Source organism: Stegodyphus dumicola, chromosome 11 (genome assembly GCF_044657685.1).
Source record: "Stegodyphus dumicola isolate Sdum_Otavi_A_Nest chromosome 11, ASM4465768v1".
In the NCBI taxonomy this organism is placed as follows: domain Eukaryota; kingdom Metazoa; phylum Arthropoda; class Arachnida; order Araneae; family Eresidae; genus Stegodyphus; species Stegodyphus dumicola.
Window position 1 is genome coordinate 113,890,085 of NC_140778.1, and position 72,089 is coordinate 113,962,173.

The following is a 72,089-nucleotide window of genomic DNA, read 5'->3' on the forward strand; positions in this document are numbered from 1 at the left end:
TTCATTGTCAGCTGGCGCTTGACTGTTACTCTCCTGTTTAATACACGTAAACAATGCATTTTACCACAGGATGCTCCAACTTTTTTAATTTGTTACCACATAAATAAGAATCAAATATATATGTACCAGCATGCTCCAATTTATCTACTAAAAGAAGGGCCATTTTAATTCATTTAAATCTTTTGGGTAAACATTATACCACCAGAAAATATGAATTGTACTGCTAGTGGTACACATACGAGACTTTTAGAAACCCCAAAAGCACAATAAAAAGGTGATGGGACATTTGCAATTTTCCGTTACGCATCAGACCAAAATAATGAGATAGAGGAAAGACCGAAAGATCAGTGAGTGCTAGAAGGATTCGCAAATGTTTCTTATTTTCATTACACTTTTTCTTATATTACTTTATCTCTCAAATGAATCCCTTAAATTCATTACCTGCTTAGTTGATAAAGACCTCCGCTGATATAGACTCAGTCAACCCTTACTGTACATGATCGTTACCCACTCAGCCTGTACTGTACATGATAACAAAGAAAGTGAGAAAACTTAACAAAAGTCTTCTTCATTTTATATCGCATAATGGAATTTTCCTAAGAAGTAAACATCTGATCGGTTTTCAGAGCTGCTCACTTGAATTATTGTTTCGTTTAGTTTATTTAATTACGGCAAAGCTCACAAGGACTATCTGCTTATGCGGACGGATGCCTTCGTGGATTACTTTCTAAGAGAAACCGTCTCGTATTCACATTATACACAGGGAAACCGCGAAAATGCTCATGAGGCAGCCCATTTGCAGGGGTTTGAACCCCAGACCGAACTACCAGTCTTCAACTACTTTACCCCAAGGCCACTGGTGGGCCCACTTCAAGTATAGAAATATTCCTAAAGTTCTTGATCAAGAATGTAATTAATTTACTTCAGTGCAACGTAAATGAAGAGACAGATTATTTTTATAGTAAAGCATGTGCTTGCTCATAGTTGGAAAAGATATGTGGCCATCTTATACAAATTTTTCTTTAAACCAGTTTTTTTATTTCTGAGTACTTCGGTGAATATTTTACATTTTTAGCGTTCTAAATTTAATTTTAGAACTAGAAATGCCTACACACGAACAACATGTTGTACACTGTTGTGACATTTAATAGAATTTCAGAATTACGACCAAGAATAGTATACAAGAGTCTTTGTTTCAAGTCTTCGTCGTCAAAAAGATTTACAGATATTAAAAGATTCACACGTAGTAACCATCCAAGAACTTAGAAATAGGATATGAATAAATAATAATAAGAAGAGAAGATAATGTTTGTTACGAAGTATACTATCGCTATATATATTGGGGAAAAAAAATGCGGTTCGATAAAGGCACTTTGAACCTATTATGTCTTTGGTAATTAGCTGAAACCATATACAACCAAAGGTTTATTAAATTCTTTGGCTGAGTTCGGTTGAAAAAGTTCTTTATTTCCAGGCAAAATAAAGAACATGTATTATTAAAACTTTGAAAACAAGAACACTTCTTTCGACTCATTCATTCAGTAAATTATGTTGACCTAGAACCCAAGGTCTATTAAATTCTTTGGTTGAGTTCGGTTGAAAAAGTTCTTTATTTCCAGGCAAAATAAAGAACACGTGTTAAATTAGTTATTTTCTAAGATCGGAAGACCAAAATGAGGTTGGCGTACCAGACACGCGATACGTAACTGGAACCCGTCGTAACACGTGAATACAGGTGAACATGTTTTCACAGAATTCCACAATGGTCCTTTTCCACAATGGTCAATCAAACGGAATTCTGATGTTTTCGACTGTCTCATTTGAAAAAGAGCTACATCCCATTCTTCTGTCAATTCAAATTATAATAACCACTTGCTGTTCATGTTTCCTGAAATACATTTACGCTTTTTAAGATTACACGGAATGCACATATGCCTATTTTCCTTGCCACCGAAAAGCTCCTACAATAAAATTATCTCACGTAACTCATTTCTTTTGTGTCGCTGAGTCCACTGATTAAATTTGAAACAAAAATATTTTACTCTTTGTAGATGACTCATACAAAACTTTGCCAGATTTCTTGTTGTTTAATTTAATTCAAATATTAGTTTAGTAGAAGTAAGTAAATATCTACAAGTTTTCTTAAATACACAAAATATTACGCAATTTAATGGAACTTTTCAGTATAGAGATTGCCCGTTTCAAGTAACTACGAACCGATAGGTATTAAAATAATTTAGGAGCCATTTTGAAATTTAATATTTTTTTATTATTTTCCTTTACTTTGTAGAGCCATTTGATATTTGGAAGCAGGAAATGTGAAAAATCTTCAATGCCCTCACCGAGACTTTAATCCTTAATTATTTTAAGGAATAATTAATTAATTAATTTAACAATAATTAATTATTAAATAACAATAAAACTACCGACTATTAAAATTAATTTAATAGTAATTAATTAATCTACTAATAATTAACTATTGAATTTTTATATTATGAGTGATTATAATGCCCATTTCATTTTTCTTATTTACACTTGTTCCTGTTTCCTCATGGTCTCACCTGGGGCGCCTGCACTCCTAATTTTAGAAATTAAGTCTTATACTAACAGAGTTTAGCTGGTAGCCATAGCCTAGAAACATTTTTGGCCAACTCATTACGTTTTTTATCGGTAGCTCCAATAACGCCACGTTTAGATATGTCATTTTTAAATTTTTCAATAAATAATACAATCGTATCTTTTCTTCGAAATTTAAACAGCTTTTCTTTTGCGTACAAATGTGATAAAAATTTAAATAAAATGATATTCAGTAAGAAATTTTATTTGATGGAAGTTAAAAGAAATGTATTCAAAACTACTTTTCTCCCCTGCACCTCTTTCATTCAAAACAAATTTGTAACTGTAGAAACATTTTGTTACAAAGTGATATTATTTATTTTATTTCATTTTATTAAATTAGTATGATAATAGTTGTACAGTTGCGGTGTTGAAATGCTGAATGAAAATTGTTTACTTATATTGCGGGTTTTCATATCACTATAATATAATAAGACATTGAAGTTGCATATTATCTATTTGAACTATTGTTTAGAATTGTTTGGATGAGAAATATTGTTGTGCAGTTAGACCGTTTGTTGGCATAAATCTTTGAGGGTCGCAATTGTTTACACCACCATAGTACGTAAAGTATTGAATAAATACTTTCGCTAATTTTATATACGAATAAATCTAGTCTGTTGGCAATTCTAAGTTATCTGTAACAACACTTCGAGGAAATTCTTCACTTTTATTGCGAAATTCTATTCCACTGTATTTTTGCGCATTTAATACGTAAAATTTTACATTCATTTCCTCAATTCGGATTATCTTTATCATGCTTTGTGAAGAATAACTTTTGTATACATAAATGTTTATTTCTTATTAAAATATTAAAAGTTAATAAATTATTCTTGTGTTGAATAAATTTGAGGATTTGTCTGTTCGTTTTCCTTTAGGGAGTTCATAAATAGTCCACTCATGGCAATTTTATGACGTTGACATCTCATACTAATTCAACAAGATCGTAAATAAAAAATAAGAATTTCATCTAGTCCTTGCTTAGCTAGAAAAATCTACTTGTTTTCTTGAATCAGTTAGTATTTTAATCTTAATAATATTTTGATTATTAGGCAAAAAAAAGGATTAAAAGTTTTTCAAATTATTATATTTTTTTCCGTACAAATGCCTGATTCTTTGACTTCTACTCCTGAATCACTTTTCAAATGTTTTTGTGATGATACGTAATTTTGCAAAATTCTGTGATATGTAAGAAGATATCGATGTGTAGTGGTAGGCTAACGTGTTGTATCACTGAAAAAATAAGGACTTAAAATCGAAATTTAGGATAAATGTAAAGTGCTACTCTTCAAACTGAATTCGTGCTGTGAATTTATCTTTTGCACAGAGTAGAATGTTCCACTTCGCAAATTTATGCTGCTAATTTAATGGCAGTCCAAGGTCACGTGTTGTCATACTGAATAAATTTTGATATTACTTAATGCGAAATTAGGAAAGCAGCAAAATTTATTTCAAATTTTGCGAATGCTAGGTAAATAAAGATGAAATTCCAAGCGTGTAAAGAACATAAGATGAATAGTATATTGTATAAATATAGAAATTGTAACAGGATTTTAATCTCCTGCGCTGAGTCTCCAGTCACCAATATTGCAACAAACGTAATTCTGACCTTCAATTAAATAGTTAAATTGATAACCGCCTATGTATTATTTATTGGCCATTTCTTATAAACATTAAAGTATTTCAATAATTAATCATAAAATAAAAACTAAAATTTTACGCTCAAATTGAGTTCTCTAGGGAATGATAATAATTTTGTAATTATTAGAAAAATACTTTCAAAATAACGTTTTGAATGAAATTTTATTTCTTATAAACTTCTGTGTTATCTGTTTTCTCCTTACATTGATGAACAGCCTTCTTTAATTTAGTACATTTTTCCCCCACACTCATGTTCACCAAATCTTTAATACTCGAAACTAAATTAATTATAAAATTATTTATTTTACATAAAAAAATCTATAAAAATCAGAGTTTAGATTATCGAGGAACGTTTTGTCAAAGATGAAATAATATACGTTCTCTGGGTTTGTTCCCCCGCTTTCCGTACACGCTGTGATTTCCCGAAGAGAACTTATCTCTACATGATATAGGGGCGCTGTAATCGATCGTTTTTACATTTCGTCTATAGGAGGTGTCCTTCTTTACATGCACGTGTTTTTGTCAAACGTTGCTAAGTGATTCCTTGGTGTTGGCGGAACTATTAAGGACTTGTTGTTTCGGACAATCGTCTCGGTGTTGGAGAAATTTAGATCAGCGAATTATAAATTTGAAGCTAGGAACTATTTCTGCAAAGGATTCGTTCAGTATTCGAGAATCTAGAAATTACTTAGAATTGAAAAGGTATGTTTTTTTTTTTTTTTTTTTTTTTTTTTTTTTTTTTTCTTATTTAGGATTCATTTTTTCTGTATAATAGTCATTCAGTATTATAATGTCCCTCCGAATTAAATAATTCTTGTGTACTTGCATAATTTATTTGTATCGAAATCATTAATCGATTATAAATGACAATGTTTTTTCCTGATCTGTCGAAATCTTTAAATTTATTTATTATATATGGTATGTTATTTAATTTTTAATTGCTTCTCGGGAAGTAATCATGGGTTCTCTGTCCCAATTAATGCATTAAGAGCATGTTTGAAATCGAAGCGTTGTCGATATTACGTGCGGCAGTTCATAATTATTTCCGATACAATTTTGCACACTGCATTCTGTGACCTGCCGTTATGTAAAAGATGCTTCGTTTAAATTTTCAACACGTAATGCTTTGGAACATGTATGTGAATAACTTTATCTGTGTAGGTATGTGCGGTTTCACGTTGTAATGCTTCTTTAATATTAAGAATCCTAAATACCAGGTTTAAATGTCAGGTGTACTGAAAAGCTGAAGACACAAATGGATGTTCCATTCGTCTTCACCTCTATTTTAGCAATGCTTAGTTGGTAATCGTAGCCAGGAACAAAGGTTGGCAAACTCATCATTTTTTCACCGGTAGCAGTAATAATGCCATGTTTAGATCCTTCCTTTTTAAAATTTCTCAAAAGCTCCCTCAGTAATGTATTTATTTTTTTCGAAATTTAAATGGCGTTCCTTTCGCATAGTTCTGTATATAGAATGAAAATAAATAGATATGCAGTAAGAAAATTTATTTGACAGGTTCAAAACCACTATTCTCGCTTGCACGTGCTTCGTTCATCACAATTTGTAACTGGAGAATTACTTCGTTGCGAAGGGATATTAATTATTATATTCAATTAGCATTTATAGTAATTATACACTTGCTGTTTTTAAATGCTGGATGAAAGTTATTTACATATCCGGATAATAATACGACGTTGTAAGAATATATTATCTCTTTGAACCATAATTTGGATGAGGAAGATATTCCCGCAGTTAGATTATTTGTTGACATGATTAATTGTAGTTCCAATTTGCTATCACTACCATATTACATAAAGTATTGAATAAATATTTCTTCTAATTTTATATTGGAATAAATCCATTTCCTTGGTATTTTTACATTATCTCTTTAGCAAGATTCGAACAGATTCTTCAGGGTTATTGCGAAAATCTATTCCAGAGTCTTTTTTCATTTAATATGTAAAAGTTTGTCTTCATTTCCTCAGTTCGGATTATCTTCATCATGCTTTGGGAAAAATAATTTTTGTATACAATTAAAATATTCAAAGATTTTAGTTAATAAATTTTTTTAATGTCGAATAATTTTGCGGTTTGGGCTGAAAACACTCTGTTGGTTTTCCTTCAGGTTGTTCTTGGTTACTCGGCTCATGGCGATTTTAGAATGTGGATATCTCATACTACCGTAATTAGAAAGTTAGAATTTTATCTAGTCCTTGCTTAGTTAAAAAAATCTACTTGTTTTTTGAAATGAGTTAGGAATCTTAATATTATTTTGATAATTAAACAAAGAAACTTGTTCAAAGTTTTGTCATTTCAAATTACTATATTTTTTTACGTTTAAATGCCTGATTCTGTGTCTTGTATTCCTGAATCGGTTTTTAATAGTTTTTGAGTAAATACGTAATTTTCCAAAATACTGTAATATGTAATAAGGCATCGACGCGTAGTGGTAGCCTAATAACGTGTTGTATTACTGGAAAAAATATTAAACACTTGTAGGGTTTTTATTTATTTTAACTAACATTTATTTTAAGCTATCTTTCCTGTCAGGCCTTTACTTTCTCCTAGAATTGCCATGCTAGAGTATGTAAATTGTAGTATATTCAAATTTAGCAGAAGTAAGTTGAGTTTAAATAGAAGGAAAATGAAATTGTAGGTGTGCTTCTTGAATCGCGAACGTGAAGGTTGTTACGTAGAAATTTAAGAACGGTGTGTTTCGGCCTGTTTGCTTATCTCGGCAGTTTTTGCTGAATTTTCAACTGCTTAATTGGTATGCTCGCTGAATCTCAGCGTTATTTTAGAACGCTGTTTGGTTAGTTTAAGATCTCAGAGCCTCGTGGATAGTGATCTCGCTTTTTGATTCATCCAGTCATTATTGTTCAGTTTTACGTTCTGTTCAGTTAAACCGCTGGGTTGGCGTAGTTTGTGAACGTCACGTGGACGCAGCTGTTATTTTTAAAGTTGAATAGAAAGGGCTTTAAACCCTTCTTACATGTCTCTGTAAGTTTAAACTTAGTAGCAGTCACTACCACAGTTGCTGACAAGTTGGGGCCACAACGATACTACACACTTAAAATCCGGAATTTAGGATAAATGTAAAATACTGCTCTTAAAACCGATTTCGTGCTGTGAATTTATCTTTTTCACAGAGTAGACTGTTCCATTTCGCAAATTTATGCAGCTAACTTAAAGCAACTAAAGAGCACGTGTTGTCATACTGAATGAAATTTGATATTACTTGATTCGAAATTAGGAAAGCAAAACTTATTTCAAATTTTGCGAATACTAGGTAAATCAGGATGAAATCCTAAACGGGCAAAGAGCATAAAATCAATAGTATATTGTATAATTTTAGAAACTGTCATAGGATATAAGATTAATAGTAAATTGTATAATTTTAGGAACAGTAACCGGATTGTAATATACTACGCCTATTAGACTTTAATCACCAATTGTGCACCATAAGGTAATTTGGACGGTGAATTGATGTACGCTTTGAGTTAAACTGATGTACGTTTATGCATTATTTATTGACCATTTTTTATAAATATAAAGTTATTTATTAATTAATTCTAAATTAACAATTAAAATGAAATTTTCTAGGGAATGATAATAATTTTGTAATTATTTTAAAAATACTTTCAAAATTACGTTTATATAATTGTGTAATTATTATAAAAGTACTTTCAGAATTATGTTTGTGATGAAATTTTATTTCTTTCAAGCTACTCTGTTATCTGTTTTCTCCTCACATTGACCAGCAGCGTTCTTTAATTTAGTACATTTTGTTCATCATATTGACGTTCTTGAAATAAGTAATACTCGCAAGTAAATTAATTATAAAATTAAGTATTTTAAATAAAGAAAATCATAATTTGCATTATTAAGGAAAGTTTCGTCAAAGATGAAATCATATAAGTTCTCTGTGTTTGTTCCCCAGCCTGATACTTTCAATTGCATCTGATCTCTAACACAGGGTACACTGTTCCATTTGGCAAATGAGTTCTGCTAATTTAATGAAAGTTCAAGAGCCCATATTTTTATACTGAATGAATTTTTATTATACTTAATATGAAATTTAGGAGACAGAAATTATTTCTTATTTTTTAAATGCTTTATAAATCATCTTTAAATTGTAATTGTATCAGAAATGCATATGAAGGACATAATGCCTAGTATTCTGTTGTATAATTTTTAATATTGTACTGTTAGCATTTAAATGCCAATATTGCAACAAAGAATAATTGATAAACACCTTTGAGTTCAAGAGTTTGTTTAGACATTGCTGTATTATGACAAATGTTGCCTTATAATTTTTTACCGTATCATCTATTTGTTTCCGCAGTTCTTTTAAACCTTTCTGGTCAGTATTTACACCTGTTCTCCTCATATTTTTTGAAATAACAAGTACTATATAAATAACATCCCTCGTTATATAACTTCGGCCATTGATGTCTCAAATACTAACTAATGTTTCTGATCCCTCCCCTGAGGCTTCCTCTGCATTATTGCCAAATTTTCGGAAACAATTTGTAACAGGTACCCCATATCCTGTAAAATGCGTGGCTTCTAGTAGAGCTATGGACTCACTCATCTCCTTCGAATTGTTTGTATTTCGCAAAATTTAATTATATTCATCGTATTCTCAAGCTGATTTTTGTAATGACACTTGAAACCTTGTATAATACCTTAGTCTAAATACTGAATGCTAGAAATTTAGCGACAATAATGCTGTTGAGGCAGATATCAGAAGCGTTTGTGCTACATATTTTTTTGTTAAGTAAAGTATTGCTTAAATATGAAAGAAAACCGGAAGTTTATCTGAAAAGAAACTCTGGTAATTCTGTTTTCTTAGTTCATGAGAGAAAGTAAAAGAAATGTAAAAGACTAATTTACAAAATTTTAATTAATTTACAAAGAATTAATTTAATTATTTTGCCAATATTTGATGAAATGAAACATATTTTAGAATAAATAAATGTCTTAGAATAATCAACATTATTACCCTCTCTCGCCCATATGCAACGTAATTCTATCCTGAGAAAATTTTGCGAGTAAGTCTAAGAGAAACACAGCAATAGTAAGAAATTAAAAAATGAAAATTTGTCACTGATAAATTACTGACAACTATAGTATGTTTTTAAAGAAACTTAATTTTTTAATAAGAAAAACAGTTATCTTCACATTAGAGTTTCTGACGGATATTCAGCCGATATCTGCGAATATGTGACGGTAACTGAGCCAGATACGTAACGCTTCGACTCAGTTAAATTGTGACGTTTCAGGGCCACCTCACATGAATGAATCTGGACCGCAACTGCCAAAAAAAGAAACCTAACGAACAAATTAGAAAGGGGCTAAAGAAAAAAAAAAGAAGATTTTTCGAATAACACTGCATGACAATAGAAAGGAATTATAATCTTGATCGGAAATAGTAGTAATAATGCAATCACATGTTTACAAAGTTTCTTAACTGAAGGATAGCTTCACAAAGGATGTGCACCAAACGCGTTTCAGAACGTAAATGGAAAGGAAACAAAATATATGAAATACTAATACCAAAACAGAAACTGAATACAGTGCGTAAAAGTTAAAATTTTAACCTACAAGTTACAAAGCGAATACCTCTCGCAATAATTGTGATTGAAATTTTCACAAACCGCCCACACACTAGATACACACTTTTATTAATTGAATTAAGATGTTTATACGTTGAACATATAGCGAAGTTAACAATGAATGTTAGCAAAACACAGGCGTAAGGGAGATTGGATTCATGAAGCAGCGAGTTTTATTAACAGGTTGAACGTTTAAACTATGATTACCTGCCATAAGCATATCAAGTTGAGATATTTGATTACCATCTGAGCTCGTAAAGTTGAGTTGTATTACATCGAGTCTGAGATTGGGAAAAGGAAAACTGATTTTATACAATTCCAGAATAGTCATGAAGAATATTTTTGTTCTAAAATTTGGACTCGCGTCACAAGTAGCCGAGTGCTTAAAAACCGTTAAATGCTAGGTTGCCATGTGAACGAATTGGCTTCAGTCTTCAACTATTCGAGCATAAGTTCAACTATATTCCGTCGGTCAAAATAGCATTGAATATTTTTATTCTCATGTAGTATGACTTGTCAAACGTTTTATATAACACATTTAATGTGTCTTTTGGAAACACAGGTGTTTATATTTGATCCAATTGTATATGATATTAATATCTTCAGTGATACGTCTTGTGTTTGAACATGTTTATTTTTCTAAAATAATGAATTCTAACGATATATCCTTACTTTGCAGGAATGTATGTGTTCACGCTTTTGCAGAATTTGCCACTTTCCGCCGGTCCATCGGACATACGAGCCTACTTTTCCGGGCTATCGATCGTCCATGTTCAGATTTTTGGTGGAGAATGCGGAGAAGCTTTTATTGTGTTCAGCACCGATCAGGATGCCCGTCTTGCCATTGCAAGAAACGGAGGAAAACTAAATGGACATATGATACAACTTCAACTAAGCACACGAGAGGACATGATGAAAGTGTTAGTGAGGAAAATTCAACAAATCAATGCAAGTGGTGTCCAACTTACTCCATATAAACTAAGAAACGCGTTTCGTATTTTTCAGTCTGGGTCTAGCTTCGAATCCTTAGATAGAGAGCATCTATATTCTCATGGATTAAGAAAACCTTCTGTAAGTTCGGGAAAAGGTATTCTGACTTTGGAAAACAGAAATATTTCGTATTTTGAATGCGGAAATAACACTTCATGCGTCAGATTTACCTCTGTCCCCACATTCAGCCAGCAATTCGGGGAGACCCATGGCACTCAGATCAGACCTCAGAATTCTTCGTGTAACATGTCATCCCGTACACCTCACATACCGTTTTCTTCTTCGAATGGTTTCACACCTCAGAAGTCTTCCTCCAACATGTAATCCTATAGACCTCACCTTCCTCTGCCCAATTCTAATAGCTGTATTAGAGGAGCAATAAGAAAAAAATCACCATTTTTTTTATGGCGGAACTGATATCGAAGTGTCAAAAAATGTGAAGGCATATGGAAAAATGCAGAATTCTACTGCAAACACGTCACCCCGGATACCTCTCCTTCCTCTGCCTCCTTCTAATGCCAATTTTACAGAAGAAATGAGAAATAAATCACCTCTTGGCTATGACCAAACTGATGTGGAAGTTTCAAATAATAGACAAGCACCTGTAAATTGGATGTTCCCGCATGTACGTGGACGTTTCTCATTCAGACAATTTGGCCATAAACGGTATCGATCTTCCTCGGATTTCTCAATTCCTCCGAAACGTGGAAGACCATACAGTAATGCTACTTAAAGATATGTAAGAAACTATTTCTTTGTTTTTTAAATAATGTCAGTGTCTGTTTTAGTAAATTTCAATAAAACGTCTTTAAATATAAATGGTATTTTCCAGTTTTTTCGTTATTATGAGCAAACAAATGCTATATTAAATACGTTTCAAGAATGAACTTCCATATAAGACATTAAAAATGTTTTTAATTCACTTTAAAGAAAATAGGTTGTAAATATAGAAACTTTTTTCTTGTATTTGTAAAGAGTACATTTCAAACAGTTTGGTCACATTTTACAGTTATTCAAACATCAATCTACACAAATCTGATGGAAATGGTTTGTGTTTGTAATTTTGCATTCATTATCGACTGATATATCCACTTCCAATGTAATAGAAAAGGGAAAGAACAAAAGGATTAATTATTAGAAATTCACGTGCTTAATTATTTGCTGCTATGATTTATTCCATTTACACCTAATTTTCATTTAATGCTATTGGAGCTGTAACACTTACTTTTTCTTCGTAAAATTTCATTCGCTGGACTAGGATAAATATTGACCATCAATAAATGGCACAAAATTCTCTCTCGGATGTTTTAAGTAACCGTCTGGGTATTTAATGTATAATGCATAGATATTGATGCACTTAATTTTATTTCTTATTCCTTTTTTCATACCCAGAGGTTTTACGAGGCTTATTTAATAACTTTTAAACCTGCATTATATAATTGCGCGTTTCTAAGAATGCTTTTTTGCTCTTTAATTTTTCATCACTAACTGGCAGTTAAAACTTCTCTTTTGATATGTTCACCACGAAAACGTATTCGTATAGCTCTGAAGAATTATCTATATATACTTAATTGTTTTTTTTACAAAATTCGATATGATATGTTAGTAAAGAATTAGCATTTCCTAAGATCTAGTATCTGGAGCAATATTAAATTTTGCCGTAATACTTGAGACTTAACAATAACCGAAATGAAAGCTAAGGGTAATGCTACGATTTCTGTTCCTTATTTTCCGATAGGTTAAATAATGATGAGACGTTTACGAAGAAATTCGTAATAGGACGTCATTTCTTCTGTCGCGAGTTGTGAATCCTCGTAATCTAAGGCTATTAATTCAAAATAATATTTTTGTTGTTTGGTTTCCTATATGATGTAGTAAATATTGGAAAAGAATGTGATAAAACACGAAAGAACACTCATAAAAGACCACTTGTTCAGGGCATATGCTTACGTACCCCGGGGCTCACTGTCAAGAAAGCAAATTTCGGGGCAGTGCAGACATTGGCCCACTAGGGCTGTTACGCCACTGAGTATAGTTATATGTATATTTAAATGCAGTATGGGCTTTTAAATAATATCCTAACTTTATAACTTCATTTGCCCCTCAGGAAGCTCACTTTTGTGAGTAGGGGTGTGGCAATCCCGAGGTACCCTACCCCTTCGGGGGATCATCTTCTTGGTGAGACGGTTGTCACGATCCTGGAGCTCCAGTGATCTATCCTCTTTTCCGTCTTCTCTCCTCTTAGCTGTAACTTTTCCCTTCCCTTCTCCCTTGTGGTTTCTCTCTACGGAGTTTGGGGCTCATCACGAGTCCCGAGAGACTGGAGCAGCCCTGGTCTCTAGTTTTTGAGTGGCGAGAAAACTGCCCACGTGTTTGCCGTGCGTGGAGACCCGTGACGCTGTAAAGGTGGATCCTGGTAGTTGAGGGGCGGGGTACTGTCCCCAACACACTGCTTTGGCCTCTGCTTCAGCTAAACGGGAGGCACCTTTAGTCATCCTTACGGGTGTCAATCGGCTGGTCACTAGTCCTTGTGTCAGTGGCTTGGGGTCAAGCTCTCGGGAGTACCTGCTTTCGGGAAAGCCGACTGTGGGGCTTCAGTTTGGGTATAGGTCTGGCTAGCCCTAACACAGGAATCTGTGTTCCCTTGTTGGGCTCCATGGTGGGCGGGGCCGTCGAACCCGAATCTTATATTTTTCAATCATGGCTTCTCTTTTTATTTAAAAAAAAACCTGAATCAAATGACACAAATCAAGATATTGAAATCATCGACAAATCTGTGAGCAAGAAATTTCATACCGATGCAAATGCCAAAGAAACTACTGAATGTCCTCGCTTTGTTGTTGTTTCCAGTGCCTCTGTAGAATTCAAAAAGATGTCTCTTTTCCTGATAAACAAATACATTCAATCCTGCATAGGTGAGCCAAAGAACATAAAGCGTCTCCGTTCTGGAGACCTGCTTATTGAATACTGTTTCGGCCACCCAGTCTGCTTCACCTTTAACGACAAACCAAACTTGGACAGGTATCTATAACTGTGTCAGCGCACAAAACACTTAATTTCTGTAGAGGCGTAATCTCGGAAAGCGACCTTCTGTGTGTTTTAGAAGAAGAGTTCATCTCCGAGTTAGCTGATCAAAAGGTTTGTGCTGCCAAGTGGATCAAGATGCGTAAGGAAGGTCAGTTGATTGACACAAAACACGTGATCCTGACCTTCAAATCGCCTGATCTGCCGAAGAATATTAAGGCTAGATATCTAAATTGCCTCGTAAGACCTTATATTCCAAACCCCATGCGATACTTCCAGTGCCAGCATTTTGGCCATTCCAAGATGTCCTGTTGTGGGACGCTGACGTGCGCTCGGTGTTCGTCGGTTGGCCACGATAGCAATAATTGCACTGCTGTAGCACTGTGTATTAATTGCAAGGGCAACCATCCAGCATTTTCCCGTTTTTGTCCAAAATGCAAATTAGAAAAGGAAGTTCAGACCATAAAAGTTTCTAGGAACATTTCATATGCCGAAGCCAGGAGGCAAGTTCAAAGCACACAGCCTCAGTCAAACAAATCATATGCCGGCGCCGTTAAATCAACACGTACTATAGCCACTCAAACTTCCATAAGTACACAGACTCCACCAAATAAAACCCAGCAGCCTGCAAGTAAGAAAAAGGAAAATCCAACCCATGTCGTACAAAATAAAGAAATAACAATCTTGAGCAAACCAAAAATTGTGCCTCCAAAAATAGCATCCAAAAATAGAAGCCGAAGCAATAGTTCTATAGATGATATGAATTCTGAATCTCTAGATTCAGACAGTATGGAAGTGGAGGAAGGAATGGAAGTTCCCGAGAATCTACTTCCGCGAAAAACTAAAAAGCAACACAGAGGGAACAAACATCAATCATAATGGCCACCCTCGTCTCATGGAACTGTCGCGGTTTTCACCGAAATTTGCTTGACATCAAAGCTATAGTAAATGCTTATCATCCTGTGTGCTTGGCAATACAAGAGACAAATCTGAAACCAGATCAACATGCCAAACTTTGGAGGTTTCCTCTTGTCAGGAAGGATAACCTTGCAGGTGAGCGTGCCAGTGGAAGGGTATGTCTCTTCACCTCACTGGACTATCCCTCAAGTTCCTTTCCTTTGACGACATCTCTCCAAGTTGTTGCTGTACAAGTCAATTTTCATATTGTAGTTTTAGTTTCAATCGTTTCTCTTTATGTGCCTCCTAATGAACACATTGATCAGCGGGATTTAAATGACCTTGTGGCTCAGCTGCCTGAACTTTTTATCATAATGGGTGATTTTAATGGCCATAGTCCGTTGTGGGGAAGCAAAGACACCAATTCACGAGGAAGACAAATTGAGCAGGTAATTGAAGACCATTGCCTTTGTATTCTGAATAATGGGCAGGACGCTTACTTTCATGAACCGACAAGGACATGCCACGCTCTTGATCTAGCCATCTGTTCACCATCTCTATTGCTATTTTGCAATTTTAGTGTTGGAAGGTGATCTGTACAACAGCGATCATTATCCCATTCTTTTATCTCTTGCACGAAGAGGAGCGAACCCCATGTCGAGACTCCCTCAGTTCATACTGGATAGGGCAGACTGGGAACTCTTCTCTTCCTCTGCAGAGCTCACACAGAACATGGTAGAAGATGTGCTTATCGATGATGCAGTGGAAGCAATTACAACTGCTATTACTCATGCAGCTATGCTCTGCATTCCTAGAACATCAGCAAAAATAATAAAATGTTCGAAACCGTGGTGGAATCGCGACTGTCTTGAAGCACTGAAAAAACAGAAAAAAGCATGGGGAATTTTCGTAGATACCCAACTCTGCGAAACCTGATGGCATTTAAAAGAGCCAAAGCAAATGCACGAAAAGTAAGGAGGCAGAGCCAGAGGGATTCCTGGATTTCGTATGTGTCATCAATAACATCCTCTACGCCTAGTAAGTGGGTTTGGGAAAGAGTCAGAAAAGCATACGGGATATATAAAGACTACTCACTTTCCTTTTTGGAAAAAGATGGCCGAGTGATTAGCTCTATAGAAGAAATTGCTAATACTATTGGTGAGACATTTCTTGCCGTTTCTTCCAGCCGAAATTACTCACCTGCATTTCTTTCTATCAAGCAACGCTCTGAGAAAAATCCCATCGCTTTCAACTCTTCCAACTTTGAGCCTTATAATAGAGATTTTACTGTGCTAGAGTTAAAGAGAGCTTTGTTACAGACACATAGGTCTTCTCCGGGTCTTGATGGCGTGAATTACGAAATGCTAAAACATCTGTCCTTTAAGTCACTGAATGCCCTTCTAACTCTTTACAATAGAGTGTGGAAGGAGCGTACTTTTCCCAGTGCATGGAGAAGAGCTGTTGTAATTCCTATTGCTAAGCCAGGGAAAGATCCAAGGAATCCCTCCAACTATCGGCCAATTGCCCTTACCAGTTGTGTATGCAAACTGGTTGAAAAGATGGTAAACAGCCGCCTAGTCTACTTCTTGGAAAAAAATATTATATCACCTTATCAAAGCGGTTTTCGAAAGGGGAGAACGACCGTAGATAACATGCTCCTTTTAGAGACATCCATTCAAAAGGCTTTTGTCAGAAGAAGTCACCTTGTCTCAATATTCTTCGACATTGAGAAAGCTTATGATAAGGCATGGAGATACGGTATACTTCGGGATCTTCACGAGAGTGGCTTGCGCGGCAACCTACCAATTTTCATACAGAATTTCTCGAATACTAGAACTTTTCAAGTAAGGATTGGCTCTGTTTTGTCAGATATTTTTGAACAGGAAGCGGGTGTGCCTCAAGGCTGTGTGCTTAGTGTAACCCTGTTCATTTTAAAAATAAACTCTGTACTAAAAGAACTTCCTCTCACCATCTTGGGATCTCTATATGTCGATGATTTACAGGTTAGCTGTCGAGGGGCAGACATGAGATATGTAGAGAGGCAATTGCAGATGGCTCTGACTAAGATCTAAGAATGGTCAAACAAACAGGGATTTACTTTTTCCCAACAGAAAACTCTGTGTGTTCACTTTTGTAGGAAGCGATGTCTCCATCCTGAGCCTGAGTTATATCTGAATGGTACAATTATTCCAGTTGCACCTGAAGTAAAATTTTTAGGAGTGACGTTCGACCGAAAATTGACATTCATTTCTCATGTTTTAAACCTGAGAAAGAAGTGTTTAAAAACACTAAATATTTTAAAAGTTTTGGAGAACACCTCCTGGGGTGCAGAGCGTTGCTCTATGCTTCGCATTTACAGAGCGCTTGTTCGCTCTAGACTGGACTATGGCTCAGTTGTTTATGAATTAGTTTTGTTAAAACTAGATCCTGTTCACCATCAAGCTCTGCCGATTTGTTCAGGAGCTTTCAGGACTTCTTCTGTCCAGAGCCTATATGTAGACTCTAATGAACCATCACTTTATCTGAGGTGTGAACAATTGTCCCTTTTGCAATATTTTAATATTCTATCCCAACCTGAACATCCCAATAAGCTGTGCTTACTTGATGATGCGTGTAACACGTTATTTGAAACACGTCTATCCTGTATTCCTACCTTTCTTTTAAGAGTTCGCCCTGTCATTGAGGAACTTTCCCTCTCTGATATGCACCTCCAAGCAGTAAAGAATACCTTGGGAGGGTGCACGGATTCACCTTCTTGATGTTTTCAAGCATCACGTGAAGGCAAACACTAACGAGATCGTTTACAGACGACTCTTTGCTGAGCACAGGCACGGATATAGCTGTTATCTTCCTGTATACACAGATGGATCCAAGTCAAAAGATCATGTCGGGAGGGCACTTGTAATCGGAGATCACATGGAGGGTAGACGCTTGCACCATGCTTTCTCTGTCTTGACATCCGAACTAACTGCAATATATTATAGTCTTTTGTACATCTCAAGGCTCTGCCACAAAAAGTTTATAGTTAATACAGACTCGTATAGTGCGCTTAAATCATTAGAAGCTTTTCTTATACTCAAAATCCAGTAATAGTGGATATTCTGAAGTTACATATAAACTTAACAAGTCGTGGATATGAAATCCTGTACTGCTGGGTTCCCGGGCATGTGGGAATAAAAGGGAATGAGCTGGCAGATATCACAGCCAAATGTGCTGTTGAACTGTCCAGTCGCTTCATCCCTTTTGGAGTTGTGTTGTGAAAGAGAAGATCCGAAAAAAAATGGCAGGAACTTTGGGATGTTCAGCTTCAAAACAAGTTAAGACATGTAAAGCCTAGAATTGAGCATTGGGAATTAACCAAAAATCGTAAGGAGGAAGTTCTTTTGACTTGCCTCAATTGGTCACACTAGAGTGACACATAACTACCTTTTAAAAGCTGAGAATGAGCCTGTTTGTTCAAATTGTAATGTTTGTCTATCTGTCCGTCATGTTTTAATAGTCTTTGTCAGAAATATTTTAATAGCTGTGACTTACATCTAGACCGTTTAATCGGAAGAGAGGCTAATTGTAATTTATTTTATTATTTAAAAGAGACTGGCTTTTACTACTTAATTTAATTTGTTTTGAGGATTGTGTCTTGGATTTTTAACATGTGATTTTACCTTGTTTTTATATAACTTCATCCTCTGGATTTGGTGCATTTGTCCACCTGTTTTTTATTTATTGTATTTTAATTTCATAAATTTTGATCATCTCACCTTGTGTTTGGCACGTCATAATCATCTTTGGTTTTGTACCAAAAACCCCACTCACTCACTCACTTATAACTTCATTTGTTACTCATGTCTCAGTACCTTTAAAACATTGGTATATTTTCAGAAATTTAGAATAAACTCATTTGCTACTGCTATAAGTTCATGAAGTGGAGTACAGTTTAAAGAAGATTATTTTAAGTCAAATTACAAAAGACAAAGAATTTTTAATTTAATTTTTCAAATCTTGCCAAATAAAAAATTTAATATTTAGTTCCTGATGTAAATGTATGTTTATAGTATAAACATTAATCAAATGAATTACAGCTTATATGTCAAATATATGGGGAATTATCAATTCCTGTAGCAGAAGTGCCACTTGTACTGTATTTGAAAATACGCTAAAACCCTTTACAAAATTAGAGAACAATCTGCCTTTTGATTCCTTATAAATTGATTTTTTAAATTAGACAAAAACGCGGCTTGAAATGGTATAGATTTCAATTAAAACTGTCTTGATGTTTAGACGTAGTTTGCATGCTTTAACAGGAAACATGATTTTCATCTAATTTAAAATTTTGCATTAGATATATCTTTCTCATCAAACATTTATTATTAATTCCTTTATCCTTTTGTATAGATACCCTATGTTTATTATTTTCCATGATCAAATATATCAGGCCTGTTTCATAACAAATATTGTGGCTGTATAAATAATTAAAAGTTAGAGCTATATAAAATATGCACAGTCAAAATACTTATAATTATGCAAAATATAAGTACATTAAACCAAACAAAGTACATAAAAACTCTTGAGTTTTTTGTTGTTTAAGAAATCCTTATGCTGAATCAGAATAAATGTAGTTATAAACACTCAATTTGAAATTTGTCAGCAAAACATATTTTTAACTCAGTAATTTTGATAATCATATATGCAATCTATCACTTTTAGTTATTTATTTTTTAGATAATGCCTCTAAAATACTATTTTTAAATCTGAATGCAATGTAAAATGTGGGAAAGGGAAATTATTAAAACAATTCATTTCAGAGCAGCCATATAAAAAATAACTAATAACAGACTGTAGTAGTTTGCATACTACATGATTAATCTAGTTTTTTGTGAATTCCGATAAGCTTCGTAAATCAAAAATGGAATATAACATTATACAGTCAAAAGTCGTTAATTCGGACACCCATAATCCGGAATGATCTATAATCCGGACCTCAAAACTACAAATTTTCTGCGCATAGGCGTTTACGCATGTGCGTAAGACCTTTACGGCTGCGCATATGCGCGTAATACGTTTACGCATGCGCGTTTAATGTATAACGGACGGTATAAGCTAAAATTATCTAATTATGTATTTCAGTTAATGTTGCAGATTGCGTTGTTCTTTAATCTTCGAATTGGATCTGGCTTATTATTTTTTGCAGACTGTTAGAGCAATTTTATAAAAGTAAGCTTGAACTTTCGATTATGTCAAAAAAAGTTTCCAATTCTGGAGCTGACAAAGGATCCACAAAGCGAAAGTATGTTTCAATGTCCATCAAACAAAAAGTGGAATTGCTGCAAAAAATGGATAAAGGCATGAAGAAAGTGACAGAGAGGTTAGTAAAAACGAAAAAAATTCGATTGCCAAGTTAGTCGGTATTCTCGGCACAGCAATTACAGGACTTGAACAGCGGAACTTTGTAACTGAACAAGAAATGATATCTGTTAATATAGAATTAAAGAGAAAGTAAGTATTAGAACATAAAACAAAGCAACTTAAACAACTTACATTGAAAGAAATGTTTAATAAAGTAAACAAATAAATATATTTTTTTTTCGGTAAATTTTGATACCCTTTAGATCATAATTGTTCTTTATTTCATAAATTACGGTTTCATATTTTTAACTTTATAATTTCTGCATGCCATCTTACCAGATTTAAACTGATGATCTATAATCCGGATTCGCCGACAAGTCCCGTCGAGTCCGGATTAACAACTTTTGACTGTACTTGAAAATACTCTTTATAAATCATTGAAAGACTTATTAACTGTATGTCTTATCAAACTCAAAATAGTTTTCCTATGTTAGGATTGTGCATATGAAGCAGGAACTCATGTAACTGGTGGTCAGACTATTCTGAATCCATGGCTGACTATAGGTGGTGTTGCCACTGCAATTTGCCAGTCCAATGAATTTATAATGTATGTATAATTTCATATTTTTTATATATATTTAATAGATAAAAATCAAATGTTTCTTTGCAAGTTTACTTCTAAATCGTATAAGTATGAATTGCTGAAATAGGTAAAATGTAATGAGATAAAAAATACAAAAATTTAGCACAGGTATAAATAATAAAGTGGTTCATTCCATTTTTTAGTTTTTGTCCTGCTTTGTAAAAATTTGTTTTGTGAAAATTACACAGGTAAATAGATTGCAAAATCTTTTTGTGAATGCAGTTTTTTTCCGCCTAACTTGAATACAGAATATTAACATTCTTCATATAAATGTAAGTTTCATGCAATCATCCATGCTGCCAATGAAATTCCAAAATTTGTTAGGTAGCAGAGAACATCCTGATCTTAATTTCTTCTATCATTTCATTCTCTGTTGTTGGAGGTACCAGACAGGACAACTGTTTGTCTTCTTTGACTTGCTTGTAAAACATTGATCCATCGAGGAATACAGTTTGGGGAGGGAAGACGATATGAAACTGCTCATTTAACAATACACAGCGATAAAGAAAAGTAGCTGTTGAAAAGCTATAGCTAAGCAAATAAAAGCGCGGACGTATGACAATATTTGTCGAAGCAACACTATTTTGTGATTTTCCAGTATATAAAAATGCTATTTTTCAAGTACCCCAATGACTGACTCTTCGAACAAAAATGCAAAATAATGCATAAATACGTGTGGAATGTTGATTTGAACTCATCCATTCATAAGCGAGTTTCATTAATTTTTTATTAGTTATGACTAGCTTTTTTCAGTTAGTACTCGTATATTGGTTTATAATTTTGTGGCAGTTCATGCAAGTAGATATATACAGTAAACCCTTCACAAACTGGAGGGGATCTAAGTCATTAATAACTTGCATGTATGGCAAAAGAGCGTTCGCCGCAGTCAGCTTTCTATAGAAAAAATGTGTTTGGTATAATTCAGATGAGGGAAGTATGTATAATTTAAACAAACCTAAGTATCATTTTATTTAAAAGGAAAAAACAACTATTTTAAGGTATTTGTATTATTGTTTAGTAAGTACATTATAAAATAAATTTTTTAAAAGCTGGTGATTTTTGCTTGACACAATTCACAACAATGCAATTTGTTGGAAGTGTGAAAAAGAGTGCAGGTTTTTTTAATGCCTCCTCTCATAAAGTGTCCTCTGCTTTTTTCATTTGGGTCAATCTCAGTTGCAAAATCAAACGGGGCCTTTTTGAACAATTTAATTTGTAATTTAAAAGCACTTATCTTCATAATAACAGCTTTCATGCATTTCTTCATTTTCTGTTATTATAAGATTATACATTTCATCATTCATCATTTCTCAATTATAATTCTTTGTTTTTTCCCTTTCTTCTTGAAAACATTTGCTGCCGATTGCTTTTTCAATTTATGATTTCTCTGGCTTCATTTTCAGTCAATGTTAATCCTTTAAAATTGTTGTTAACTTCTGGCTAGAGCTGATGGCAGTAAGCAATCATAGTTAGTGAACGAACATTGAATCAAGAATAAGTGAAATTCTAGTGTTGACCAAATTAAATTAGAAACAATTAAGATTTATGCGAAATTGCATGAAAATCCGCATTCGGCAAGGTTTATTTTACATACACACATTATATAGATATATATATATATACACATACACACCATATATTTGGATATATAACACGCACCTATAATTTCAAACTGCATGTTTTAATTTTGAGGCATATTCGCCGTATGACGTGTATCCTTTTCTTTAAGAAAAAACTAAAAAGTACATGTGTGATGGGCTTATTTTTTGAAGTCATTCATTCGAAGATTTTTCGTAGAATTTTGAACAATGGTATTCTGAATTGACAAGCGATAAGGGAAACAATATGTGTGTGGGGAAAATGCTTAAGGAAATAAATAATTCTGCAAAAAGGGTGGGTTGAATTCAGTGCTGGTGTGCACAAGAATATTGTTCTAGGGTTTTCAGAAGGAGAATATGACTTGGGGTTAAAATTTCAACGCAAATGAATGAACAGCATTTAGGTACATGTAGAAATCTAATTTATGTATACTCTTCCTTTTCTAATTTTTATATCAGGTGTATAATGCGCACCCATAAATTTCGATCTTATTTTTTGTATTAAAAGCGTGCGTTATATGCCAGAATATACGGTATATTCTTTTTGACAATGCCAAGTAATTAGTGGGATTGAGCATGAAATTAATTTAAGGTTATTGAGGAAAATTCTGAAAACAGTCTTACTGTAGGAAAATGCTTCATGCTGTAGGTTTATTCTTGACAAAGTGGTTATTTGCTTTATGTAATGATCAGTTCGAATGAAATGTAAAGAAACAATTAAAACAATAATATGGTTTACCTTCACTGCATCTACTAAATTAAATGAAAATACAGTGATACCTTAGTTCTTCTGCATCAGAATAGGTTCGGCTTGGTCTATGTCCTGTTTGACTATGAAAATGTTTTATATATTTCACCCACTGCATTTATATTTTAGTATTAAACAGGTGTTATAATAATAGGATTTTTTTTATAAAAATAGACTAATTATTTGTCTTTTAATTCTTGTTGGTAAAGTTCATTTGGTATACATCCAAGGGTTTGGAGCAATATAGCGAAGTATCAGTGTAGTTGTAAATATCTATAGTTTGCATACCAGTTTGAGCATAGTTTGCTTTTATATAAGTATATTCAGTGACTATTATGTGGTATTTTAAAATATACATATATTGAAGTATCAGTGTAGTTGTAAATATCTAGTTTGCATACTAGTTTCAGCAAAGTTTCCTTTTATACAAAAGTCTTTAATCTGGACTACGGTTTTTCCAGATTATAGATCATCAATTTAAATCTGGTAAGATGGCATGCAGAAATTATAAAATTAAAAATATGAAACCGTAATTTATGAAATAAAGAGCAATTTTGATCTAAAGGCTATCAAAATTTACAAAAAAAAAGCTTAATATTTATTTGTTTATTTTGTTAAACATTTCTTTCAACACGCGCATGCGTAAAGCATATATTATGCACAGTCGAAATTAGAAAATTTCAACCAGAAAACTATTTGATGTGTATTTGTGATATTTATAATGATGAGGAATTTGATTTAAGTCATATCAAAGGAGTACATCGAGATGAAATATTACATTTAGTAAGGAATTATAAGCCGAATAAAATAAAAACATCTGCCCTGAAGTTAAGGATAGTGCTGACAGATCAACTTCCAGTTCATTTCACGCCGCAACGTCCCCCCCCTCTGCAGAGCAATGTGAAATTGATAAACAGATTTCGAAATGGTTAGAGAAACAAAGGATATGCCTTTATCCATTTTTTGCAGCAATTCCACTTTTTGTTTGATGGACATCAAAACATGCTTTCGCTTTGTAGATCCAGAATCGGAAATTCTTTTTGATATAATCGACATAAAGTTCAAGCTTACTTTTATAAAATTGCCCTAACAGTCTGCAAAAAATAATAAGCCAGATCCAATTTGAAGATTAAGGAACAATGCAATCTGCAACATTAACTGAAATAGATAATTAGATAATTTTAGCTTAGCTTATATCATCCGTTATACACATTAAACACGCATGCATAAATGTATTATATGCATTCGTATGCGCATGCGTAAACGTATTATGCACATGCGCTAAACGCATATGCACAGAAAGTTTGTAGCTTTGAGTTTCGGATTAAAGACTTTTGACTGTATAAGTATATTCAGTGACTGTTCTCCATTTCATTTGAGATTTGTTGAGGTCAGTATTTATGCATGCATACTACCAAATGTCTGGTTTTGTTTGTAGGCTTATACATTTGACTGTAATATGCCAATGTTGGCATCTTAATTTTTGTCCTAGTATTTGTTGGATCTGCACTTAAAAGTTTAAATCGGATTTTGAATCAGATCGTTTGTGAATCAAACTTAATTATTTAAAATTCTGGCAATCCAAAGTGAAGTTCACGGCTCCAACATCGTATTGAATTCGACTTGCTATGTGTAGAAGTTGGTCACCAAAGATGTCCATAAGGATTTCTGTATCTTTCTAAGGGGAAAAAAGGGGGGGTTCTTGTAACTACTTGATTTCTGCAAACTAAATACAATTTTTTAATCATTGATATGTTTTATATTAAATATGACAATCATGAATGGGTAGGTAAATTAATAATTATTTGAAAAGACCATTTCCTCTAACTTTTATGTATTCCTTTTAGAAGAGACACATTCTAAAGATATTCACATTCTGCTTAAGCATATTTTTAACCTTGATTAGTATCTTTAATTGTCTGTAGTTTGCAAATGATAATAGTAAACAATATTATGCATTGACAATGTGTAAAATCTTCATTTGTTTTTGATGGTATAAAAGCATTTCTCTCATCAGCACAAATGAATCATTTAAAAACTGATTTTATCCTGACTTCCTAGAAAAATTTTGCAATGTTTTTCTTCATTAGGAGTGTTATAAATAGAATAAGTTTCTAATAGCATAATAATAGGTTAATGGCAATAGTTCTCACTTTGCTTCTTGTGTGTGCTATCATTTTTATCCAAAATAAAAACTGAATGGTTGTAAAAATTTTGCTGGTTATATAGATTACAAGCTTCTGTGTCTATTCTCTCTTTTTAATTGTTTGAATTATAAGACAGTCTTGTGATATTTTGTTAGTTTTCTCTTTGTCATATTAAATACAAAAAAACGAAATGCAGAAACTAATAGTGCACTTTTTAAACATGAAATTCTTTTTGAGTTGAATTTTAATTTTTTAACATTAAAGATTGTTTTATGAGTTGACATCAGTAAATATTTTGTTTATTTAAGAATTGAGAAATTATGCTATTATTTATTTTAAGAAAAATTTTTTAATGGTAAACTATTCTGTAATTTAAAATGCACAGATTTTTAACACTTAAAACTTTCTTGAACTTCAGTATAAAATTTTTAGCAGTATTTGTTAAGTTATAAAATAGCAATTCTCTAAATCATTTTCTTTCACTTCGTTTTCTGAATTTTCATTTCATACATCTTAAATATTCTTATACAATTAATAAAATTTTGGATTATTGTTTTTTAAAAAGGCAGTTGATGACAATGTCTTGAAATTGTTTTCGATTGCCAGAAACATTCTGCACAATTATGATTTAACACACAATCCAAACATGCAGGAAGCAGTAAAAATAACTCCCCGATTTACCACTACCACTGTTCCGGCTCAGTTGTGCATCACAAACTGAGTTATACCGTTGAATAGCAGATGCTTTACCATTTAAGTAGCCAATTGTGGTATGGCGCATTGGGCTTTCATGTTCGAGGCGTATTCTAAAAATGACAACTCTGTCATCACTTCACAACAATTATTTCTTAGCTGCTTTGGGATGGATCGGAATGCTAAAATTCCTGATAACCAGTTTATTATGGGTCCAAAATTTCCAAAGAACAAGTTCAGCTTTAAAGCATAAAACTTCCTGTCAGACCTTGTAGCATATGGACACCGCAGCAAGTCAAAACAGTGAGACTATCCATTCTCCGATGTCTGCATGGTTCATGTCATTAGCCTGCTCTTCTTCTTCTTCTTTTTTTTTTTTTTTTTTATTATTATTATTAAAAGAAACTCAACAAGTTCCCCATGTACCACATAGTATCACATGGGGCTTACAGAAGTAAGTATGAAACACAATACAAAATAAACAAGAGAAAATTGAAATAAAATCAAGGATGATTACAAAGTTTTACAATGAATTGACAAAAAATGTTAAAAGCACTTCTCTCGGAAATAAATTGGTAAAACTCTGGAGGCCAGTTAATATTAAAATTTTTCAGTCCCAGTTTCAAGACTTTTCTTTCGCTCTCATATTTAGGACATAGAAGAAGCACATGTTCTACATTCTCCTCGTCGCCGAGGCCACAGTCACAGACAGACTCAGGACTCAACTTAAATCTGTTCAAATAACTTTTAAAATTCCCATGTCCAGTAAGAAACTGGGTTAATTTGTAATTTGTAAAGAAATGATGACATGACAATCTCATTTTAATAGAAGGGAAATATCTCCTAGTTAAACTCCCTTTATTTGAATTAATGTATTCGTGATTCCACGACTCCACAATGCTTTCATACATGACCTTCTTATAGAAGGAATTAGGGATATTGACAAAAGTGTCAATTTCCCGCTTAGTCGCAGTCTTAGCAAGGAAATCGGCTCGTTCGTTCCCAACAACACCTGTATGACCACGAACAAATGAAAATGAAACCGAAATATTTTTATCCTTTAGATTCTTCAATTCTTTTTGAATCTCGATAATGATATTATTAGAAGAAGAAATACATTTTAAGATCTCCAAAAATGAAAGGGAATCAGTACAAATGAGATAGTCTGAAACAGCACTATTTTGTTTAGAGACCCATTTGACGGCGAAGTTTATGCACAAAAGTTCAGCTATGAAAACGGTACATTCATCTCTGATTCTAAATTGAAAGTGCTCAAATTCAAGACCATTTTTGAAGACAACAAATGCGAGACCAACCTTGCCATCAATTTTGCTGCCATCAGTATAGCAAGTTACAGGCGAATTACCCACAATTTTATTGCTAAACTGAATAAAATTAATAGCATTTCTTTCTGAAGGATGAGGGAGATCAGATAGAGGTAAAATACAGTCATGCTGAGAGACAGTAGAAGCAGAAATATTTTCCTTATAAGCAATAGAATGAAGAATGGCAATGTCAATTGGAGGAAAGCCAGAAATTGCATAAACAGACTCATAGCTTACGGTACGATATCCACATATGACCCGCAGAAGTATCCGTCTTTGAACGCGTCGTAAAAATCTATAATTTATCTTCTTGTTGAGCGATATACCCCAGGCTCTAGAGCCATACATAATAAAGGGTGCAATTCCTTGTTTATAGATGAGCGAATGAACGTTGTAATTAATACCGTATGTGTTACGTGCAATACAACTTAATCCACGCTGTAATCTATCACATTTCTCTGATACATAAGTTAAGTGTTGTTTCCAAGAAAATTTACAGTCAAGAAAAACCCCAAGATATTTCATTTGCTTTACCACAGTCAAAGGGGTGCCATCGAGAGATAACTGAAATGCATCATAACAGATGTTTCGCTTTTCAATAATCATAACCCTGGTTTTATCAGGATTAAAATCTAATTTAAAACCTTTTGACCAGTTGGAGGCGAAATTTAAAGTCTCTTGTGCCTGTAAAAAAGTAGCAGAAAGGTCCCTACTCTGGAAGCAAAACAAAACATCATCTGCAAAGGCTATAGTATCACAACAAGCAAGATTTTCCAGTTTTAATAGGAGATCATTAATAATAATATTCCAAAACGTAGGTCCTGAAACAGAACCTTGAGGGCAACCCCTTTCAAGGTGACGGATTGCAGAAGCCGAGCCCAATTGCAATTTGGCCACCCGATCATTTAAAAAATCATCAGCAAGTGAAAAATTATTCATTGGAAGTTCTACTTTTTTTAGCAGAATGAGAATACAAGGCCACCACGCATAGTCGAAGGCGCCTTTAATATCCAAAAAGACCAAAATAGTGTGCAAGTTTTTCTTTTTCCCTCTCTGAACAATTTCATTCAAACGTAAAAGAGCGTCTTCAGAACTTTTTTGAGGTGTAAAACCATACTAATTACCAGAAAGAAGGTCTCCATGACGGAGATACCAGCAAATTCTGTTAATAAAAAGTTTTTCCAAGCACTTACCCAAAACAGGAAGTAAGCTTATACATCTAAGGTTATCTAGGTGAGGAATCCTAGACTCATTTCCTTTAGGAATAAGAATTACTTGAGCATGTTTCCAAACACGTGGGAAAATGCCAACATTTAGGCAAACGTTAAAAAGTTTATGGAGAAATCGAGGAAACATTAAATGAAACTGTTTAATAATCTCATTCGAAATAGAGTCAGGACCAGGTGATTTATTTGGTTCCAGCATAGAAATAACTGTATTAACTTCATCACAAGTAAACCTAGAATCTACAAAAGAAGAATAAACAGTACGCGCAGCTTGACGGTATTCCTCATGCAAATCATCATCAGTTTCCTCTAGATCCGAGGGGAAAGATTTCTGAAGCACAGCAGTAATTGTCTCTTCTAAAGAGTTGGTTGTCTCTCCAGTGGAAAGACAAATACCAGTTATTTCAATTTTTTTCATGAAATCTCTTTTAACTCCATACGTGTAAATCTTTTTCCATATATTGTGAACATCAATGGTCGAAAGAAATGTTTTCCAAGACTGAGATTTAGCATCGGCAAGCTTTAGATTGTAAACTTTTCTATATTCAAGATATTTACTTTTATAAAGTTCTCTAAGAGGCGGATTTTTACAACGCTGAAATCTACGCCTAGAGGCATTAAGCCTCTTTCTCATACAAAAAATTTCGGCAGGCCATTAAGGAACATTGTGCTTATCATGATTCCTAACAGGTATGGAAATTTGAGATGCCTGGAGAAGAACAGAACTAAAATTCTCAACAAGAGCCTGCTCTTCGTATGGGGTTTTCTGATGAAAGTGTAAGAAAAATTTTAAACTTAGATCTGAAGTTCCATTCTTTCAAAATGATGGTCATGCAGACTATGATTGGTCTAACTGCAGTGCATCCTTCGAGGTTTTTCTGCAAAATGTTCCACATGACTGTATTATTCTCTCAACTGATGAACCTGGCACATCATGGCTTACGTTTCTAAGGGTCTGTGAAAAGCCAAACTTCACTACTGAGCTGTGAACAATCCAAGACAAGTATATGAACAACTTCTCCATAATGAATGAGTTACTGCTTGGTATGTTGTTGCAGAATTTGGTGTCATAGTCCCATACTTTTTTGAGTTGAATGGCAGAGCAGTTGCAGTAACTTCTTGCCATTATATGGATATGTTATGTATGACTTCCTGTTGCCAAAACTGTATGAGCACGGAAATTTGGTTACAACAAGATGGTGCCACAGGCAGAATATCGATGCATTTGTTGAAAGAAATGTTTCCAAACTGTCTGATCTTGCTACAAGTTGGCATTTTATGTCCAGCTCATTCCCCAGATCTGTTGCCCTGCAACTACTTCCTCTGGAAGCATCTGAAGTCACAAGTCTGCAAGAATAAGGCTCAAATAACCGAGGAATTGAAAGCAGCTATCTGCCAAGAAATTTTGGCAATACTGCAAGAAATGACTTGAAGGGTAATGATGAACTTCTGGATTTCAGAAATGAACTGACAGTGAATGTCGATGTTTAAACAATATTTTCAAAATTAGATGAAGGTAAATGTTCTTTCAGATTTTGAAATAAAGTTTTGAATAATACCTATCATTGCTTTATTATTTATGTTTGAAATTGAAGAGTTATTTCTGCCGCATCCTGTACTAATTTTAAATAAAGTGGACCAAAAAATTATGGGACTTGACATTCTTCTGCAGCATATGTTACCATGATTATGAGACAAGCTAGAAGAGTAGAAATTAATCTTAAATTGTTTATTCCAAAGTAAGACTAACTTAAATAGTATTGAAATGGTTTGATGATATTACTTAAAAGTGTAGTTTTGAAGCTTTGGTGAAACGTTGACCAAGGGTTTTTTTTTATAAAGCAATTAAATTATTTACATGAAACCTATTAAAATAATATAGATATGTAATCAATCCACAAAAAAAACTGATTTTGCTCATTTAAAAGCACTCGGTGGTAAAGAAAATTAGCTGTAAAACTGATATAACTTGATATTTTAAGTATATAAATGCAACAGCATTAGGCAGTGTTATGCTGTTTGGTAATTTTCAGGACGCTGTTTTGTTAAAAGTTTGTATTGGGGAGGGGGGGAACTTGATCTATACTATTTTTTGTTTTTGTTTTTGTTATTTGCAGTTCATCAGCTAATTTTAAACTAATATTGTTTTTTTCTTTAATTTACAAAATAAATGTAACACTGTTTACTACTAAGATACAAATTCAGTAGGTGAAATATATACTGTTACACAAAAAAATTTTTTGTTTGTTTGCTCGATTTTTATTTCATGTTTCTTCTGTGAGGTTAAACAGCTATGGTTAAACTTGAACCTGGTTTAGGTGATCTGTACTAAAAATACGTCCAAAATATTTTGTTTCTGCCTTTTTCTCGGGATGTTTCAGAAATGTGACACTGTTCAATCGTTCCAAACAATGCTGTTTTATGATTTTTCTGAGTGTTGTTGAGCTGATACTTCTTTGCAGAGTTTTTGACATTTGTTCTTCTGGCAAAGAATTCTTTGGTTAATGAATTAGGGGCTTTCTCATCTGAGTTTTAAGAGCTCTTGTGCACCTCCTTTTGAATTTGACTGAGTACAGCAAATATTTGTTACCGCGCTGTTATGCAAAATTAGTTGTTTTCTCAAAAGACATAAACAAGGGAAATTTGCATATTCATGACTCATCAAACCTCAGCAGTATTCCAAACAAATATCATCCCCCAATTTTTTGGAGGGGCTTCCAAGCTGGACTTATTTGTAAAGCAGACAAGCATCAAGATATCGATTATTAACAAGTTTTTATTATATTAATTTGTAATAATTATTTTTGATATAGGCCTGATAATGCTGTAGTTGGAGATGTTTTAGTCTTAACTAAACCTTTGGGCACTCAGGTTGCAGTAACTGCTTATAATTGGCTTGAGCAGCCTGAGAGATGGAACAGAATCAAATTGGTTGTGAATGAAGAAGAGGTACAAAAAGCTTACCGGAGAGCTATCGATAGCATGGCACGTTTAAATAGAACTGGTAAGTTATAATTGGTAAGCTTTATTTAATTTTTAATATGCAATCATATTTTGGATTTATGTATATCTTATCTATTTTAAAAAGTTTTTTTTTTCATTGATGAAGGATTATTTTTTAATGTACTCTTTTCTAGGGCGATAGAAGAATTGTTAAATTCAACTTTTATGAAGTCCATCCTGTTTTTATCTAAAATGTATACTTAATGAAATTTCGTTTTGGCATGATGGATTCCCCCCCCCAAATGGATTTCTGTCGTATTTGACTGATGAATTCCATATTTTAAAAATTTGAACTGAAATATATATATTAGTTTAAAGTAAAAACATGAAGCTTTAATGTTACTTGAAATAAGTTATTCTACATAATATGTGATAAATTAACTATACTTCTTTCAAAATGTAATACTGGCATTTTTTGTGTGGGAGAGAAAGATACCTGCATATGAGCGAAGAGTTTTGAGATAAAATGTCTTGGAAATAAGAATTTTGTGTAGGTAAAAATTTTAAATCCATCTTTTCAAAGTAAAGTGGGGGTAAATTAATTGGCTTCAAAAAGCCATGGAAGGGTAAATAATTAGCATGGAAATATATCATTCTTTATCAGCCTATAATTTACATTGAAGAACCAAAAGATTATGACCATATACTCAATAACCATAACCTTTGGCCTGCAAAACAGTGCAACTTGCCTTGGAATGGATGCCAAAATTTCTTGATAGATGATTGGAGACGGGTTATACCAAATGTCTTAGCAGCGATCAAAGTGGAGATATTCCAACATGGTGGTGTTTGAGCTCTGAACTGCTGTTCCAAGACATCGCAATTGTGCTCTGTCAGGTTAAGATCCGCCAAGTTAGGTGGTCAGAACATTAATTGGAATTCATTCTTGTGCTCCTCGAACCACTCCAACGCAATTCGAACCTTGCAACATAGGGCATGGTCCTGCTTGAAGATTCTATTTACAGTTGTCATATAAGGGTGAAACTAATCTGCAGTTATGTTTAGATAATCAATAGATTTCATGGTTTATTCTACCATGAATAAAGGTCTCAGAGCCATCCATGAGAACATCTCTCAAGTGTAATACTGCCACCACCAGCCTGTGTATGACCTGTTGTGTGGTGGGTGAGAGCAACAGTTACCTAGAAGAAGCTGTACCCTTTCACGTCCCCCCCCGGGGGTTGACTCAGGCGAACGCCTGGGAAGTACTGGCTAGGATCTGTACCTAGGCAGTCTCAACCACGGGGGTATACAAATTATCTTCACAGGACTAGAACCCGAGTATTGTACTCAGGTTGGTTCAGGCTTGGCAGGGACCGTACTGGTACTGTCGTGTCTGTTCCTTCGGCTGTGGTGGAGCTACATGGTGCATTTGTCGACCGATTTCCCGGGGGTTTGACCCCATTCAGTTTTCGTGGCGGGGACTGACAAAGCGGACAGAGCACCTTAATACAATGTGGTTTTGCTGATGGAGTGGTGCCCGGCGGCAAGGTGACAGCGTTTTAAAATTAGCAACGAAGCGTTCTGGCCAATGCTTAGTAAAAGCCGGACGGGGACTGCGGGGGTTGCGCCTGCGAGAACGAGGTCCCACGGGTGTTGGATATTTCAAACTCTGAATGGGTCCTGTATAATGAGGACCTGGGATGGAGGTCCTTCACCCGGTGTGTCTGTACCCTTTCACGGCCATTGACGTGATGAATGAGAAACTGTAATTCATCCGACAGGCAACTGTCTGTACTTATCCATGGGCCAGTGTCGATGTTCTTGGGCCCACTGTAGGTGTAAATGATAATGACGCTTGGTCAGCAGATGCGCACGAGTGGGACGTCTGCTGCACAGTCCCATATCCAACAGTGTCTGCTGAACTGTGTGTTCCGAAACACTGGCACTTGGGCTTGCATTGTGTTGAACTGTCAGCAGAGCCACTGTCCTATGCCAATTTTGCCATACCAAGTGGGACAGTCTCTGATGTCCTTTTTCTTTGATGATGCATGGTAAATGTTTATTGCTGGTTTCACTGTCATTTATCCACTTTGCATGAATACAGTGTAAATGTATTCGATCTGCCATCAGTGTAAGTGGCAGATCGTGAACAACCTACCAGTCGTGCAGTTTCGTAGATACTCATTCCGACTCCTCGGACCATTACCATCTGCTCTTTATCGAATTCATTTAGATCAGCTGTCTTTCTCATCACTCGCAAAAGTAAGTGCAAGAATGATTCTTACCTACTGCAGCAGCAGTTAAATATCATTCCCACTTAATCGTGTGCCCTCCACATCATCCAGAGGATTTCATTGAAAATGTGGGAATGGTTGTAATGTTTTGGCTCATCAGTGTAAATTGAAGTATATCAGCCTATAATTATATAGTATATGTGTAGAGATCTTAATTTAGCCCATATATTATGTTGCTGCCATGAAGCTGTTTTAATGGCATTCTCGGTGTTCTTAAAGAGAAATTCAGTGAGTTTATTGTGTAGTTAAACATGAAAAAGGTTTACTGTAGAAAGAATACATAAAATAGGGGTTATCAACCAGGGGGCATTTCAGCTGTAGGGGAGTTCATAATTTCAAGGTGGCTTCCTTGTATGGCCTAATTCAAATTTTTTGCTGCATTTCGTTTAAACTTATTTCCTTGAATTATTTAACTTAAATGGTTCCTCAAAACAGGTCTAAAGTGACATAATAAATTGCAAATTTTGAAATTAAATATTCCAGTCAGTTTTTGCCGTACAAGAGCCAAGCTTTTTATAATTTTATTTTTCATAACAAGCATAAAACTTCCCAAATAAAAGTGGTGGAATCGGGGGACTGTATTAAAAGTTAGATTTTACTATTTGTTGAAAATTAATTTTTAAATTTGGCATTGTCAAAACATTAATATTTCATCATTTAAAACACTAATTGGTAGTATAACTATGACCAACCATGCTCTGTTTCCAGATGTTTTGAAAAATAAAATAAGGCAAATAAAATTATTGAAAGGAGGATAATAAATTAGTTTGTAATTAATTTTCTCTTCTAAATATTAAACAATAATATGTTTTATGGACTTAAAAAGTAAATTTATTTTTTAAAAGATTTTTTGAATATTATGTATGCAGCAGCATCAATTAAGTAAAAATTATATCATGGTAAGTCATTAAGTGTTTATGGTAAGTCGTCATAAATTTTTTGGTAATAAAAAGAGAATAAATTACTATTTCATAGATGCAGCTGTATTGAATTTTTCATATTATTAAGTATTTTGTGTATTGTCAAACATTTAAAATTATTTTGGAGCAGCAATAAAATTAAAGGCTGTGCAGCATAAGGCTGCTTTTTTAAGTAATTATGACAAACTATTTGCAATGTCTTCCCTTAAACAATAATTATTTTGTAAATAAAGGTCTCTCTATTGCATCATGCAGGCAAGACCTTGAAGATCTTTTGTGATGTCCTATTGTTTCAGGACAGGATTGGAGAGACCCCTTTCCACCAGAATTTTTTTAGAAAATTTACTAATATGCCAAAAAATGGAATCCTTCTGTGGCTCATCAATAAATATGTTTTTTTTTTTTTTTTTTTTTTCATTTTCAAATGAAAATTTAGAGGTGAAATGTTCTTTGTCCCTTTTCTGATCAGTATATTTATCTGAACAATATGCATATGTTATTGTTTAATTTCTGAATGAAAGCTGCTAAAAATAATAGACACATGCTACATTTTAGCTAAAATAATAGACATAACTATATTTTTAGACAGAGGCACATTCTAGGATGTCTAATGTTCTCAGCTTAGGTTGATCACCAGTATAGTCATGAATATATACTGTAATTCTAGGTGCACACTTCGTGCTGCCGATTTTGATAGTTGGCATACAAAATCAGGTAGAAAAATAATGAAAATGTCATGGCACAGGATTTCGTAATGAGCCATATTAAGCAGTTAGAAAGTCTGGCTTTTGCTTGACCCCAATCTAGACAGTTAGGTTACAAGAGAACTGAAAACTGTCGTGTTAAGTACCTATGTTGTCATCAAACTGGCAGCATTTCTGATATGTATTATGAGTGCATCCTAATTTAGAAATGAACCAAATCATTTTTAGTAGTACCACTTTATTTTGTTTTGCTGTGCAGGTAATGATTAAAATGAATATTTTCAGAAAAAAAGCAAGTAATTATTAATGAAACCATAGCAGAGCCTTTGGCAACATTATAAATTTGCAAATAATACATGATATTGGTCAAGTTTGTTTATTTGTGCAGCTAACCATGGTGGCCATTTAAACAAAGAAGTACCGGAAACTAATACTAGATTGGAAACTTCAAATATTTTAATTTAAACTAAAATAATGAAATGATAACATAAAATAATTAATATAATAATGTACCCTTGCCATGGCATAATTGCTGCAAAAGCTTAATTTGAATGGAATAAGGTGTTTTCTGTTGGGGAAGGGAAAGAAAGGGAAACCCTTCTTCCTCCCCAGTTGAAGCACTATACAATCTAAGGTGGCACTTTTGTTTACATTCATTGCATATTATCTTGATAATAGACTTTTTAAATGCTTTATATTTTTCGTTATTTTTATCTATTTGATAGCTGAAATACTCTTTCTCAGAAAGAAATCCAATTTTCTTATGCATATTTTGCTAAAATTCCTTCAAGTATTTCAAATTGTAACCTTTGTCATTGCCTCATGTAAGATGCTTGTTAACAGTGCTTTTATGGACTTATCCAGCAGAAATGATTGCTTGAGTATGGAACATGAGAGTTCGATTCAGTATTGGAACCTGGTGAACAGGCTATCTCCATGGAACTTCAGTGATTTTCCTTACACATAATATGAATATGATCTGCTTTCCCTCAAAAGGTATTCCTCGAAGGATCTGATCTGATCCCAAAGGATTCTTGTTAGGCAAATCATCCTCATGTTCTTCACAGTATTAACTGAAATACATGGTCGAAAAGCAGCTATAAAAGTAACTAAATTATATTATTAAAATTAATATTCCTTAATATTAATTAAATTGCAAATGTTAAAAAAATGTGAATTGTATGGAAATTGGAGTTGTTAATTTAGTAATATTAAATTGCTAAAATAAAGCTTCTCTAATTTGAAATAAATTTTAAAAAAACATTAATTATTTTAAGGACATAATTTCAAAATGAGCTGCTGTGAATAGAAAATAAATAAATCCTTTTAATAGTATAAAAATGAATTTTAATCTTTGTTAATTATTAACCATGTGAAACTGCATAATCTTAAAATTTCTTTCTTGTGTAATTAACAAAAACTTGTAAAAACACCTCATTTGTTTTAAATTATTTGGAGCATATAAAATGTTCAAATGCTCATACTTACATTTAAGCATTTTTTAAACCTCCAAATGCAGCTGTATTGCTCAGTTTTAACGACTGGATGTTTTAAGTAGCAGTAGGGAGAGGGTGTTCTCATTGCTTCAAATCAGTGCGAGGTTAAAACCTATAAGTGCCTTTCTTTTCTTCTTCCTTTGTCTAGGTTACTGTGGACCACAACAAACATGATCAACAGCATAGACACACATGCAGACACATTTATTTACTAAAAAACATTCTTCATATTCTAAAGTTAACCCTCATCCTTGCAGTTATATAGCTTACACCCTTGTTGGATGATTATTGTTTTGGCCAAATGCCAGCCAGGTTTGGGTTAACAGTGATCAAACAGTAATGCATAATTCATGAGTTTTGCCTTAGTGATGGCTTTGCTATGACTGCAGTATATTACTAAACAATAAATTTTCATTTAGAAGGTAAATTAGTAATTTCAGTGCTTTTGTAAAATGGGAATTTGTAAAAGTGAGGAATAGCTGCATTTATGTTTACAGAAACGTGTTTAATTTTTAAAAACTTTCTCTCACCCCCTGCAATTGGAAGGAAAAAAAAAATTGCATGCTTATTTTTGAGTGAGTATTTTTTGTTCTACTCTGTTGTTCTAAAAGAGAGGTTCTCAACCTTTTTTGCCTCATGCACCTCTTTCACTATTGCTAAGAAGATCATATCCTCCTATCCAGATCTTAAAAATGTATACATAAATACACATTTATTTAGTAAAGATATAAAGTAAGAAATCTGACCATGATTATGTTAGATTTTTAAAAATTTTGTAATTATGATATACATTTACTCAGATTTAGTTTATTTTGCAAGTGTTTTATGAATTAAACAATAAAAAAAGTCCAGAAAATGTTGGTAAATACCAAACATTGAATAAAAGTAATTTTTTTTATTCATGATTCAAAACTAATTACTTAATAACTAAGTAAAAGGCTGACTACATTCCCCTGGTTGAGAATTTCTAAAAACTTCTAAAATTTCAAAGTATTACAGATGCTGCTTAAAAGTACAAGACGTCCACTAATCTTAAATTACCTTAATAACTGTTGATAATTTATTATTAATCTTCACTTATGTATTTTTATGCCTTAAAGTTTCCTAATTCTGCTGATTTTATTTATAGCTTCCCGCCTTATGCATAAATATAATGCTCATGGTGCTACTGATGTAACTGGTTTTGGATTGTTAGGCCATGCACAGAACTTAGCCAAAATACAGAAAAATGAAGTGTCTTTTGTAATTCATAACCTCCCTGTAATTGCAAAAATGGCAGCCGTAGCAAAAGCTTGTGGAAATATGTTTAAGCTTTTTCAAGGACATGCTGTAGAAACTTCAGGTATCTTTATTTAAAGTACTCAAAAAAGTAATTGTTTGGCTGATAAATTATCTCAAAAAATGTTTATTGTCACTGGGAAGCAAGATGTTGCATAAAAAAATTTGAAGTACGTTATAACTTGTAGTAGCTACTGTAGCTGTCTTTTTTGTTCATACAGCATTTAGTTTCTTAGCTAACTATTTTGACTTAATGTACTACTTGGAAATAAAAAAGAAACAAATAGAATCTTCTTGCCAATTTTAATTTTATATGAAAGCCTGTACTTTAGTCTATTTTTCTACATAATTTCCACAAGTATTAAGGCACTTATCATAATGTACAACAGTTTTTGAATCCCCTTTTCATAAAAGTCTGGTGCTTGATTTGACACCCACTGCAACAATTATTTTGACCTTATCATCACTGTAGTGGCAAAGACCACTCATATACTCCTTCAATTACAGGAACAGGTGGTAGGACTATCCAAAGAGTGATTGAGGTTTTCCTAGCGAAATGGCACAATGAGGTCTTAAGATTGTTTACCCGCATATCGACTGGCATTGTTGTGAAGCAAAACGATCCCTCTACTCAGCATGCCATGCCTTTTGTTTTGGATTGTATAGTGCTGGTTGTTCAAGGTCTCATGAGATAGAATTTGTGTCACCATGAGGCTAAAAAAAAATGAATAAATGGGGGAAAGAAAAAAAAAACACAAGTAACATCCACTTCCCGTCGTAAAACACAGGACTTGCTTGAACAGAACAGTTACAGAAAACTTGATTTTCTGGACTGAAACTGTTTACTTGAACTTCATGCTCTTGGGTGTTGATTAATGCCACCATTCCATGGAATGCTGCTTCAATTCTGATGTAGCATAAGCTGCCCATGTTTTATCACCTGTGACAGTTTGGCTTAAAAAATCATCTTCCTCGCTGTACTGCTCAATGAATGTTAAAGCAGTGTCTAAATGTTTTGGTTTTGTGCATATCTGGCAACATTTTTGGTACTTAATGTGTGCACAATTTTGATAATTTGAGTGTTTTCTCACAGTTTCATTCAGAACACTGCTTGAAACTCAAGGAGAGTCATCAGATACTGATAAAGTTGTAAAGCATCTGTTTTGTTTCACTTGTTCATCAACTTTCGGCACCAGATCTTCAGTAATGACAGAATGTCACTCACTTCATTCATCATCCCAAACATTCGTGCATCCATCTTTAAAAGCTGTAACCGATTTCATACCATTCTGTTGCTCATAATGTTTTCTCCATACACTTCACTAAACTAATGGGAAAGTGGCTGAAATTCATCAGACGCTTTCCCATTCTTTAATCTCTATGAAAGTTAGAACTGTAAAAAAAATCTAGTTTTAATTTGTCATCTACTGCTTTGATCAATGAGGATTTTTACATAAAAACGCATTTTTCTCCAAACGTGATTTTTTATACTCGATGTACCTTTTCTCAGGTACTACTGCTCACAGGTATCTAAACGTTTTATGGCTTATTTATTAGGTTCCCTAATATTTACTGAAATGAGCTTTTTGTAATAAACTTAGAAAAAAAATTTTTTTGTGTGAGAAAAGTGCTAAATTTTACTATGCCTAACAAAATATTCTGTAATTTACTCTAAAATTCAAAATATTTCAAAAGTTCATTTCAGTATAATCAGATAGGTATACTTTAATTACAGAAAAAATTTCAAGCTTGTATCTACAGCAGATTTTGAGAAAAGGTACATCGAAAATGGTCAGTTTAACATTGTCGGTATAGGGGTTTCTGATACCCCTTAAATATTCAATAACAAAATTTAACAAGGTCGAAAGTTTCCATAATGATACGTGTGGCTTGGCAATGGTTGTAGGTAAACAGTGCACGCATATGGAATGCTGACTGCGGCGCTGTAAAATGTTCTTAGTGCTTTTTTAATGGATATTTTTTAGAAAAAAAAAACTATTATTGTAACTATGTAAATCTAATATGACTAAGAGTATCTAATATGTTATTTTTAATTATTTGTAACTAATTGCTCACCCTTAGAACTTATTTCTACATGTTATGGTGCATGGTTCATTTCCTTAATCCTTATTGTGGACACGAGATACAACGCAAAAATGTAAAAAATTAATATGAAACTTTATTGCTTGCAGCTGATGAGACTTAAAATAATACAAGACAGCCTATAATCATATCTGGTGCTTCAGTGGTTTAATGGAACTTTATATTAAATATTGTATATTAACTGAGTTAGAAATGAAGCTAATTAACTTTTATCAATCATGCCAATGTCAGCCATTCATATCTGTTCTGATTGAAGCAGTGATGGTGGCAACAGCCAAGCTTTTGACATGAATCATGCTAATTATTATTTTACTTCACAATTTAACTTAATCACTTCACATAAAATTTGCATAACTTCTAGATTGAGTGAGTTCATGATGAAATGAGGCAAAAAAGAAGTAATCAATATAAAGCTAACTGTTATTAAAATTAAATAAAAACCCACTAATTTTCTTTAAAATATGTGGGACTATTATAAGTATAAAATATAAATGTCTAAAAAAATTCTATAACTTAATGCTAATTACTTGAACAAATTTATGAAGTTAATTTTATTCTTGGATTTATTTTATAATTAAGTTAGATTATTTTTAACAATGCATCGTACTTGTACATTTATTTTGTTCTTTCAAGTTAACAAAAGCGAAATTCGGGTGTAGATAATTGCTTTAGTGTATTCATTTCCTATTTGCTTTGTTAAGTCCATAATTTGTTTCCATCATGGTCCTTAAAAGTACTTAATTTCCATGTGCAGAAGTGTGTACAAACCCTGCTTTCAGCTTTTAAATAACAGAGTTTGTTCATTAAATTTGAGAGATGAGTATATTATGTAATGCCAAATGGCAACACTGTGGTCCACCAAAATGGTTTTATTTTCACTGCTGTTTTTAAATTGCTGATACTGTTAATTAAAAATTCATTAAATTTGGATAAAATATTAAATAAAAAATTCAAAATTCTAGCTTCAAGGTGTGTATGTAGAGGACGATGTATGCTCAGAATTAGGTGACTTCTAGGTTCTGCTGTTTTTCCACAATGTGAGGAACATACAACATATACACACATACAAAATTTTTATTATTTGATAATACTAGCCACATGCAGAGCCAGTCACTTAATATTGTTGTTATGAAAAAGAAAAAAATGTATGTAATGTATCCAGCTAATGCAATTTACAGGTCCAGCTAGTAATCAATAGTAACTGAAATAAATCTGCTTCGTTTTTTAATTAATAACAGAATAAATGTAAAAGAAAAATTAAATAACGTACAGTTTGCTGAACGACAGTACTTTGCTACATGGAAGAAAAATATTTTAATTCAGGCAGTGGAAGCAGATTTCTTGTTAAATTGATAAGTGTGCTGGTTAAATTTGAAATATAAATATACTACGCTTTCCAAAGTGGTAACACAGAAGCTCTTAAATCACTGAGTGTTTGGTCAAAAATTCATTAAATTAATTTACAATATTAAATAAATAAAACACATTCAAAATTTGGGTTGTGAGATGCTCGTGTTTGGGAAGGGAGATTGTTCAAATTTGGTGGTTGTGGCATTTTTTCACAGTGTGAGGAATGTATATGCATGCATACATATTCTTCATTATTTAATAATAGAGATAGACAACAGCTACAAATTGCTCATACTGGATATTAAAAACGTTATCATAATTTTTCAGGTTATATTGTTACTGTTTATTCATTTTCAAACTGTCCCCATTAATGTATACTTTTTTTCATAGCAGGATCCCTTAATTTTGCAAAGAAGGAAGGGTGTGAATTTTAATCATTTTTTTTTAAAATGTGAAGGAAAAACAAATGAATAGCAATTAGCTTATTCTTTACGAAAACTAAACCAATTATGTCTATGGGTGAAATGAGCCGCTAATGACCTTGAATAAAGCTCAGATCGCATAAATTTACGAATGTTAGAGAAGAAAAACTTAAACAGGATGTTGGGGTATTTAATTTTTGAATTTTACAGTTAAAAATACTGTTTCTTTGCATACCACCTACCAGAAAGAAACGTTAGTCTAGATAATATCTTAAGAAAGAGGTATAGTCAGTAAAAAAAATTCACAGAAAGATGTGTCAGAATCCAAGATTTCCAGGAGGTGAGGATTAGTCTCTTACCTTCAACTTAAAAAAGGTGGGATTGTGAGTTCCCATTTATAAATTCCAATATATATATATATTGCCATACTGTTGAATTTGAGAGTTTTAAAAAAAATTTTTGTTTACATAGAAAAAATTCCAATCCACCCATATGTAAAGCTTTGCAAGAATGTTCAATTCTACTGTGCATTTTGTTAATTTCTATTTATTTATTGCATTTTATTAATATAGTTTTTATGTGCAAAAATTAAAGTGTTCAAAAAAGTTGTTTCCGAAGTTCACGATAATGATGGTCTTTTGGCACAGGTTTTAATTTCTATGTCTTTCTGTGCCTGAGGGAATAAGGTCGAGTATCAAATGGTTAAAGGCTGAAAATGTCAAAATTTAAACTTAAATTTATATTGCTAGTGGTATTATCTGTATCAGAGAACTTCAAATTTTTTTATTAGTTATGTGATTTCTGAAAGGTTCACCTATTAAAATTTCATAAAATTCTCTTCTAGGAGGATTGTTGATATGTTTGCCTCGTGAGCAAGCTGCTGCTTACTGTAAAGATATTGAGAAGCAAGAAGGATTTCAGTCGTGGATAATTGGAATTGTTGAAAAAGGCAATCGCACTGCAAGAATCATAGATAAACCACGAGTGATTGAAGTTCCATCTAAAGAGAAAAATGGCGAACTGTGGCCACCATTCTGACCTATGATCATTCCATAAAATCTTATAATATCATAAATTATTTTTTGAAAAGTTGACAAAAATGATAATGTTAAACATAGTATAGCACTATGAACCCATTCCAGTTAAATCTTTTTGATCTGGAATGGAGGATGTTAGCTGTATATTGTGTATCATTGTCATTATGTAAATAATTGCCATGTGCTTATTTACAAATTGTTGGCAAATAAATATTGATTTTCACAATTTTGGTTATATTTTATTTTATCCTTTTAACATTTTAAAACACTGAATTGTCTGTTATGTGCCATATGATTTTGGTATCACACGATCAGTTTTAAAACTGAGTATATAAACATGCTTAGGATGAAAATTCTGTTTTGAGTTAAATTAATTGTAACACTATTAATAGTAAAGATCTTGCTTTAATTGTGTTAAGTAAATATAAGCAAAATGTTCATTTTATTAAGTCATCTCTGATACAGAGTGGATTAAGTAGCACTGCATTCAGTACCAATTATTTTAGGAGGAGGCTGAAATCCCTTGTTTTCTGTTTGCCAATTTGATGTTCCCAAATAAAGCAATTTTCTAGCCATATTTTGTCTTCCTGTTCACTCCTTTGTGTATTGTATCAGAAATTGTGTCTGTTTTGTTATGTTTTTATTGGAAGCGGACTACTTTATCATAGCTCACCCTGTACAATGTTAAACTTAATATAGCAGCATGAATCCTTTCCATTAAATCTTTTTGAATAGGGATGGAGGATGTTAGCTATATATCATATAACATTGTCATTATGCAAATAATTAGTCTGTCCTTATTTATAAAATCTTTGTCAAATAAATAAGTTTTTGAGATTTTCGTTTAAATTTTTATCTTTGCAACATTTTAAACAATAAATGTTGTGTGCTGTCTGTTCAACACTTTTTTTAACATGATCATTCTTAGTTCTGAGTACGTGAACATGCTAGCAGCATGAGATTTCTGCTCTGAGTTGAATTAGTTATATTCTTTTCAACAGAAAAGATCTTGCCTTTATTTTAAGTGAATTGATGGGTAATATAAATGATTTCAAGAAATTAAAAACTAGTAGGTGTAAAACTAATAGGAAATCAAACACAGTCCTTTCAACATTATTATTAAAAATGCCTTAATGTTTCATAACAAGTATTAGAAAATGTGTACATTACACATGCATATGTCCACATTTTCTATCAAAATATTTCAAAGTAAACTTTCAGATGCAATCATTACTTGGGTCATTCAATTTCTAAATTTGCTAACCTGCATTTATTGCACTACCCGTGGGTCAAAATGTGTAAAGGTGAGACATATGAGTGTTTTATATAGTAAATTCAAAATTAACATGTATGTATCTATGCAGCTTTGACTTTTTTCCTTCAAGAAATGCATGAATTGCCTTCTTTTCTACAGCAGGTTTTTAACAATTTATTTCTACAGATTATATTTCTACAGCAGGTAAAAATATAATCTGAAACAGTTATTGTTTTATATCATTATAAAAGTGTTTGCACAACCATACTTTAAATGCATTTTTGGAATGGCTAAATGCAAGAACTCGGAAAACTCCTTACTGAAAATTTGTTGTAGACATTACATAAGTATATATAGTACTCAATAGTATTTAAGAAATCAGTAAACTCTCTGTGCCTCCTTTTTTAAAACTTTTTAATCATGTTAAGTATTGTGCATTTTTTTAACACCTGATTAATAAAAAGTTTGAATCGAGAATATAAAATTATTTAAAATTGAAAAATCTTAAAATAATTTTTGTTATGGTAAAAGTTTGACTATTTGGCATTCATTTAAATAGAAAGTTCAAGTATCCAGAATATTTAGAAATTCCTCTTCTTGAAGTAAGCAAGCACATAGAGCACACTCTTGTCAAATAGTACAGTACAAAGTCTTTAATCCGGAATGATCTATAATCCGGACCTCAAAGCTACAAACTTTCTGCGCATGCATAAATGCATAATACCTTTACGCATGCGCATTTAATGTATAATGGATGGTATAAGCTAAGCTAAAATGATCTAATTATCTATTTCAGTTAATGTTGCAGATTGCGCTGTTCCTTAATCTTCTAATTGGATCTGGCTTATTATTTTTTGCAGACTGTTAGAGCAATTTTATACAAATTAAGTTTGAACTTTCGATTATGTCAAAAAAAGTTTCCAATTCTGGAGCTGACAAAGGATCCACAAAGCGAAAGCATGTTTCGATGTCAATCAAACAAAAAGTGGAATTGCTGTAAAAAATAAAGGCATGAAGAAAGTGACAGAGAGGTTAGTGAAAATGAAAAAATTTCGATTGACAAGTTAGTCGGTATTCTCGGCACAGCAATTACAGGACTTGAACAGCGGAACTTTGTAACTGAAAACACAAAAAACGAAGCAACTTAAACAACTTGCATTAAAAGAAATGTTTAATAAAGTAAACAAATAAATATTAAGCTCTTTTTTTTTTGGTAAATTTTGATACCCTTTAGATTATAATTGCTCTTTATTTCATAAATTACGGTTCCATAATTTCTGCATGCCATCTTACCAGATTTAAATTGATGATCTATAATCCAGAAAAACCCCTAACCGGAATCGCCAAAGTCCCAACGAGTCCGGATTAAAGACTTTGTACTGTAGTAGGAATCGGGTTTTATATAGGAATTTCCAGAACTGTATAAAGGTGTTATATGGTATTTATCTGTATAACAAATATTTTGGACTACAATCATGGAAAAAAATCTGATATTTATCACAGGTATCTGAAAAATTGACGAAAATATAAAATTCTTTTAATGTTACATAAAATAATACAATGGATATCGCAGTGTTAGGAAAAGAAAAATATAAGAACAGTTTTCTATACTCACTTAATAAACTCCACCTCTTACTTCATGAATTCATTCATCAATTCTTTTTTCATTTTCTTCTCTATGTTTTTTAAATACTTTGTTAATTGCAGTTTCATGTTTATATTTGAAAAAAAGATTAAACCACAAAAAAAAAAAAAAAAAAAACAATTTCATGAAATGAAGGACAGGTGAAGTGCAATACAATGGTATTTTGGTATATGTCCACTTTGAAATACATCTAACTTTGTACACATTCCGTTTCGACGTGAAAATTTTTTTTTGGTACTTGGTATCAGTTTCAAATATGATTCGATGTTGATGAGTCATGACTTCTTACTACATTTCTTTACCTTTTCCACAACAATACTATGAGTGTCAGAATATCTGTTTCTATTATTCAGTTAACAGCTTGCATCATAACTCTTAAACTGTCGAGTGATTCTTTTTAGCCAGAAGGGCTATTAGTCTCAAAACAGCATTTTGCATCAGTTACTACTTTTCAAATTGTTGCCACCAAATATTAAATACCAGCAAATATATTTAACGAAATTAAATAATGAAGAATCTGCATGAATGCATGCATTTTTCTTGAATTTAAAAAAAAAATAAAGGAACTTACAGCCATCAAATTTTAAATAACTTAATCCTCCACCCGAATATGGGCATCTGGAAGCCCAAACTTGGAATTTTGAATTTGTTTCATTGCGTATTTCATGTTCTTTAAAACTTTAACAGATTTCTGATTAAAAACTCAACAATTTGAAATCAAGCAGTGGCAACGCTTAAGAAATAAAACATTTTAATCTCTAGAACATGAGACTGTCTATAAGAAATCCTAAAGATACATTGTTTTTAAATATTTTTAGCACAATGGCTCATGAAATGTGTAAATGAAAAAATGCGTTCGGGCATAATATCAAATCTAAAAGCTTTCAGATTTTTTTTGGTATTATTGTTTTTCGCATTCTATGATTGCGAAAAGCAAAGATTTTCTTAAATTACCAAAGGGGGGAATCGAATACCAAAGATCAGAGACCTTAGAGTATGTTAAAAAATTACTGTTAATCTGGATAGCAGAAAAAAAAAAATTATGTACCATGCAGTTATATGCAGTGCCTGCCTCCTTTATGCACAGTATATATTTCTTCCACTGCATTTGTATTTTAATATTACACAGTGTTATAATGAAAACAATAGGATTTTTTATAAGAATATAATTAATTATTTTCCCTTTATTTCTTATTGTAAAATTACGTTTCATATACACACAAGGATTTGGAACAGGTTAATAATATAAACCAAACATTTTCACAGCTATTATGAATGTTTTGTTTCTTCATCATCATGTAAACCCAGTTGATGTACATGAACTTTAAAAGTAGTACCAACTTTTTCCAATACAACAATGACACTGAGGTCCATGTGCAATTCATAGGAATTTGTCTCATCTAATTTCATATAAAGATTAAAAGTTCTTAACTCTTGTCCAATGAAATTGTCATACAACTTAATATAACCATTACAAGTAAAGTCATTTGGATATATAAATAAAATGGCAAATATATCTAACTCATCTTCATAATAAACAGACATGACAGTTTTCTCATTAGAAAAATGAAACTTCTGAACAACTGACCTACCATGGCGTACATAATGGGGATGAAACTTCTGAACAACTGACCTACCATATGAACTAGATAGGCGTTTTTTAACAAAAGTAGGGAACACTGTAGAGTGCAACGTAAAATCCTCTTCCAGTTCAAGACTTGTGTCAGAATTTAAAATTTTGTAGCAACGAACTGCTTGAGAATTTTGATATATTATTCTGTTGGAATTATCTGGATGAAAACATACTGGATTTGGATCATCATTCATTATGCTGCTTCTGAGAAAGGCACTTTTTAATGTTTTACGACCATCTATAGTTTGCACCAAAAAATTAAACTCATCTTTTACAGAACATGTTATGTAACAAAATGGAAACCCTCCAAAACGTACTTCTTGTCCAAAACAACGCACATTAAATAATAGAGGTGGAGCTGAATTAACATGACAATTTAATGGCAGTCCAGTAGGATAATACCCAACTTTTCCTCTCTCATATACATCACCAAGTTTGAAAGAAGTCATACAACCTATAAAAATAAAATAAAAGTGAGAAATGCAGCAAAAAGAAAAACAAAAAAGATGAAATAACTTGCATTATTTCACTCTATAAGCATAATTTTTTGAGTTTTACAGATTTGTTTTTAAACTCGTCAAGGACATAACAGAAGAAAGCAATTCCCGCCCCTCAAATAACAAACTTGTTACACATTCCTCATAGAAATTAATACCTGAAGATACAGTGCGACATCATGGGGATATTATATTTGCACTTTAATTTAAAGTTGACATTTTCTAACATAAGAACTATTGCAGCAATAATGATGATGTATTGCAGTGATGAATAAATAGCAGTTTGTATATTAATTTTGGTACTTTTCCATTTTGCCGATGCAAGCAATAAAGTCGCCAAAAATGGTACAACCGATGTCAAACGGAATATCCTCATTGGTAACCGTTTATGTCTCATTTTCAAAACAAGTCGCAGCCATTTTTTATCAGATTGATTGTTTCTTCCAATACTGGCATACAATTACATAGAATTTTTACCAGATAGTTCAATTTCGTGTCCTAAGGCCATTCGCGGTAATTAAGATGCAATCATACCACTCACTCGAAGGCAAAAATATAGAAAAGGCGAAGTCAAGGATTAAATTCATTAATTCTAATGAGAGTGCACTAGCGAAGTAAAGCACTGCCGTTTTATATAATTTCTGAGTAAGCAATTCATACATATTGAAGTTATTCTTGCATTTAAATTTGTATTCCCAATTAAGATTTAACTTGAAATTAATATAGATAATTACTGAGAGAATAAGATTTTTGTAGCATAATTTACGTGAGATGAGATCACTTGGGGTCACGTGATATGAAACAGCGAATCAGGCTGTTGTACCATGAAAGCACAGTAAACTAGCAGCTTCGCCAGCCTTTGTCTGGCTTTTAAATGTACCAGAAAAATGGCTGAAGGGAACACCAAATGTTAAATTTAAAAACTGCTTAAAATTTTACTCTGCAGAACAACTTCATAAAAAAAAAAATTATTACGTATAACAAAATTACAATGAAATAAGCAATATCCCTTATTACAAATATTAATTATCCTAATAAATAAATTAACCAACTCCCCTTTGCAAAATCTTAAGAACTCAAATGGTATAAAGGAGATTAAGGACTTTGTTTCCTAAAAAAATCACTCAAAACTTTTCAATATCTTAAAGACAGTGAAATGAGCAATAAATAACATAAAAGAATACAAAAAATTCTGAAAAGCACAGTATAATTAATGATATTTTATCTTATATTTTCAAGAGAAAAAAATTACAATGAAATAAGCTATATCCCTTAATACAAATGTTAATTATCCTAATAAAAAAATTAACCAACTTTCCGTTGAAGAAAAAAAATCATGTAAAACTTTTCAATATCTTACAAATAGTAAAATAAGCAAAAAATAACATGAAAAAAACTCAAAACAAAAAATTTTGTGCAGAATTTTACTCTGCAGAACAACTTTATCAAAAAATGAAAAAAATCAATAAAAATGTATTATATATATAAAAAATGACAATGAAATATGCCAATCTCTTAAAAACAGTGACAAAAGAAATAGGATGAAAAATTGTTGCCAAACCCATAAAATTGTTGCCCAAATCACATTTTTAAAGATGTGAAATGCGCGAAGTGTACTCGGAAGCTTCATTTAAAATTTTTTTTTTAAATACAAAATATTATCATTTTTCCAAAATTCTTTTTGCAAAAGTCACGAGGATAAAAGTTTAACGAGCCCAAAAATCAAGAAAAATAAACTGTACATTTTTAAAAATAAACTTTTTTAGAAAAAATCCCGTTGAAAAGGTGTTAAGCTCATTTTATTAAATAAATTCGTATTTAATCGATTTATTGAAACACAAAATTTATTTTAAGTTCGTAAAATAGCTAAGTGCCTACGTTTCATGATGATGTGAAAATGGAGTGTGTAGAGTAAAATCTCGCTTTCCTATAGCGCATTATGTAAAATGACGCGATTTCTTCACAAAACATAAAATAAAAAAATTTCTAATTCGAATTTCGAAAAAATCGCTTTGACGTGCACTGGCTCTTGTCTAGATGCACCTATGTACCAAATTTCGTAGCCGTGGGTCTATTAGCTTACGCTCAGCACGAACAAAAGATACACTGACACACTTCTTTTATTATATGTAGAGATTCTTAAATTAATGTCTTTTTACAAATTTATTCTCTTTATTTATTTTCATTTTACAAAATTTTAAACAATATTAAAATGTTTATGTCTTTAAAATAAAAACTGCTTATAACTAGCATTTGTTATGTGTATACTGTGTGTTGCTGCCAATAAAGTCTGCTTGGTGAGATTTGCACAGGCGAAATGGAAAAGTACCTTAATTTTATTTTGTTAAATCATTTGAATTGCTGAAACCTTGAGGAGCTGATTTTAAAATTAAACCATTAATTTCAAGGTTTTGAAATATTTTAAATGAAAAATGAAGAATAATGGTTAAATAAGAAGTGCAGAATGGTAAATGGCAATTTATATGCTCATGAATACTACAGTGAGAAAGATTACAACTGTCCAACTTATTTGTAAGTTCCAACTTTACATTCTCAATACTTTTTTGGGAAAAAAAAATAATTATATATGAATTTGCAAACTAGAAACACATGGTATCTCACTGCAGGAAAACCAGGATCCAAAACTCAAACTTCGTTGAGAAACACATTCTTTACCCTCAACAATTTTTCTGCAAATCCACACAAATCCAATTTTTATTCCCAGTCTTTATACGAGATCTGCACTTCTCACAGGTCAAGTTTGGCTTCAAAAATCCTGTATGCCATAAAAACTGCAAAAATACACTTCTGCCAGGACATCACCATGAACAAATGTTTCATTAATAACTCAAACAAGATATCTTCTCAAATTAAATCTAGCTTGAATACATTCTAAAACAAGTGGCGGTATAAGTATAGTTTAGGGTACACTTTGGCGAAACTTGGCGATTTTTGGCGGTATATGGATATCGATTTTGTGCAATTCTTTGACTCATTATTTTGGCTTGCGAAGGAGCAATTTTTGCACCATAAATCGCCGCTACACAAAGCCAAAATAACAAGACAAAGAATTGCACAAACTCGGTATCCATGTACGCATCTACTTATTTTAACTTTAAAAAAAAAAAAAAAAAGAATTGCACAAAAATGGCATTGCGCACTCCTTTGACTTTATCCATGTACACGTCGACCTATTTTCACTTTAAAAAAAATCCCAGAATTGCACAAACTTGCATTGCGCACTCCCTTTACTCTGTCCATGAACACATTGATATTGCACCAAAGTCTACAAATAGGCAAACAAAAAATACATAATCTCAATAAAATACATTTTAAACCAAACAATAAAATAACATAAAAAAGGAAAAACATGTTATACATTTAAGCACTACATAAAGCAAATATTCACTTACCATGATTTTCGAGTTCGCTTCGCACACCCAGAGCCACATAAAAATCAAAATATCAATCATACTCAAATGACTTTTTTCAAACCAGGTACTCTTTCTGATTGAACTCTTCACATAGTGACCATCTGAACCCTTCTTCCTACAAACCCATTCAAATCCATCTAAACGGTTTTAGCACACACCACAAAAACGCTTACAAAACATCTCATGATTCAAAATTTCCCAGAATCATGCACCCGATTACGTCACAATAGGTTTTCCATAACATTCAACTACTCAGGCTACCATAAATGAAACAACTACTTGGCGATAAATCAAACAACTTTGCCATAATACAAGGGATACCTTAAAGTCAACTATACCCCAAGTGGCTGATATCTCTCCAAAACTTCCTTCGTACACCATTATTCAACAAATAATCACACAAGCACCCCGATGAAATACAATCGCATTCTTCACAAAAGTTTCCAAGTAAAAAGGGTTGCCATACAAACAAAATCTCAACTAAACTATCCAACACAAAATATTGACACATATAGTGACCACATGTATCCAGGACTGTTTATGACATTTGTACCATCAAATCAGTTTCAAGACACAAGAGAGTAATTGTGATCAAGTAACAGAAGAGTATTTGTGAATAAGCTTAATGGTCAGTTAAAAGCAGTGTTGCGTTGATCTTTACATTACGGTAACTTGGCGATTTTTTGGCGAAAATTTGGCGACCAACTCCCCTACAGCAACCCTCTATTTTTTTTCCCCGCCGCCATTTTGTCTTCACGAAGTAAAGACATGTTTCTTTTCTTCTTATCTACTGAACACTTCTTCCAACAATCTACTAGCCGAATTACACTTATGCTAGAAATTTTATCAAACAAAACTGCTTAATCATGACAAATATTCACTGCAAAATTCGGAAAAAGTGCACAATACCATACACCTTACGCGTTTTTCAAAATAACACATACACATAAACCATGTACACGCCGACTTATTTTTACTTAAAAAAACATACCAGAATTGCACAAAAATGGCATTGCGCACACTCTTCACTATATCCATGTACACTGCTTTTTTCTCATAAATTAGAAAAATTTCATGAAAATACATGACAATTTTCTCAATCTTTAAACCCGGTAAAAAGAACATATATGAAATTACCTGATCGCGAAAAAGTATTTACCCTTTACAAATATGAACATTTCCACATATAAAATAAATAAAATATCCAAAAACTTTTACCTCTAAATCATCTATTACATTATACACGTCACCAACGAATTCATACATGAAGCATTACAAATATTTAGTATCAAATATTTAAATTATTTCCATGCACGTTTATTTCAACTTAAACGTAAACCAAATTCCTACAAGCATAAAATTCACAAAATAACTATCATTTCATTAAAATATCACTGAACCATGTACACGTCGACTTATTTTTACTTAAAAAAACATCCCAGAATTGCACAAAAATGGCATTCCGCACACTCTTCACTATATCCATGTACACTGCTTTTATCTCATAAATTAAAAAAATTTCACGAAAATACATGACAATTTTCTCAATCTTTAAACCCGGTAAAAAGAACATATATGAAATTACATGACCGCGAAAAAGTATTTACCCTTTACAAATATGAACATTTCCACATATAAAATAAATAAAATATCCAAAAACTTTTACTTCTAAATCATCTATTACATTATACACGTCACCAACGAATTCATACATGAAGCATTACAAATATTTATTATCAAATATTTAAATTATTTCCATGCACATTTATTTCAACTTAAACATACACCAAATTCCTACAAGTATAAAATTCACAAAATAACTATCATTTCATTAAAATATAATTAAATTCAAAAACACCACTTAAAATATACATGAGCACATACATTCAATTAATAAAAATTACCTTACAATCCTAATTACTTTAAACTAAATCATTGCTAATAACAATTTTCCCAATAATACCAAATTCCTTTCCACCTTACATTTCCAACAATGCATAAAAATAATTAAAAATACTAACTTACCTAATCTCCTTCAGAATCTTCGTTACGTGGCGGATACACTTTTCTTCATTCTCTTTCAGAATCTTTAAAATCATACTTATCTTTCAAAGCAAGATACCAGGTAAAATAAATAACATAATAAAACATGTTTATTTCTCTCTCACACAACCTTAAAAAACATTTCTTACTATCCTTTTCAATACCACTAAATACCCATTTCGAATTCACTTTACTTACGGCCATGGGATCCAAAAATTCACAAACACTATTTCACACAACACAGAATAAAGCCAAATACAAAATTTCCAGATTTTTTCCCGATTTCCCCCCTTTTCCGATTAAAGAACCGTAATTCGTCCATTAATATCACATGACATATCCCATGATCTCTCATTTCCCCCACACAAAATAATGCGTAATCGGAACTCAGTACTGCTCACATTATTACCAAAGTCCCAGGTAGTAACCTTTATCGCCTCCATAATGTCGCCAAACTACCAGTTACCGTAATGTAAAGATCAACCCAGTGTTGATTTGTTACTGGTATTTTCAAAAAGGAGATAAAGATATACAATATCAAAGATATAAAGATATACAAGGAGACAAACAATATACAATTAATAGTTTTCTATACTCATTGCAGTGTTTCTTCAGCACTTTTCTGATAGCTTACCATCCTCCCTGGTTTGTGCAAAACATCTGTTTAGATCAAGATCTTGACATCCCACATGTTAATGATTCTACAAATCACTTGCCAATTCTGACTATCCACATATTATTAATTTAATAAATTACGATCTGATGATTCTGCATTCTTAAAAGCAGCCAAGGACAATTTTTCACAATGCAGCTTACTTACTCACGTACAGAATATAAACAGTTTTATGTATTCTGATATTAATTCAGTTTAACTGACAAAGCCAATTTTGGACATCATATTTCCCCCTAAAGCAAGATATGGACTATGCTTTATTATTTTCTTCTTATTATTATTCACGTATTTTATTCTATGCTTCATGCGTGCTCACTATATTATTCTTTTATTTTGTATTTGATTTCCTACTGGACCTACACTGTGTTTCAAATTTCGCTTTCATTACTATTCAGCATTTCAAGTGTTCTTTTCACACCAGAGAACAACTTTCCCATTTCTGCCTGTTATTGCATCATTTCCCACCAGCTCGAACAAACATCAACAGGCCCCTCTGGTGGCACTAATTAGTGCTTATTACAAAATTAACATCAATTGCCTTAGAGCCCTCACCAGCTATGGGTTAAATGCCTAAGAATAATCACGGTCAGTGGTTCTAATAACGACATCACATGAGAAAGGTTTCACAGCCTAACTAGAAAAAATTGCCCTATGTTGATTTGAAGACATTCAGTATTAAATAACAGTAACAAGACTAACTTTTTGGCATCTTTTTAAAATGCCACTGTTTAAGAAAATGTATTTTTCCTATTAAATTTTCCAGTCATGTGCTTATATTAAGGATAACTTCAATCTGTAACTTAACAAGAAAACAAATTTGATTTGCTGCTTTTGTCCAAAATTCCTGAAAAAAATATTTTAAAAACCAGTCATGATATATATATATATATATATATAAATAAAAAAAAAATTGTACAATTTTATATTCATGCTCTATTTGACAATACATCTGCCTATCATACTATTTCTAAAGATTAAATAAAGTAACACAAATGAACAAAGTTGATGAGACAAAATAACATAACAGTTATGAAATTAGTATCCAAACCTTCTTGTATGACATCTGGAAAACTGTAAATATGCACATCAGCAGTACCAATGCCCAGAATAAGAAGCTCTTCAGACACACTCACATGGTTACAAGTCTTTCCAAACACACTTCGTTTTATTTGAAGAACAGCATAAAACTCCAAAGGTAAAACTGTAAAAATTGCAAGGTTGGCTACTACATCTTCTCCCTTGGATCCAGGTAATGTATTTTTATAGGGGTTTAAACTTGAAGTCAAAGTAATTCGCTCACCATACATATCCCAGTCACAATATTTAAATCGAAAGTTTGGGCCAACGTAAATTTCACGCATAATACAGCCTGAATTTAAATTATGCTGACATAACCAGCTGTCTTCAGATATAGAAAGAAGAAATTTAGAGAGACAAGTGCACTTTTGCAGCCCACATGTGCATTGATCAATAATTTTGGACACTGGAGTAATGTAAGATACAACATCTGATATTCTTTTCTTTGCTTTAGAAACTTGGAATTTGAATAATAGTGGGAATTTGCGTTTATCACTATATACAGAGTAGCAGGTAGAATAATTATCAAAAAATAGCAGGCCACCATCATATACTATTTGTCTTGTGGACGTTTTACATGAGTAGGTAATACTTAAATTAGGATTTAAAATACGCTGAGATATAACATTCAGATTTAGAAAATGAGTTTTTGGCATCCAAAGTAATTCTCGATCACGCAGCGACAGCACAATATTTTGTTTTTTCTTCAGGGTAGTCATAACAATATTTCAGACTCAGATAAAGGTAAAACTCGGATAAGCGGCACTTGGCGTGGGTTTTCATTCGCAGAGAACCCGTTGGCGCCATTGCAATTTTTACTCGCCATCGATGAGCCGAGCCGTAAACGTGATTTTTTGTGCATGTAAATTCAAGTTAGCAGACAAAACAATATATTAAGCATATGGTAGTAAAAATTCACATATAATAGGTATGTAGATGTAAAACTAACCGATTAAACGTGATATACAAAAATAAACCTGTCTTTTTCATAATATATTTCACAATATAAATAACTTTCAACAGTAATCAAATTTTCTTCAGTAGCATTGTTAATAAAACTAGAACTTTATACATTTTATTATTTTTCAAGAGTCATTTGAACTGTATTCCTTACACCAGCAGTGGTTTGCTAATTTTGATGATCATGGGGATGCATCAACTACTCTGTCATCTTAGATAATCAAGATAATCATTAATATTTTTTTTTTCAATTTAATCAGCTAATTATGTCACACCTGCCATCCTTTGAAAAGTTATTGTTAGAAAAGCATTAACAATATAGTATCTTGTTAAAATTTTACGCCAAAAAAATTGGAGTCGAGAACCGGCATTTATCGACGAAAACTTCTTTAATTATACGAAAATATTTCTATCTATTCGTTTATAAAAATTTCAGAAAAAATAACGTGGAAAATCAGAAAAAATAATAATAAATTAGAGAAGAAGAATATAAATCTCCAAATGCGATCAACAACAGTGATAATTCAACAAAATGAACGCAAGAAGAATGGTTGAAACCTTCGAACAAGCGAATGGGATGAATCCGATAGGTTACCAGGTTTGAACTATTATCGCCAAAGTTGGCGATGTTTACATTTACCGGGTTCTCGGCGGAAGTGCTTCCCTTGGCGCAATTTTTTACGCTATCTTGAATCATCATCATCATCATTATCGACATTGCCGGCATATTGCTGCTTTTACGCAATGTTTCCGGCTCATGATACTTAGGCCCAAAGGGCGCATGACAGTAGGAAGCAATGACAATTGAAAGGAGGCATCAGTAGTGCGAAGAGGGGCTGACAGCATGACATCATAAGTCTAATTAGACACACAGACGAAGCTCAGAACCAGGAGAGGCAAAACAGGGTGAAAATCAGACTTGTTCTGTTGTTCATGATAGGTACATGTCATAATTAGGTAATACAAATAAGCTGAAGCATATACAATTTATTATAATGAAAAATACATACAAATAAAAGAAAAGAGTAAAATAAAATACGGCAAAAGTCTATATACATATATACAGCGACGTTGCACTCGTTATAAAGTCATGTAGGAAAGTTCGAATCTCGAGCGGTGAAGGCCGCAAGCGGTCGAATACGTGCGTCTTCTGCAAAAATCTGATAATCAAATACTTTGAAGTGTTTCATATGAGGACAATTTTTTGCTTTTTCAAAGAATTTTCCATTAATTTTATGAAGAAACTCTTCAACTCTGTCAATATGTAGGTCTCTATGTAAGGTCTCATTAGAAACGTAAAAGTGCGCATTAGTAATTATTCTGAGAAGTTTGTTTTGCGTAATTTGGAGTTTTTTCATGTCACTTTGAGTGTAGGTTGTCCAGGCAGGTGATGCGTAACAGAAAATTGGTCTGATAATTGCGGTATAGATGTGTCGTTTCCTTTTGAGATCAAGTCTAGAGTTTTTCCCTATTAGAGGGAGGAGATTATTGATAGTATAGGAGGTCTTCCATTTAATACTGTGAATATGGTCTTTCCAGGTAAATCTGTGATTCAAAACTATACCAAGATAAGTAGCCTTTTTAACAAGTGGCACTTCTTCATTAAAGATATTAATTTTTTTGTCCAAGGGGATTCTGGAATGTTTCTTACCGATGATAATCAATTGGGATTTTTGTCCGTTAATCGCAATTCTCCATTTCGTGCACCATTCTTCTATGGCTGGAATTTTTTCTTGAAGTTTTATCAGTGCATGATCTTGATTATGTGACTTCACGGCAAGGGTGGTGTCATCTGCATAACATCCGAGGTATGTATTGAGATCAGAACTATTGGGTAAATCATAAACATAAAGGAGATACAAAATTGGGCCAAGAATAGATCCTTGAGCTACCCCGGCTTTCAGATATTTGGTCTCAGAGTGTTCATATCCAAAGTTTACAAAGAATTTGCGGTTTCGTATGAAAGAGTTAATCAGTAAGATGAGGTCTCTACTGAAATCAAGTGTGATGAGCTTGAAAATGAGCCCCTCATGCCAGACGCGGTCGAAAGCTTTCGCCACGTCTAGCATGAGTAAGGCGACACTTTGATGTCTAAATAAAGCGGATCCAATAAATTCACACAGACGAACAAGTTGTTTTGTCGTTGAGAGATTTTTACGGAAGCCAAATTGTTCCATTGGAAGCTTATCCATATGCGGTTCAATTCTTTTATAAATGACCCGTTCGAAAATCTTACCAAGTCCTGGGAGTAGACTTATCGGACGGTATCCTTCCGGTTTGGTGGCATCTTTTCCTGGCTTTGGTAGAAGAATGACTTTAGCCTTTTTCCATTTTTCGGGAAAGTAGTTATTTTCTAGGCAGGCATTGAGAATGCTGACATATCGTGTGACAGTATTAAGTGGCATATTTTTAATTGCAACATTCGTAATTTCATCATAGCCAGGTGCTTTCCGGTTTTTCAGGTTTCTGATAATGTTTCTAACCTCTGTCGAAGATGTATATTCAGTGCGATTTTTGGCCCCTGGTCCTTCGAGCCAGTCTTTGATAAATTGCTGAATGTAAGATGAGAAAAGAGGGTCACGGGGATCTTGATTCGGTACAAACTGTTGTTCTAAGTGCTCTGCCATAATGGCGGCTTTTTCTTTATAAGTAAGTGCAATTCTGTTATTACAATAAATTGGTTTATTGCAAGGGGGCTTGCGCCTAAGGTTTTTAGCAAAAGACCAGAAATCATTGCCAGCTTCATTAAAGCTCTCAATTTTATTATTCCAGACCTCATCCCGATGTTTCTGAATCTTGCAACTGATAATATTATTAAGTCTATTAAGTTCTTTCTTAACCCCTGGGTTCCAAGAGATATGCCACCTTTTCCTCAAACGGTTTCTCTGTTTAATCATATCTCTAATTTCTCTGGGTAAACGGAAATTGTCTTTATCAATAGGAATTTTTTTGGTAGCAGTGTTGTATGCACTGAGGATACTATTGTTGAGAATTTCGATTGCATTATCAATATCCTCTTTATTCTTGAGTGAGCTAATAATTGGAGGGTTTTCTAACAGTTGTGTGTAGTAATGCTGCCAGTCAGTGATGTTTTTAAATTTATTTTCTTCGCATTTGTTAGTGCCCAAAATAGCGATAACCGGCACGTGATCGGAGGTAAGTTCAACTTTAACATCCAAATACATTGGAATGTCAGTATTTGTAAGCACAATGTCTAGAATATCTCCTCTTCTAGGGTTTTCTGGGAGGTACGTATAAACTGAAGGTGCGTAGAAATAGATAGGGTAATTATTGATAAACTCAATTAGGACTTCGCCATTATTGTTGGTTCTTCGGCAGCCCATTCAGTATGTTTTGAATTCAGATCTCCAGCCAGGATGATTTGTTTATTATTTGGGAGAAGTTCAGTTAATTTGTCAATATCCAATACATTGTTCGGTGGATTATAAATTGCAATAAAATAGACAACTCCATAAAATGGGAGTAAAACTGAGGCAGTAACTGCTTCATATCCATTATCACGATCTTCGCTGATGAGGCAAGATTGCAGGGTGTTTTTCACAAAAATCGCGGCCCCACCACCTCTATGGCTTAGTCTGTCACATCTATAACATCTATAGTTTGCGATAACATCTATAGTTCAAATTGTAGTTCAAATTGTATAGTTTGCGATAACATCTATAGTTCAAATTGTAGCTGGGAGTCGCAAACGTTTCTGTGATGAGTGCAACGTCAATATCATACACAAGTAAAAAGTTATGAAGCTCCGTAATTTTGTTCTGGACGCAGTGTGCGTTCCAGGTCATGAACTGAATAGGGGCCCGACTATTTCTGTATTGACCCATTATCTAAAGTCTGTGTTTTGGTAGTTTCTGGATTGGTTTGAATAGTCTGATTTGTTTGTTGAGTTAATTGTAAAAAGCCAGCGCCTTTAATGATTTTTACTAGCTCCGCTAGATTAGCAAAAACTGTTTTTGCTTCATTAATAGTTTCTGAATACAGTCCTGATGATATGGCTTGTGCGTAACTTTTTCCTTATATAATACGATTTGAGAATGTTTTGTTTTTGACATTGTTATTTGTGCTATTATTGTTCTTAGGATGCTTTTCACAACCCTTAAAACTGGATGTGTGAGGTCCCCCGCTATCGCGCCACTATCGAACTAACGGAGTATATGAGAGGTAAGTTTCTCTGTTACGGAATGGCAACAAGAGACATTGTTGTTCAGAAAGATGGATGATCGAACTGCGTTGTAACGATCATTTTTGAGGATGTTGCGTACTGTAAAATGAACTTATTACACTGTGCTAAATAGTATTAAAATGCTATATATTAAAAGATCTTTCATCTGATCTAAATTTTAACAAACCGCTCATTATTTTCTCTTAAACTCACAATGTTCACGACATTTCTGGCGCCCCCGGGTGGGCGTGTTTGTTGGAAACATGTTGGATGAAAGAATAGATAGGGTAAGTTGATTACCTTATACTTCCGTTTTGAAGTTATTGATTATTGTTTTACTGAAGTTTAAAATACTTTTCTTGCCTAATTTTGATCTGAATATTTTAAACTTTTATGACAAAATGGAAGTGATGAAAAGAAACAAAACTGCGCAACGTTCAGCTTTTACTAAAGCATATAAAAGACTAGATGAACTTTTAAATGATGATAATGTTGATTATGAAGAAGCAGAAATGTGTTTTTATTTGTTCAAGAAAAAGGCAGAAACATTAGAATTGACTCACAGTGCTTATTTAGATACTATAACTGATGATAAAGAATTCGAAACAGAATTTGAAATAACAGAGGACTATCGAGAGAAGGCTGTTAGGATACAGTTAAAATCGGAACGATTTCTAGATAATATTAAGAGTAAATTAAACGAAATCCAAAATACATCGTCAGAGAGTAGTCAGAAATTAGTTACTGATGAAAATACATGTAAAACTTTGTGCCAACGCCTACCGAAAGTAGAACTTTATAAGTTCGCAGGTGATTTAAAAAATTGGCTTACGTTTTGGAATCAGTTTAAAAACATACATGAAAATAATAACTTAACGAATGCAGACAAATTCCATTATTTGATACAGTCAACAAAAATTAAATCAGAAGCTAGAGATATTGTAGAATCTTTTCCGGTAACGAACGAAAATTATCCTTTGGCTATAGAAAGCCTTACTGAGAGATATGGCCGTAAAGAAATTTTAATTGATTTTTGTGTTCGAGAGTTAATAAAACTTGTTTTGGATAACGCAGCGAAAAGGAAGCAGGATTCTTTGAGTTGTTTGTATAACAAACTTTCAACACAACTTAGAGCCCTGAGCAGTCTTGGTGTAACGACTGATCAGTGTGGAACAATTTTATATCCTCTTGTGGAAAGTGCTATTCCTATTCACGTATTGCGATCGTTTGAAAGACAACGAAAAATTACTGAATCTGAACGAAACATTTCGAGTCTTGATGCAATAATTGAATTTCTGAAAAGCGAAGTTCAGTCAGAAGAAAAAATAAAATTAAGCAGAGCGGATATTTTTTCTAAGTCTGATCGTAAGCACTTGGCAACTAGCCAAAATATTCCTTCCGCGTTGGATTTGATGAATCATGAAGCAATACCTTCTTGTTCGTTTTGTTTAAAAGATCATGAAACGCGTAATTGTAAAAAGGCGTTTTATATTCCGTTAGATGAAAAATGTCTGCGGTAAAAAAGAAAGGTTTATGCAGAATATGCTTGGTTAAAGGTCACCTCAGTAACCAGTGTCGATCAAGTGTTAAGTGTCAGATTTGTTCAAAAAGGCATTTGAAATTTTTTTGTCCTAGTCTTGAATGTAATAACCAGGAAAATGATGAGAAAAAAGAGAAAACAATCGATTCTTGGCATTCGCGTGCTACGAATGAAGTTTTCCTTCAGACCCTAGTTGTGAACATAGAGGGTAAGAATAAAAGGCGTAAAGTTAGATTAATGATTGATACGGGTAGCTCAAAAAGTTATGTTTTAAAGTCTACTGCAGAAGAAATGGGTTTTGACTTGCAATGGGAGAAAGAATTTAGTCACTCTTTATTTGGTGGAAAGAAAACTGAAATTTATAAACATCAATGTTACAAGATTTATTTGAGTAGCCTTGATGGTAAATATTCGTGTAAATTAGATGCTGTAGACCATGATGTTATTTGTAATGATATTTCAAGCATAAGATACGGTTCTTGGATTCGCGAATTAGGAAATAAGGGAATACGCTTAACCGATACCCAAGGGAATCCAGGCCCTATTGAAGTACTGTTAGGGGCAGACGTTGCAGGGAAGTTATTTACTGGCAAACGAGAACTAAGAACAGGTTTAGTGGCTATAGAAACAAAATTGGGTTGGACTTTGATGGGTAAAGTACCTCAATCCGAACATCAGCACAATGTAAATATGACTATAGTTTCTATGTTATCTCAAGAAGACCTGCCTATTTCATCGTTGTGGGACTTAGAATTATTGGGTATCCGAGATCCTGTTGAACAAGAAACTAAAGAAGAGTCAAGAAGAGCTATTATGGTTCATTTCCAAGAAACAGTTCGTCAATTAGAAAATGGTAGATACGAGGTTGATATGCCTTGGAAGATTGAGCATGCAGTCTTACCTGACAATTATGACCTATCTTTGAAAAGACTCGAATCTACTACGAAGAAGTTGGAAAAAATCGGATATCGGGAAAGGTATCATGAAGTCTTTAATGAATGGCTGCAGGAAGGAGTGATTGAAGAAGTTCCCCAAAGGGAGTTGTCTTTACCCGTTGTTCATTACCTCCCACATCGTCCAGTCATTAAGGAAACGTCCTCATTATCTTCCATGAAAATTAGACCCGTTTTTGATGCTTCGGCAAAGCTTTCTAATCAGCCATCTCTAAATGATTGCTTAGAGACTGGAATTAATTTGATTGAAACTATTCCGTCTATTCTAGCAAGATTTCGCTTACATGAAATTGGTGTGATTTCAGACATCAGAAGAGCTTTTTTACAGATATCTCTAAATGAAAGAGATCGAGATTTTTTACGATTTCTTTGGTATGGTGATGATGGTAGAGTGAAGACATTTCGTCACACCCGTGTGGTATTTGGCATTACTTGTAGTCCATTTTTGCTGATGGCGGTTATTGACCATCATTTATCCAAAGAAACGTGGAAAGAAAAATATTCTGAAGAATTTCTTTAAAAATTACAAGATAGTTTTTATGTCGATAATTGCGTAACTAGTGTACAAAATAATGACGAACTAGAAATATTCATCGAATCTGCAACTAATGTAATGAAAGAAGGAATGTTTGATCTCAGAGGATGGGAAAGTTCTGGCATTCCTGCATTTTCAGAAAGTAAAACATCACCGGTATTAGGACTGGTTTGGGACAAAGATTTAGATACCTTAGAAATAGACACCGAATTTTTGAAATTTGATGAAAGAGAAAAAGTAACTAAAAGGAAAATGCTTTCACTAGTTAGTCGAGTATTTGATCCCATAGGTTTCCTTGCACCTGTTATGATTCAGCCTAAGATTTTGCTGCAGGCCGCTTGGAAGAGCAAAGAATCATGGGATGATGAAGTGAATGATGAAATAAAGAAGAATTTTTTAAAATGGGGAAAACAACTGAAATACCTCAAAAATATAAAAATTCTAAGATGGTTAGGTGTGATGAAGGAATCCAATTTAAGTATCCATACTTTTGTCGATGCCAGCAAGACAGCTTATGCGGCATGCATTTTCTTAAAAAGTGAATCCAGTATGGGTTCAGTGACTGTTCAATTACTTCAAGCCAAATCACGAATAACTCCAACGAAGACTATTACTATACCACGACTTGAACTAATGGCTGCTACCATAGGTACTAGGCTGTTTAGTTCTGTGAAGCAAGCTCTAAAACTTCCCAACATCAAGACTTACTTTTGGACAGATTCTTCCACAGTTCTTGTGTGGATAACTCGTCGAGAACAGTGGTCGGTATTCGTTACAAACAGAATAAGTGAAATTAGAAAATTGACAATTTCGAAAGATTGGTTCCATATTTCAACTGACCAGAATCCAGCAGACATTTTGTCATAAGGTTGTGGACCTAGGCAACTTCAGAAACGCAAGTGGTGGCAAGGGTTGAAGAATCCGAAGGAGCAGTGGCCAAAGTCAGCTGTAAATATTAACGAAAAAGAAGTAGAGATAGAGAAACGAAAGTCAGTCATCTCTGCTAGTAACACAGAGCTAGAGTCAATTCCATTACAGTTAGCCAGAAGATTCTCTAGATTTTCAAAGATGATTAGGGTTATGGCTTGGATACTGCGTTTTCAACCAAAGGCCAAGGACTTAAGAAAATGTAAGGAACTTCAAAATGAAGAATTGTTAAATGCATAAAGGACTACTTTCCGTGTAATACAAAAGGAATGTTACTCCAATGAAGAAACACGAAAAAATTTGAAAGGTCTTCTAATATTTGAAGATGAAGAAGGAATTTTACGATTGAAATCCAGATTGATAAATGAGGAAGAATCGAAAGATTTTATTTCTCCAATAATTCTACCATCGAAACACCTGGCAGTGAGAAGATTTATAGCCCAAGAACATATTGCTAACAAGCATGCTGGGACATTAACTCTACTGACTATTTTACGGGAAAGATTTTGGATAGTGAAAGGGAAAAAAACTGTCCGGAGTGTTATCAAAGAATGCTTAATATAATTAAGACACAATAACACGCCGAATAAATACTAATTCAGAAGTCAAACAACGCTGATTTTTGTTGTTTGACTTCTGAATTAATGCTTAATATGTAAAAGGCAAAAGGTAAAACATCTTGAGGTACCTTTTCCGCCTCTTCCAAAAGACCGAACAGAAGTAGCAGCAGTTTTTCAAGTATCAGGTGTAGATATAGCTGGACCTCTGTTGACTAAATGTAAACAAAAGGTGTGGATAGTACTTTTTACTTGCGCCGTATTTAGAGCTGTCCATCTTGAGCTAATACCTTCACTGAGTACCAATGACTTCATCCAAGCTATGCGTAGGTTTATAGCCAGAAGAGGACGAATTTCTGTACTAATTTTACAGGACTAAATAATGCTCTGAAACAATTAGATTGGACTACAATTGAAAGTGAATTTAGAGTCAACGAAATTCGTTGGAAGTTTAACCCACCCTCCTCTCCATGGTGGGGAGGCTTCTGGGAACGCTTGATTGGGATTTTGAAAGATCTTTTGAGAAAAAATCTTGGACGCTCCTGTTTGTCTTACGAGGAATTGCAGACTCTCGTCTGTGAATGCGAATCTATCATGAACAGCAGACCGTTAACTTACATATCCGAGGAACAAGATCTGAAGACCTTGACCCCCTCAATGTTTCTTCAGGACATTCCATTAAATGATGTTCCTGATTTGGATCAAATTGAAAAGACTAATATTGTTTTGAGATGGAGACATATTCAAAAGGTTCGTGAAAATCTAAAACGAAGGTTTAAAAGGGAGTATCTGGGTTTCCTTCGTTCTTCAGTTAACAAAAGAGAAGATAAAATAAATGTAGGTGACATAGTGTTAATTGGTACAGATGATAAAAAAAGGCTCCATTGGCTGCTAGGGAGAGTACTGGAACTCATTCCAGGAAAAGATGGAATCATCAGACTTGTGAAACTGCGAACTGAAAAGGGAAACATATTAAGGCCAATCCAACGACTGTACCCTTTGGAATTGACCCCAAATTACGAGCAAGTCGTATCGGAACCTCAGAAGGTTCCGGAAGTGGTAGCTGAAAATCCTGAGCTTAATACTGACTCTAATGAAACTGTTCGCGTGTCTCGCTCAGGACGAAAAATAAAACCAGTTAAAAGACTGGATTTATAAACTTCTAAACAAACCTTTGAACTTTCTGTGTTTGAACTCTAAAATATTGATTTCTATTTGCATTCTAATATTTTGAAATATTTCTATTATTATTATGTACGCTATTGTTATTTCAAAATTGTATGTACGTATTATCATTTTATTACTGTTTTGAGTTTGTATCCCCAAACTCAAGGTGGGGAGAATATCGCGCCACTATCGAACTAACGGAGTATATGAGAGGTAAGTTTCTCTGTTACGGAATGGCAACGAGAGAGATTGTTGTTCAGAAAGATGGATGATCGAACTGCGTTGTAACGATCATTTTTGAGGATGTTGCGTACTGTAAAATGAACTTATTACACTGTGCTAAATAGTATTAAAATGCTATATATTAAAAGATCTTTCATCTGATCTAAATTTTAACAAATCGCTCATTATTTTCTCTTAAACTCACAATGTTCACGACACCCGCAGTTCGCACAGACTAGGGGGTTATCAGGTTTTTTCTGTCAGGGCATTCTTTAATTGAATGGCCTCCGCCGCATCGGACACATTTCGGTGCATAGTTGCATCCGGCTTGGGTATGATTGAAGCCCTGACAGCGAAAACACTGTATGGGCCCCTGTCTGCCTCTATACTCCACCACTTTGATTTTCATATCGCAGAGTTTGTATTCATTATAGATTCGTTTCGAATCATCAGTTTTTGGTAAGGTAAGAAGAAATAATGGGAGTGGGATGACTTCCCCCCCTCGTCGTCGTGACATTTGTTTAATTTCGATAATTTTGTAGTTCAGTTCCTCTAATTCAGTTTTAATTTCCTCAATATCAGAAGTAGTAGTAAGTCCATTTATGACCACTTTTAAATTTTTATCTTGAGGCAGTATGTAGGAGTGATGCTCAACTTTGAGCTTTTTGAGCCCTTTAACCATGCCCCTATAACTTTCAGCATCTCCAGCAATGACCTTTATGCCATCATTCCTCAGATTTTGTCCGATAAATGAGAATTTTTTGGTGTGAAATATTTTCTTGATACTTCCCCAAGTCATGACATTTTCCTTAAGAATAAGTGGTGGAAGTTTTCTTTGCGTATTAGTCTCTGAATTTTGTGTATTACTTTCAGTACGGTTATTATTAGTTATCGTCTGATTATTTATGTCATCCTGATTTTCTGTTTCGTTAACATTAGTATCCATATTATTATCAGTTTCGTTATCTTGATTTTGTTCAACAGGTGTTTGCACACTATTAATCGGCGCATGATCATTTATGCTATTACTAACTTGATTAGCTGTAATGATCGGAGAGATTATTTGTGTGTGTGTGCTGAGTTTCACTTTTTTAGTTTTTTTAGTTTAGCTGAGTTTGTGAATTTTTGTTCTCACGGTCTGGTCGCCTCTGCGGCGTTTAATTGGTTCCTCATCTGAACTTGTGTCTTGATCAAGTGCTTTTTCCTCAGTACTGTTGATTGAATCATCGTGAAGTGTTATAGGACTTCTGGCCCTGCTATTTTCATCTAAGTTTTTAGCGACGCTAGGTGTAGGTGTTTTATCATTGACACTGTTATTTTGTTCTTTCAACGCATTTACAATCTCAAGTGAGCTAAGCAGAAAATTGTAAAATGTGTTTTCAATATCTGATAATTTTCCATCATTTTTGTCTCTGATTTTGTCCAACTCCTTAATCTGGTTTGTGTAAATTTCCACGAGCCTCTCCATGGTCTGCTACGCAGAAATAAACGCAAAAATCCAAAATCCAGCGCCCATAGAATGGAGTCCTGCACCCCGGGATGGAGCCTGGCCCGATAGCCTTCTCCACAGACGGATGTGCAGGCGAAGAACACACTAGGCCCCTGACAATCACCTGAAGCGAGAGCTTGGGGGTAACTACGTGTGTTATCCGATCCAAAAATCCAAAATCAAACGCGCAAAATTAAATAATCCGATTAAATATGAAACGCGCAAATAGTCTTAACGATATATGGCATGTGAAACCAGCAATCAGGCAATTTTGGCAAGACACGTGGTGGTGAAAATCAAAATTTTGCGAAATAATTCTAAAATAAAATACTCAAATAAAATCGTGAAAGCATATAAGCATTCACAAAAAATACAAACCGCAAAATAGCATTGAAAAATGCTGATGCAATCAGATTCGTACTAGCACGCGGTCTCACAGTGAAACCACACGAAGCGGACGTACTTGCTAACCGGATCTGAGACGCGGGAACAATATCCGACGGCGAACCTTCATCCACCTAATCCCCGCTCCGAATGCTATCTTGAATAGCGAAAAATCGCCATATCCTCGGGAGGAATTTTTTGACGCCAAGAGGCGCTTTCTGAAAATTTCCTCTTCAGTCTTAGAGGAGCCTTACTTCAGCCCAATGTCGGGGAAAAGCTCTGCTGGGCGAAAATCGCGTAAGGTAAAGTGCAGCGCTTGCATTGAGATGATAAATCATTTGCATAGAACAAATTGCAAACGATTAGTTATTGTTGTGATTAAGTAAATCAACGTACTGTTTTCCGTCTTAGTATTTTATATTATGATGTTTATAACTCCAGCATTATTAACTTTCATACTTCTTTTTTTTAAATTCTTACCATTAATTTGAACAATTATCCGTAATAATGGTTATATATGTTTGAAAACATTTTCTTTATATAAATGCAGTAATGATCACAAAAATGGGATAAGGTTTGGAGACTAATAGCAGACTAAATATCAGACTGAGGCTACAAATGTCCCAGAACAAATATACTGCAAGTATGTTTAGTCTGAGAACTTAGGTCTGTTTAAGCCAGATTTTTCTAGCAACTGTGAAGTAAAACTGTGAAATTTAAAGTTCCTCTGAATTCAGATTACTGTACATAACTATGAATATGATATATATGATATGAAAGCACACATTGCAAGAAAGAAAGTACAAGAAAATGTTTATAGAATACTTGCAATCAATGCACATAAAACAAATACTAAAAAGCTATAGAATAAACCATGTTTGAACATCGATGAGTACAGGGAAGCATAACAAAGCAAATGAAAACAGAAAATAAAGCATTAAATAAATATTTACAGGTGCAAGACACTTTTTTTTACATATATTATCAATATTTTATATATTTTTTTTCCAATTAGGTGCTATTTCTAATTTAATACTCTTTGCTTGATAAGCAAACAGCAAACATAATAATATTTTCCCAATACGTATCCCGATCTGCTGCTACGGATGACCCCTTAGCAGGGAAAAAGTATCACGCTGTCCTCCTAGACAAAGAATTCCTAGAGGAAGGTCGTCATCGGATGACAACCACAACGTGGTCTACCATAATAAGCTGTTTCTACCCTTTTTGGCGTTAAGGCCTTATCCTAAATTTAATTATGAAAAACTGCTTTTATGATACAAGGTGTCTTTCAGCGACTGAAGGGTAAAACTATTGCACACTGGTAGTTCGTCTCGAAATCAACAGCACTTCAGATAACAGACTTCCCTCTCCTTAAGCAAATAGCCCGGGAACGTATTTCCAAACCCTACCCCACTTTTCGAATTTTTGACGTCATGGACAAATCGACTAGTTTCGCCTGGATGGTAATTCTTGAGCATGCGCTGAAGGGCGAGAACTAACATAAACAGACTTTGTCTTGCTACAGTATTAAGGAGAGCTGTGTGATCACCGAGGCAAGCGGCAGCACGATCGCTGAGCTCCGTAAAAAAGTGAAAATTTTTCCTTTCCTCTTGGTGATTATCAATTAAATTTCTTTGAAAAATGTTTATTTTCCCCCTACAAAACCTATATCATTCCAATGAATTTCGGCTCCGATGTTGACGAGAATAAAACAGCGGACAATGTAAGGATATACTCCAAAAGCCTGGAATTTTAAGATAAGTACTTTTCTTTCATCTAAACTAAATCAAATTTCTATAAATAAGTGCCTTTAAATCAATAAATATTAATTTTTCATCAGTTTAAAGCATTAAAAAATACTTGAAATTGCCATTGCTTGTGGCTTCCTGTGTGTATCAACTCGAAACAGACGCCAGCGTTATCAGTTCACGTCTGTCAACACTTACAAAGCCCTTAAGGAATCTCGAGAGAGGGAAAATTTGGGGATGAGAGGGATAATTTGGGCATCGCGCTATTTCCCTCTCGGATCTTCTGGATTCTCTTTTCTTTCTAGATCGCTTGAATATAGTTTCGCCTTTAAATAATATTATACCTCACCGATTTTTTCTCATACTGTTCTTTGCTATCTGTCCATATGTAAGGGATGGTTTATTCTTCACCGCCTTAATTGAATTTTTAGAACTATGAGCTTATATAAATAACAGTGTGCCTCATTGTGTTATATTAACATTATTTAACTAGTAATAAATTATGATAGTAAAATAATTAATCTTGTAATAAATTATGATAGTTAAATTAATAAATACTGTTTAATTTGTGTTTTTAATACATATACTCAGTAATTTACACACATAAATATATATATATATATTTTATTTATTTATTTATTTATTTATTTGGGTGTATGCGGTTGTGGTCTTGTATTATATATGGTTCTATGTTGTTAGTCTGCTGCTGCTTTTTGAAAAATGTATGAAAATGTTGAGAATGAAAGTAGCATAAGTTACTTTGGTTAAATTAATATATACTTTTGTTTGATGACCTTTGTTGATATCTCAGGATGCAAGCGTACATATTACTTTATATTCCATGCTAAATACCTTGATACGAAGCATTTTAACACCGTCAATATTTGTTTTTTTCCCAGTAACACATCTATTCACCATTACCAAACACACTCACTACACAAACACACCTGGGAGACACTATTTATTGTAAATGAAGACAGTTTCTTCTCCTTTTAACTACACTCATGGACACAATCGTATTTTAGGATATTTTCTACTTCTTTTCCTTTTCTTTCTATAGGCCCTTTTTTTTTTTTTTTTTTCCCTCTATTATTTTTGGGCCATTTATTTTAAATTTTATTTTGTCCCATCTTTTCTTCCTGGCCTTTTGAACTCGTACAAGATGTACGAAGTTCCTTTTTACTCTCCTCAAATACGAAATTGCCCCTCTTTCTATATACCTTTCCTTCGCACCTATGCTTGATTTTTCGCCCATCGGTGCAGAAAGACTTAGCGGGTGCAAAACAAGACATCTGTCTACTTTGTCTGTCTGTCTGTCTGCTACAGTATTAAGTATATTGTCTGAAAGTGCATTCGTCTATGTAATTGCATAATTTTACTGTTTCTGTAATAAGAAAACTTCATTCATATAAAATTTATTTTTATATTATTATTATCTGGTTATAGGATTATACGAAATGCTGAATACTCTAGGTACTATCGTAATCTTCGCATAACCTTTCAAATTGGATTTTGCCTTATCATTGTAAAATGTAAAATATATTGTATTATAAAGTTTAAATCAAAGCAAATTACTTTGTTAGAGATGTGAATGTTCTAACTGAATTTTCTTTTTATCACTTATTATTTATTTCCTCTTTGAAAGCACATTCATATTTGACAAATAATTATCTCCGCTGAAAATTTTTTGATTTTTAAAAACTATATTTGTCAATAATGTAATAAAAACTCACCAATCTAGTGCTTCATAGATCAATAGGACAACAAATTCAAAATGTTTTAAAAACAGTTCTTTAATCTTTATTTTGTAGTAGATGCAACTAATGTCACAGAGAAAAAATATTTCAATAAAAAAGTTCTCCATGTTAATTCAATAGCAAAATTATTTCTGTTTTAGCGAGAAATCCACTTTCAATGCTTATATAACAGAAAAATGTAACATAAGCATTTTAGAAGTTTTAAATATAAGCTAAAGGTTTGCTCTACAATTTTATGTAAGAAACGTAATAATTTACTTTCATTCCTTTTAAATCGGCATATTTGTTTCCAATAGATAACTGAAATTTTTGGCAAGTTACAGACTTAACTTGAACACACAGTATGC

General features: G+C 33.3%; 3 protein-coding genes across 3 annotated transcripts; 2 read left to right on the forward strand and 1 right to left on the reverse strand.

Annotated features, from left to right (window-relative positions):
- Positions 1–776: 776 nt before the first annotated feature.
- LOC146994268 (uncharacterized) lies at positions 777–11,673 on the forward strand. The gene is made up of 3 exons (XM_085826343.1): positions 777–874; positions 4,795–4,959; positions 10,556–11,673. The coding sequence occupies exons 1-3, from the start codon at positions 777–779 to the stop codon at positions 10,851–10,853; spliced, it is 561 nt and encodes a 186-aa protein (XP_085682469.1). The 3' UTR covers positions 10,854–11,673.
- An 8,935-nt stretch (positions 11,674–20,608) lies between these two features.
- LOC146994269 (inactive selenide, water dikinase-like protein) lies at positions 20,609–43,286 on the forward strand. The gene is made up of 4 exons (XM_085827109.1): positions 20,609–20,737; positions 31,324–31,514; positions 38,000–38,212; positions 42,868–43,286. Coding segments are annotated over exons 1-4 (600 nt in total). The 5' UTR covers positions 20,609–20,735; the 3' UTR covers positions 43,062–43,286.
- Positions 43,287–45,836: 2,550 nt separating this feature from the next.
- On the reverse strand, positions 45,837–56,682 carry LOC146994270 (DDB1- and CUL4-associated factor 17-like). The gene is made up of 2 exons (XM_085827108.1): positions 55,289–56,682; positions 45,837–48,047 (listed from the first exon to the last, which is right to left on the reverse strand). Exons 1-2 carry the CDS (start codon positions 56,034–56,036, stop codon positions 47,230–47,232), a joined length of 1,566 nt encoding a protein of 521 aa, XP_085683234.1. The 5' UTR covers positions 56,037–56,682; the 3' UTR covers positions 45,837–47,229.
- Between the last annotated feature and the right edge of the window lie 15,407 nt (positions 56,683–72,089).

Coding starts and splice junctions, on each gene's coding strand:
- LOC146994268 (XM_085826343.1), top strand. CDS start 777: ATGCTCATGAGGCAGCCCATTTGCAGGGGTTTGAACCCCAGACCGAAC. Junction 875..4,794: donor CACTGGTGGGCCCACTTCAA/GTATAGAAATAT, acceptor AACGTTGCTAAG/TGATTCCTTGGTGTTGGCGG. Junction 4,960..10,555: donor AATTACTTAGAATTGAAAAG/GTATGTTTTTTT, acceptor CTTACTTTGCAG/GAATGTATGTGTTCACGCTT.
- LOC146994269 (XM_085827109.1), top strand. Junction 31,515..37,999: donor GGCACGTTTAAATAGAACTG/GTAAGTTATAAT, acceptor TTTTATTTATAG/CTTCCCGCCTTATGCATAAA. Junction 38,213..42,867: donor ACATGCTGTAGAAACTTCAG/GTATCTTTATTT, acceptor ATTCTCTTCTAG/GAGGATTGTTGATATGTTTG.
- LOC146994270 (XM_085827108.1), bottom strand. CDS start 56,036: ATGACTACCCTGAAGAAAAAACAAAATATTGTGCTGTCGCTGCGTGAT. Junction 48,048..55,288: donor TCCAGATGTCATACAAGAAG/GTTTGGATACTA, acceptor TTATTTTTATAG/GTTGTATGACTTCTTTCAAA.